Genomic DNA, 72089 nt, shown 5'->3' with positions numbered 1-72089 from the left:
CTTCTTTAGATCCTTGATTCTGGCATGATTTCAGGGTTAGCCTCACAGTTTTGCTCTAGGGGCTATTTAGAGGCCTCATACAGAATACTCATCGGCACTTCCAAAGGTTTATAAGCACTGAATCTCTTGTAATAAATCACTCCTTGCATAAAACTCCTACAGTAAATAGACATGTAAATCCAAATGTTCTTTTTCCCCTAAAACCCTAAAACCATTATTGAAGGCTTACTTGCAAGGTATTATTTGTTCTAAGTGTTCTACATATGCTAATATATGTAACCCTCCAAACAACAGTACTAATGAGGTCTTGTTTTAACTCAAATTTTAATGGTGAGAAAATTTAAATGCAGGTAAGTTAAGTAACTTGTCTAACCACACGCAGCAGAAAATGGTAGTCTGGAATTACACTCAGGCAGTTTGGCTCTTATCCACCATAGTATACTCCTTGGAGATATAATTTTTGATAAATATATTAAATGTATTTCAGAGGAATTCTTGAGTGGAAAATATTGATATTTGTGTCATCAGTGTACACAGGCTAATTCAAACCATATAAAAGGAATGAGGTAATTTAAGAGGGTCTCTTACTATAAGAGAAGGTAAAAAAGGCAGAAGAGGAGATCCTTGTAGAATACAGTGTTTAAGAGATGAGTAGAAGATAGGGAACTTGGAAAGAGGCTGGAGAAAGACTGGCCCAATAGAAGGTATCAAAGAAACCAAAAGAAGAGTAAATCAAGAAGTTAACTACACTAATGCTAGAACTGAGTAAGATAAAATAGTTTCCATTAATGGAAAGCCATTAATGACTTTTGCAGTAGTGGTTTTGACGAAGAGGGGAAGATACACAACAACAAAATGTAATGGCTTAAATTGAAAATAAAGAGGGAGAATTTGGAGAAAACTAAAGCAGAGACTCCTTTTTGGAATGCAATGGGATTGGAAACAAGCACAATAGAAAATTAGTTAAAAAAATATGTAAAATAAACATCTAGTATAGAACCTACTGCATGATAGGCAAGGTGAATGATTTTGCAAAATATTCTGAAAGAAAAGAAAGAGAAGTTGAAAATAAAGAAAGAGGAGAAAACAGAATAATGGATTGAAGTCTCAGAGGAGATGAGAGCAAATGCAACCAAAGTATGTGTTGAAGTACTTATCTTTAATGTGGTAGGGAGGAATCAAATCTCCCACTGAAATTGGTGAGAGTAGGGTAAGAAAAATCTGGTCATAGATTAGATTAATGAGGAAAATGGTAGATCAGGCAGCTAAAAAATGTCATTAAAGCTATGATGGAGCTGATTTAGGAATGAGAGAAGAAGGTGACCAGTGACACATACACATACCAAGATCTCCAATTAATAATAAAATCTTACTGAGCCCGGAGACCATATGTGTGAATGGAGCAAATTGCTAATTTGGATGATTTCTACCTAAACATTGGATGAATGACCCATGTGTAAGAACTGAACATGTAAATATATGGATTGATCACCCACACTGTATTTATTGAATTGATATAAGAAAAAAGCAAGGGAAAGCTTGGTGGTGGTATTAGGTGATGAATGGTGGAAAGGATGATAGATCACGAGGATTAAGCTGGTGAGGAATGTTACCGAATCCAACCAGCACCTAATACAGTTGATGAAAGAAGGGAGAGCAGTGTGCAAGAGACTGAAAATACTGATAAAGACAGGAGATGATAGTTCGGCTGGAAAAGAGAATAACTTTGAAAGAAAGACTATATGGTCACGGATAAGATGGTGATTTTAACCAGGGTATAGTGATAGAAATTAGTGGTACAAGAAGGTTAGAGATACAAAGCTACGATATGAAAACTGACAAATAATTTATGGTTTATACCTGGGCCATTCATTTATATGGAGAAGTACCTAAGAGGAGGCCAGAAGAGATTCTAATCATTAAAGTTTATAGGAGATACATTGGAAGATAGGTGGACGAAGAGGGCGAAGAGTGACACAGGCTACACTGGCTAGATACCAAGAGCTTTCAGAGATGGAAGGCATTTATATAGGATGAAAGCAAGAGTGGAAACTTATGGAAAACTCAACTCTGACTAATTATTCTTGAACTGAATAGAGAATAGTAGATTGAGCACTCAAGAAGAATGCAGGGATGGACTAATATTAGAGAACGTTTAGATTCCAGTTAAAGACAAAAGATTGTTGGAGAATGTTATTGAGGATGTATGGGAGGGGGGTGGAGGGTTGCCCATGGAATGGAGGTTCTATGGAGAATAGTGGGGAAAGGGATGGAAGGAGTTTGGCTGGACCTAGGAAGAGAAAGAAAACACCAAAACATATGGAATTTAGACTAAGTCAGAGATCGGTAACCCCAGACTGGATGTAACCCCATTTTACTTTTGGCTGTCACCAAGAAACTAGACACAAACATATAATACATGGTGGGATTTATTTGTCTAAATTTCTCAACAGATGATAATAAGTTTTTGTCAAGTACCGGTGAAAACGTCAACCCGGGTTTTTTAGATAACTGACACAGTATACACTTTGAAAACTTTACTGAGGACAGCAAAAGAAATGTTGTTAAGAAATTGTTATGATCTTCCAGAGATCCTGGCCCTCTTGGGCAAGGTTAGCTACTTGCTTGAAGTTCACCTGAATGAGAAATAACAGCTGCTCCAGGGCGCTGCAGTGGAATATCAGTCTCTCTGTGGGGAGTTGAGAGGGAGGTTTGATTCCACTGTTAATGAGGGCTAAGCATTCTACTGTAAGAACCAACAGCCTCAAAAAAAAAAAAAAAAAAAAATCCAGCCTGCAGCACTTTCTTACATTGTCTTCAATTCCTAGAGAAGCTATTGAGAATCAGACAAACTGCTTTTCAAACAAAAGCAATGAGATAGGAGTTGGTTAAGGGAAAATTTGTTGGAAAATCTGACTTAGAGTTTGATGTTCATTTTTTTTTCTAGAAATGGCTGAAAGTACCATATTTAGCCAACTGTAAACCACATAGCCATAAAGTATAAAACAGAAAAGAGTCTATGGTTTATTAGGCAAAAGATTCCCAACTTAATGATTCTTTGACTTAAGATTTTTTAACTTTATGATGGTTGAAAGCAGTATGCATTCAGTAGCAACTGTATCTGCAGCTTGAATTTGGATCATTTCCAGGCCAGGGATATTGGTATGATACTCTCTTATGATGCTGGACACCAGCAGCTGCAGCAGCTCCCAATTGGCCATATAATTAAGAGGGTAAACAACCATTACATGGTCAACAGTGTAAACACAACCATTCTGTACCATTCTGTACCCATACAACTATTGTTTCTCACTTTCAGTACGGCATTCAATAAATTACTTGAGATACTCATCACTGTAGTATAAACTAGGCTTTGTGTGACATGATTTTGACCAACTGTAGGCTAATGTAAGTGTTCTGAGCACGTTTAAGGTAGGCTAGGCTAAGCAATGATGTTTTGTAGGTTAGGTGTATTAAATGCATTTTTGACTTACAATATTCTCATCTTATGATGGGTTTATCTGGATATAACTGCATTGCAAATTAAGGACAATCTGTATTGGAAATAACATAGGCTTTGGAGTAAGACAAACCTAGACTGAACCTCATAAGCATGACATATCTGTTCACTGATAGAGGAATATTTATATGGTATCTTGGATTTTCCAGTTACATGCAAAATGAGGGTAAATTATTCAGATAAATGTACCTAGCAGTTTGCCTGAAATATTCTAGGACACAGTGCATCTTAAATATTTTCTAAAATTGGATTTCAAAATAACCAATAATATATAGAGTTTAACATGTTACAATGTCACAATGCACTATACAACATTCAAACCATTTGTTATAACTCCTAATTTTTTGTGTGCAATACAGTGAAAGTTGAAAAACCACTTTCAATATTATCTTCTTTCTTAGAAAGACTTCTTCAGGAAGATTTTGAGAAGTTTCTCTGATGACATTTTTAAGGAGTTGATTAATTAGAGATGCTTAAGTTTTTCACCCACTTAAAAAATAATTTTGAAATAATTATAGATTCACAGGAAGTTGCAAAGACAGCATAAAGAGGTTCTGTGTACTTTATTCTTCACTCAGGTCCCTCCAAATGGTTGCATCTGACATATTTACAGTACAATGTCAAAACCCAGGAGATTGACAATGGAACAATGGGCATATACAGTTCTGTGTCATTCCTATGTCAAGATTCACATAACCACCACTGCAATCAAGACACACAACCATTGCATCAGCACAAAGACCTCACTATGTTAACTCTTTATCAGTCACGTCCCTCTCCTCACTGTTCTTAACCCCTGGTAACCACTAATATGTTTTCCATCTCTATAATGTTGTCATTTTGAGAATGTCATATCAATGGAATCATACAGTTTGTAACTTTTTTGAGATCAGCTTTTTTTCTCTTAGCATAATAGCTTTGAGATCCAACCAACTTGTGTATACCAATAATTCATCCTTTTTATTGATGTGTAGTATTCCATGGTATAAATGTACCACCATTTGTTTAACCACTCACCCATGGAGGGACACTTCCGTTGTTTCTAGTTTCTAGCTATTACAAATAAAGTTGCTGTAAACAATTGTGTACAGGTTTTTGTGTGGACATAAGTTTTCAGTATTCTAGATAAATACCCAGGCGTACAATTCATGGATTGTCAGGCAAAGGTATGTTTCATTTTTTGTTGTTGTTGTTTTTTAAAAGAAATTGATGAACTATTTCTCAGAGCAGCCATATCATATTACATTCTTATAAGCAATGAATAAGAGATCTAGTTTTCATGAATCCTTGTCAGCATTTGATATTGTTGATATTTTATTTCTATTTGCAGCCATTCTGATGGGTATATAGTAATTATTTTCACTTACATTTCTCTAATGGCTAATGATGTTTAACATCTTTTAAATATCTACTTATGTCCCATCCATACCTCTTTGGTAAAATGCCTCCTCATGTCCTTTGAACATTTTCTAATTGGATTGTTTATTTTTTTTAGCTCTTGAGATTGGAATGTTCTTTATATATTCTAGATTTGAATCTTTTGTCATTTATAGGGTTGGAAAATACTTCTCTCAATCTCTGGTATATCTTTATCCTTTCAATAGGATTTTTCACAGAGGAAAAGTTTTTAATTTTGATGAGGTCCAATTTATTGATAATATTCACTTTATGCTTCTCATTATACATTCTTATTTAATGAATTAATCAATTCTTAAGGTTTTAATCATTTTATAAAGTTCCTTCTCCCTAAAGTTTGCTGAAAATGCATTTATTTTTTCATTATTTTTTAATTTGTAAAGGTTTTTTTAATGTTTATTTACTTATTATTTTTGAGAGACAGAGAACATGAGTGGGGGAGGGGCAGAGAAAGAGGGAGAGATCATCCCAAGCAGGTTCCACACTGTCAGTGCAGAGTCTGATGTGGGGCTCGATCCCACAAACTGCTAGATCATGACTTGAGTTGAAATCAAGAGCTGGACATTCAACCAACTGAGCCACCCAGGTGTCCCTGTTTTATCATTATTTGTAAAACCATATTTTTGCTTCAAGCTCAAGTTGTCATAATAATAATAATAACAATAATAATAATAACAATGATAAATATAATAGCTTACGTTTTTGACCATCAACCACATGACAGGTCAGTAATTTAGGATAACCCATATAGTATCACACTCGATATTCATAGCAATCCTATGGCTTATGTACTATTAGTTACTCCCGATTTCAATAACTAGAGCATAGAAGGCTTAAAAGATTTTTTTTTTTAATTTTATATATATAGAGAGAGTGCCAGTGGGGGAGAGGGGCAGAGGGAGAGAGAGAGAATCTTAAGCAGGCTCCATGCTCAGAGTGGAGCCCAATGTGGTACTCACTCAATCTGACCACCTCTGTGATCATGACCTGAGCCAAACTCAAGAGTTGGGTACTCAATTGACTGAGCCATGCAGGCACCCCAAGTATTTTAATCATACTACTGAATGTCAGAAAGAGTTTTTGACCTGGTTTGTGTGTACACAGTCTATGACAAGATAAACTCTTTCAACTTCTCCGTTGCTTTTTCATTTTTGTTTGCATCCTACATGCCCTGAAAAACTCTTCTGTTTTATAACAACTCAGAGTTTCAGAGACTTTTGTCCTACAAATTTATCTGATTTCACTGGTATAGTCATTTAAAACAAATGGGTTTCCGAAAGGAATAATTTGATTACAAAGTTATGACTGGGTTTGGATTAATTTCTCTTTGAAAAAAATAGATACAATGGTTTGAAATGCAGTTGAGTAGATGATTAAAAACAAGCATATGAAGTAAAAATGTTCAATTCTCTTCCTACCATATTGTTAAGGCTAGGTTATTGTTTTGATTTTTTAAGAAAAGTTTTCTAAATTAATTTTTCATGAGAGAAATAGTCAATAAGAATAATCATAATAATTAGTGGCATGATTAATTTATTTTTTCTCAACAAAGTTTCAATATACTTTATTCTATTTAATTTGCTATGAGTTTTTAAGCAAAAATGTTTTTTAATTCTAATTCTTTTCTGTTTATTTTTTTTAGTTGACTTATACAAGCAAAACCAAAACAAAACAAAAAAAAATCCTACTCACCAAGATATAAAAGAAAATACCTGAAATAAAACAAATTAACTTTCCCTCACATATTTTTCCCAAAACTGGATGCAATTTGTAAATGACTAAATATATTTTTAAACCTATGTAAGTCTACTTCAGATTCAATTGCACATTAACTAACCCGTTATATGTTAATCATACACTAGAAAATATTTACAGCTTTCTTTCTATGCCACTGGGTTTCCCACCACTGGAATCCAATTTCACCTAGAACCAATTTCACATTCCTAAAGTGAGATCTGCAGCACTGAGGAGCTGTGGCTGAATGCAAAATCTCATCTTTTGGTGGGAATCCATGTCTGATTTGTGACTATATTTGACAAGGAAAAGGAAACCTTTATATATTCTTTATGACTATCCCTTAAAGCCATGAAAGTAACTAAATCTCTAAGTAGCCATCAATACTTTCTTCGGTCTCCCCTGGGGAATGTTCAACTGATGAAGATATGCTTTTCACTTTTCCAAATCTTATCTTCTGCTGTGTCTTTCAGAGTGATTTTTCACTACCACCTCTTCCCAAACTGTCCTCTAAAAATCAGTCATTTCTCCTATAGTCTGTAATTGCCTATATGATTTTTATTCATTTAGAAAACTCTACATTTATCTTTTTGCCCTTTAGCATTTATTGAAAACTTACTACAGTAAGCAGTTTACTTCAAAAACAAACACACATTTATGGAGCTTCTAAGATATGTGGTTTCAACCATACAAGGACATTTAAGGTAGCTATAATTCTTGTTATTTTATAGATGAAAAAGCTATCTAAGAGATTAAGTGCCCCCATATAAGGAAACAAGGACAGCACAGAATTCCAACTTGGGTCTCTCTGAACCAAAGCCTATTGTTGTTTCACTACACCACATTGCCTGGGCTGTACTTTTTTTTTTTTTTTTTAATATTCTTATTTATTTTTTAAAAAGTTTTAATGCTTATTTATTTTTGAGAGAGAGAGAGAGAGAGAGAGCCCGCGTACAAGCCAGGGAGGGTCAGACAGAGAGGGAGACACAGAATCCAAAGCAGGTTCCAGGCTCTGAGCTAACAGCACAGAGCCCGCTGAGGGGCTTGAACCCATGAACCGTGAGAGCATGACCTAAGCCAAAGTCAGAAGCCTAATCCACTGAGCCACCCAGGCATCCCTTTATTTATGTTTTAGAGAGAGAGCATGAGTGGGGGAGGAGCAGAGAGAGGGGGAGGGAGGGAATCCCAAACAGACTCTGTGCTGATAGCACAGAGCCCCACACGGGGCTTGAACCCAAGAACCCTGAGACCATGCCCTGAGTTAATATCAAGAGAATGCTTAACCAGCTGAGACACCCAGGCACCCCACCTGTGTTGCACTCTTGATTAGATAAGCCACAGAACAATTCTTGTGGTTTTGTGGCCTCTTAATGATGTCTACCTTCTTGAGTGCAGCCTGGGCTTTATGGATACTTTTCTAAAAATAGAGCATGGAAGAAGTGATAGGCTGTCATTTCCAATATTAGGTTATAAAAAAAGACTGTGGCTTTTGTCTTAGATGTTTGTTCCCACTTTCTTTTGAATTGCATGCTTTTGGAAGAAAACAGCTACATGTCATAAGGCAGCCCAATGGAGATACCCTCATGAGTAAATTTAGAAGAAGGATATTTTGAGATCTGCTCAGGGAGGAGGGGGTGAGGCTGGAATCAGAACCTTTCCTACTTAAGCTTTGAAGTGACTACAGTACTAGCCAGTATCTTCTCTGAGCCCTCTTGAGAGATCCTGAGCCAGAACCCTCCAAAAAAAACTGCTCCCAGATTCCTGACCCACTGAAACTATGAGATAATAAAGGTGCTACTTTCAGCTTCTAAGTTGGAGATAATTTGTATATAGCAACAAATAATATAATACTTGACTCAAAAATACATACTGAACAGATGAATGGATGGATGAAGGGATGAATGAATGGTTATCAGGGCTTTATCTGAGTACTGTATCTAATCTAATTCTGATATCTATTACATGAGAAAAACCATAATTGGTTAGAGAATCATAAGTAGCTAGGAAATAGTATTATCTTATCTTTATGATTTGAATGTCTAAAAATATATAATAAAAGCAATTGCACAGAGAATGGGATTAGGTTTAAAACAAGAAAACGTTTCAAACAGCAATGATTATAAATAGGTTTCTTAAGGAAGCGTTTCAAATTTAGACAGCTTCTCATCTATCCAGGATGGCTTAAACCTGATGCCTGAGGGCTAGATTAGATGAGGTGCCTCTCGCCCTTTGATATTATGATAATTAGCATTTACTGAGCCCCCATGGGTATATGTCCCATCCTAGGTGCTACTTGAAAGCTAGTTTAGACGTGATCCTTTGATTTGATACAGAGAATCCTCCATGCATATTAATTTTAAAAAATCTTTCCAACTCATTTAATTTGTGACCTCTTGCTTTTCTCAACTTATAGCACAAATTGTCTGTACAACGCATGTGGCAATCACTCAAGAACTGGCTTTTGACATTTCTTGAACTGTTTTATTGATATTTATTCCTTCATGTAAGGAAATTTCCTGTCTCATTATTTCCTAATGTGTATCTCTGCATTTTGAACCACACCAAGCCATGCAATCAAAGCTACAGGCAGTGAATCCTAACTATCTTTGATATAATAACCACAGAAATGCCCATTTTGCTATCACACTTTAGCCCTAGCATAAGGAGGGCTTTGAAGATCAGGTCTCCCATTTGTACTTGCCCCTAGTCTTTCTGTTGCCCTCACCTACAGACTATTTTGTTACTCCTCATTCCTAGAAGATTTTGGATTATGGTTAACTGCCTTGACTCTCCAGGGCTTAATATTCATGCGGTTGGAAACATAAAATTAAAAACCGTATCTATCTTTTCCCAATCCAGGAAACTTCTTTACAAAGGTAATAGAATAAGAAAACAGTTTTATTACTGAATAAGTGTTAAACCAGAATGTGATGTGCATCGCAGGCAATCAGCTAAGAGATTCCAAGAACACAAATCTCTCCCTTTTCTATAACCCCATACAGATGTGTTCTCAAGATAAACAGTAACTAGTCCTCGGGTAACAAGACTTGACAGCACTATTTGTCACACATAGTTTACTCTAAATTCACCTGGTAACTGGGGTGACCATCTGTGTTAGCTAATTGACTTTATCCAGAGGAAAACCCAACCTCTCATATCTTTATGACAGGAGATCTTTTTACAACTTGGAGCAGGAAAGACATCCCTTGAAGTTAGGTTCCTAACCTCCCACAGATGTTCACATTTCAAAGAGATGGCTCCTCGGTCCTTGAGAAAGACAGTCTTGTGTCCTAAAACTGGCAAGAGCCTCTTGTGGTTTCCAAAAAGATTTATCTACGTGCGAAAGAGACTGAGAAATCATTTACATTTACAAGTTTTCTAAAGTAAATGCTCTAAGAAAAGGGAGAGGGAGTCTCTTCCCTTATTTTCAACAGGGAGAATTAAGCACCTTATTTTTAATTTTTATTAGTATTAACAGTACAGATATTCTTTCCAATACCTGTGATTTTTCTCAGTATCCCCAACTACTTCAGCTCTCCATTCCTGGACTGATAGCTTAATTTTCATACTTACCTAACTGTAAATCCCACATAATTTCAACATTGAGCATTCTTTGCCCAGCAATCACCTTTAATTTTCCAACTCCTTCCTTTGGAGTACTCCAAATGCAAGGCATCTTTATCTCCATCTGGACCTACCTCCTTCCCCCCTGTACTCTCACCATCCTGGTTATCAAGCTTTGATTCCATGGCTTTTCATTAAAACTATTCCAATGCATATATTCTTTCCTTTAAAAAAAATTTTTTTTTTTGAGAGAGAGAAAGAGCAAGCGAGCAGGGGAGGGTGAGAGAGAGGAGACACAGAATCTGAAGCAAGCTCCAGGCTCTGAGCGGTCAGCACAGTACCTGGGGCTCAAACTCACGAACCACGAGATCATAAACTGAGCTGAAGTCAGACGCTTAACCACCCAAGCGCCCCTCTGATGCACATATTCTGAACTCCTTAATCCTCCCTTTTCTCTAGAGACAGACATCAGCACCACAGTAGTCAGACCCTCTGTTCTCTCCTTCACCTACATCCCTGGCAGTTGAATGTGGCAGGAAGCAAACACACAACCATACTGACCGACCTCACTTTAAGTTGATGACCACCTCTAACAGAGACAGTATTGCCCAGCAATTCTACTAAATGTGTCTAAATCCATTCCTCTCCTTCAATCCAACGCAAGCATTTCACACTTGCTTTTCTCTCCTTCAACCACTTTTCCATCCTCAGTTTTTTCCTGCTTCATTTGAGAAATGGAAATGATCATCAGAAAACTGCCACATGTTCCCACATTTACTAACCAGTCCACATCAGTGAGAATATATTCTGAATATCCTCTGATCCCTATAAAAGAGACTTCAACGTTCCTTTCTAAAGCCATCATCACAATTTGTCCCATAAATCCCTCTGCTTGCCGACTCGACACCAACCTAGTTATCTCCCACTCTTTTCTATATTTATGTCAGCATTTAAACTTGCTCTAATAAATGCCTATCCTTTAAATTAGAGTAATATACAAAAAAAAAGCCTGTCTTGAAGACACATTCTCTTGAGCTATTCACCTGTTTTTTTGATCTTCAATAAGTTAAACTCTTTGAGTCAGCTATTCTTGTTGTTTCCTGTTCCTCTTGTCTTTCTCTTACCCAAATATATCCCAGTAAGGTGGAGTGTTTTTTCCCTCCCATTCTCAGTAGTACTTGTCAAGATTATTGATGACTTCACTTTGCAAAATCTCTCTGTTAGTAAGTATCCTGAATGATCTCCCTGGGGTCATGCTTTTGAGCAAAATCCAGCGATATCCTGCCATCTCATTCAGAATAAAAGCAAAAAACTTCACAATGACTTATAAGACTCTAGATAATAAATTTTGCCCCAGACTCTTCACACATACACAGCAGCCAGTGTCCCGCCACTTTTCTCTCTGCTTTCATTCTCTACTTCTCTCTCACTCGTTCTAATCCAGCCACAATGATTTTCATGATTTTTTTATTCTTCACACATATTGAGCAAGCTCCTGTATTAGGGCTTCTGCATTTGGTTTCCTTCTTTCCTTCCTTCTTTTCCTTTTTTTTTTTTTTTTTTTAGTCTGTTTACCTGTTTTGGTTTCAGGTGTAGAATTTAGTGATTCACCACTTACATATGACGCCCAGTGCTCATCATGACAAGTGCCCTCCTTAATACCCATCCCCTATTTAGCACATCCCCCACCTACCTCCCTCCATCAACCTTCTGTCTCTATAGTTAAGAGTCTCTTATGGTTTGTCTCTCTCTCCCTCCCTCCCTCTCTCTCTCTCTCTCTCTCTGTCTCTCTGTTTCCCCTTCTCCTATGTTCATCTGTTGGTATCCTTTCTATTTAGAATATAATTATTCTATATATCTATAGTATTCATTACCATACCTCCTTAAGGCCTCTGCTTAAATTTGATCTTAGCATCTTCCTGAGTATTCTAAATAAAAACAACAACAGCGACCTTCCCTTTCCCCTCTTTGGTATTCCTGCTCCTCTTTATCCTGATATCAAGTATATCATGATATACTCGTTGTGTGTCTTCTGTGCCAGCCACTCGCAATAGAACGTAGGCACTATTGGGTACAGAAGTTGCTTTTATTCCTGCCTCCCTTCCGTCTTCCTAGAACACTTCCTGGCATAATGTGGGTACACAACAATTGTGTGATAAATAAATTCATATTGAACTATTTATAAAAACACCTTGTACTCTGTATGATATTCAGTTATTTTTCTTCCCCTAACAATTAAACAGTACAAAAGTATTATTTCTAGGAATCTCTAGGTTTTTTCACATTAGCAGAGATATACTTATTTATCAACCATTCACTTAAATATATAAGCATACTGAAAGCACAGCCATTACCTTATATTTTTCATTATGTCTCACATTATCTGTCACTAGGTTTTTACTCATTGTGCTCAATAGGATGTGGTAATTTTGATTTTAATTGCTTAGTTTCTTTTACTAATTTAGCGAGAATATACCTAGAAATTAGCAGAGCATTCCTTCAACTATCATTTGCTATATTTCCCACAAGTAATATAATGGCTCTATTAAGATATTTTTGTGCTGATTAATATCTTTCCCAATATGTCTTACTCTTTTATCTTCAAAGCTATCTCCCACTGTTTCTCAACATTCTTCTTGAAATCTAGTCAAACTACTTTCCCCTGTGTCCTCCATATGCCATGCCTGCTGATTCCACCATCCATATATTGTTACAGCTCAAGAACGAACACTTCCCTTATACTGGCCCATGTCCTCTGCATCCTTCAAGGTATAGGCTAACTTCAATGTTTCTGTGATTTCACCAGTCTACACCTATCTCATCCTTCTTCAAACACTCATTAATGTTATACTTAGTATGTCTACAGTGGTAACACTTGTCTTTGTTTTTTCTGTAATTGTAATGTTATATGTGTAAATATTTACTCTCCCTCTGGAGAGTCACCACGTTATACTTTTGCACTGAACATACTATCACACTAAAACATTGTAAAAGCCTAATCATTTGAGTAAGTTATCATTAAGATGTTGGAGCTAAATTATAGTAATTACCTGAATGATAATTTAAAATGAATTTTATTCCATTGACATATAAAATAATTTTGGTTGAGATTCTTCATGTTGATTCTAATTTTTAGCTAGAGAAACAAATGGGAAACTTGGGAACTAAATATCTTCTCCGGGGGTACCTGGATGGCTCAATCAGTTGAGTGTCTGACTCTCAATTCTGGCTCAGGTAATGATCCCAGGGTCATAGGATGGAGCCCCACGTTGGGCTCTACGCGGAGTGTGGAGCCTGCTTAAGACTCTCTGTCTCCCCTCTATCCCTCCCCCTCCTTAAAATAAAAAAAAATTAAAAATGAATAAAAATCTTAAAAAAACATTTTTATTCTTCCAAATTAAGTCAGATATTCCTCCTAGAACTGGCAAACTTGTTGTCACGTGATATTTACTTGATAATCCAGTCCAGTTTATGTAAGCAAATGGTTATGTGAAAAAATGTTAAGGATTACTGAATTTTTGGTCTTATAAACAATGCTATAGAATTTCTGTACCTTTCCTCATGAAACAAGGAAGGAATGACCCTTTTGAAGCCCAGTTGTTGAGAGACTAAAGGAATACATAAAATGGGGAGATAAGTATTTCATCCAAAATGTCTGGTCTCTCTGGTGTCATCATAAGAGTAGGGCATTTATAAGAGTGTTTATAAAAGCTTAATATTTGGATTCTGGAACTTACAGATATATATAAACATAGCAACTGGTATGTTTTTCTTGCCTGGAGGATTCTGAAATTGGGATACAGTACAGAGCCGCTACTGATAGCAGCTTGGAGAAGAAGGTTAATGGAGAAAGCCTATACTTCTAGTTTTTAGCATTGCAAGGGCAGCTGAGGTCTCAATGGCCAGATGGACACAGCAGGCATTAGCTAGGGTTGGGCCCTATAGAGGTGATAGGAGTCAGGCTTAAGGAAAATTGTAGGAAGTCTCATAAAGAGCATAGAACTCATGTCAGGGACTTTTTCAGGGTGCAAGTCCTCATGAAGGCTTTTGAAGACTTACCTAACTCTCATGAGAAAAGGAAGAAAAAAAAATTAAATGAATATTACAAAAGAAAAGAGCATTGGAAGCCAGCCATTGATATCCAAGAGGTAGCTTCACAAGGGGAAGAACTAAGAAAACATTATTTGAGTAAGTAGTTTTCATTTACTGAAACTTTTAAAAATAATTGTAATATATATATCTGCAAGTCTGCTAGGTGCAAAGTAATTTTTAACATAGCATGAAAGCAGAGTCAACATTTTTTTCCACTTTAGAAAAGATTGATGCTGACTAATATGCTTAAGAGGCTAAGATAATATTCTGTAAGTATTTGAAAGTATCATAATGACTCTGCTGATTTCACTTTTATATATTTGTATTTTTATTTCTAAGGCACAAAGATATGTGCTAAATTCAAAAGGAACAACAATAACAAAAATGCAGAAGGCTGATTACCAATTTAGATTCTCTTAGTAATATTTATAACTTTATGGTAAATATAGAAATTATAAAATAATAATATACAGTGATTTTATAATAAAATATAAAATATGTGATGGTATCTAAACTGAATCATAAATGATCTTTAACCTAATAGTTGGCTTGCTATTCTCTCAAATATAAATTGTCTATGTGGGTTTGGTTAAAGTTTGGTTAATTTCAGAGAGATATCCTTGACATAAATCTAAATTGGATAGATTCTAGCCAAGATTTTACCAGGGATGGGGGAAAGTAAGTTCAAAGAAGAAAATGAAAAGAAGCAATCCATTTCCCTTCTCATCCTATGCTGACTCATAAGAAAACCAATACTCTAGAAGTGACTCCTTCGCCTTCACAATAACCAATGAAACCCAGTAGTTATATTATTACCTATTCTTAAACATTTTCACCTTGGTAATTCACTTTATGTGCTAAAACCAAACTTTGCAGAAAAGTATAACAGTTTCCGTGGCTGCCATTCTTTTAAGACCGATTAAATCTGTAGTTGACTACTGCAGGATGAGTTTCATTACTACTTTTAAGCAATTAATTGATTTCTCAATGCCTACTCTTCTTCCACAGTTCAAAGAAGATTTCACTTTTTGTCACATCCTCCCACTGAAGGGGTGATGCATGGCTCAGAGATGTTTTGTGTGCAGGAATATGCATCGTCTCCTGGCTATTTTCCCAGTCTTCTACCACGTATAAGGATGAAGATCACACTATTGCTTCCGAAATACTTAGATCTAAAATGGTCCTGGCTGTCTTTTATGCTACAAAGTCAGCCAAATGCTGCGCCGATACTCCTATCATGGTCTGTCATCACCTTGTTCAATATTAGATCAAAGGCTGCTGAAGGACCTAAATTAGATTAGCTATTTTGCCTTCCACCATCATGAAAACCATTTGGCTTCAAGCAGTTTTGCAGAGTGTAGTCACTTAAATTTCTTTCTCCTCTTCTCTCTCTGTCTCTTATCTTTCATTACAGGTTATAACTACAAAGATTCGAAATATATAGACCATCTGTGTTATCCTATGTGATCTCCATTGGGGCTCAAACATAGTTTTCTTCTTCTTTTTTTTAATGTTTATTTATTTTTGAGAGAGAAAGCACAAGCAGGGGAGGGGCAGAGAGAGAGGGAGACACAGAATCCGAAACAGGCTCCAGGCTCTGAGCTGTCAGCACAGAGCCCAATGCAGGACTCGAACTCACAAACTGTGAGATCATGACCTGAGCCAAAGTTGGACGCTTAACCAACTGAGCCACCAAGGCACCCTCAAACATAGTTTTCTGAAGAAAAAGCTTACTGTCTTATCCTACATTTTCATTAGGGATGTGAGCAGTTCTAGAGCCCTCTTTGCCAAGACCATGTTTTTTTGTTTCTTTGTTTGTTTTGTTTTTCACAAGAATGAAGCAATATGCATCAGTGCAAGATGAAAGGAAACTGTTGGCTGACTACTTGAAAGAATTTAAAATGTCCACATATTTTTGTTTTCTGCTGTTTTTACATACACACACACACACAGACAACATAGGAGGATGGTTGTACACATTGAACTGGAAAGTGATTCTGACAAGTTTCCATCAATACTGACTCAATCAGATGGTCTCTGGAGGTCTCTAGGCAAGCACAGCAATGTCTAAAGTGCTTAGCTGTTTCAGAAAGCATCGGAGGAACTTTCTCCCTATTTGTGCTTAGTGTTCCGTTCCTCTAGTGGAAACTGACTTGTATATCCACAGACTCAGATTCCTTTCTTTCAAATGCACCAGGAAGCAAATGTTTATGATTTGGGAGAAAAAAGATGAAGAAGTTAAAATCTGTGGTTTAATTTTGGATGCAGCTTCTGAGAGGGATTGGTGCGTGGGTGGGAAGACCTGCAACAGCCTGTGAGGAGAAGGACACTTTTAGAACCACTGTTCCCAAGTATACTAGTTCTATATGGGGATCTAGGGAGCTTGACAGAATTAGATATTATTAGAGAAGATGGACAGGAAAATGCTTGTACCCTTCCGTTATGACGTTTATAACAGGCTAGGGCCTCCAGGCCCCAGTAGTAAGCAAAGAGCAAAGAGCAGTAAGTTGAGTGCCCTTGCTTTTGACCTTTCTGAATTAGTGCATTAATGCTGCCCCACTTTATACTGTTCACCGTCACCTGTCTTGCTCTCCTAGATTCTAGAAAAGGTGCAATCTTTCAAGTACTTCAGAGTATGGTCTGAGGTACAAGATGACAGGAAACCACCACTTATTAACTTCTGCATCATAGTGCCCAGCACAAAGAAGGTACTCTGAAAATGGCTCATAGAATAAAAAGAACTATTTCCTATACAATTTTCAAGTCTATTAACAACTTCAGTAAGTCTCAGCTTTCCTATCATGCAAAATGAAAATGTTAATAGTCATATTTTGTGGAGTCATTTCAAGAGCTAAGTGGGATAATGCATATCAGCACATTTGAATTCTAAAGCTTGAAAGATATATAAAGGGCTATATATTTGAAAGATGTATTCAGGTGGTGAATATTTTGAAAATTAATATCGATTTTTCCTGAAGCGTCCTATCTGCCAAACGATTTTTTTTTAATTACTTGAAGTTTAATACATGCTTAGTTGTTTTCTTTTCAAAAAGTAACCACAAGGAAATATTGGCAAGAACTTCTAATTGAAAATCAAGGACTCTTGGGGCGCCTGGGTGGCGCAGTCAGTTGAGCGTCCGACTTCAGCCAGGTCACGATCTCGCGGTCCGTGAGTTCGAGCCCCGCGTCAGGCTCTGGGCTGATGGCTCGGAGCCTGGAGCCTGTTTCCGATTCTGTGTCTCCCTCTCTCTCTGCCCCTCCCCCGTTCATGCTCTGTCTCTCTCTGTCCCAAAAATAAATAAACGTTGAAAAAAAAAATTAAAAAAAAAAAAAAAAGAAAATCAAGGACTCTCATTTAGGTTAATGATCCTGTCCTATCTGGGTATTTATTAATTATTATATTCCGACATCTTCATCATCATGTCCATTTTCCCCCAAACAAACATGATCAAGTATTAGGATCACTGAATCCTGATTTATTAACATGAGATACTTCCCCATGGCGAGTCAGGGCTATCAATCATTTATCATGTACCACTGAAGAAAAACTTTGCAATATGAGAAAGTAGGATTAGATTTAAGAATTAAGTTAGGTCAATCAATCTTGGGGGAGATGGATTGTTTAGTGGAATAGCTCTTAATAGTAACAGATCTACAATTTGAATATAAAATCAACAACCACAGTTAATTCCTCAAACTCCATGTTAAATTCCTTACCCTTGGATTTGGTTGATGGTAAGGAACAAGAAGCAGGAACATTTTTCTTTAGTGGCATACCAGCATTTAAGCTTGCCCTGATAGTTCTTCAAAAGCACCTGTCTCCTGTCAAATATGGGAGAATTCTTTTCTTATCTAAATTTAGGTGGGGGGAAAGAGAGGAGGGTATGGTTTAAATGTGCTCATTATCCTTTCAAACACATTGTCTAAGTCAGGGTACCTTTTTTCTTATTCAAGAACCTAGTCTTCTGCAAGTCAAAGCTTAATGGAGGAAGAGGCTTCCCCACCTCCCGTTTTCTGCTAATAAATCCCCCTTTTAAGACAAGAGATGTTAAATAGCTTAGTTGCTTCACGAATAGGAAGAAGGCCAACTTAAATAAGAAACACTCAAAAAATTAATATTACTAACATATTATCTAGTTATACCTGAAATTGAAACTGGGGGAAAAATCTGGCCAAGTTTTATCCTCAAGAAATGCTTACTGAATTGAATTAAAATATGTGTGATATATATTTTAGAATAAAATCTATTTAAAAGATCCTTCCTGGTTGATATCACATTGCATTGATGTGCTCTCTCTTCTAAATGTATTAAATAAAGGGAATATAAAGGCTCCTATACTAAGTATGGATTTTGTTCACCGAATAATGAAGTCAGTAAGGAACTCATAAATTGCTGAGTATATATTACTACTGTCGAATGCTACCGTTGCCTAATATTTTTCCTTTAAGGAAGATTTAATTCTACTTACTGAACGCAAGTATTTCATGCACAAGAACTTGGAAAGTACTTTCCTCAACTTTTTGTATATTCTGAATGTCATTTGTTTACAATTATTCCCTTCTGTGGAAAATAAGAATCACAAATAAGCAGAGGTTAAGGCATAAGGATTTTTTTTTGCACCAACTGTATCACAAAACGTAAGCTAGAGCAGAGTAAATATATTTTTATTCTGAGACTTTCATTTGGATGTTAAAGTTATTTTCAAAATGACCAATGTATCCATATGGAAAATGCTGAATGTATAGATTTGTGCATTGAAGTAAATATATCATTTCACCTTGAAACTGTTGCCTCACTTAATGTGTTTCAGTTTCCTAGGGCTCCTGGAACAAACTGACTAGCGCAACAAATTTATTGTTACAGTTCCAGAGGCTAGAAATTCACAAGTGGGTTGTTGGCAGTACTGGCACTAGTTCAGTGCCTCTCTCCAGGGTTTGTAGGTAGCTCCTTCTCCCTGTGTCTCTCCACATTGTCTTCCCTCCTTGTGCATCTGTCTCTGTGTTCAAATTTCTCCTTTTACATGGACATCAGTCATATTGGATTGTAGCTCATTCTGATGACCTCATGTTAACTAATTACATCTACAGTGATTTCCAAATAAGATCACATTCTCAGGTACTGGGGGTTAAGATACCAACAATGAATTTTGGAAGAGGAAACAAAATTGAACCCAGAGCTCTCACACAGCTTTTGGAAGGAGGTTCCAGTTCCTCACCAGCTGCTGAAAGGAGGCCTTAATTCCTTCCCACAGGGGCCTCTCCATAGAGCTGGTTGACAACTCATTATAATTTACAACATTAAAACACACACACACACACACACACACACACACACACACAGCAAATTGCAAAATCTGTATTACAAACCATCATATTATTCTGAGCACATCACTAAAAATCCCATACAAGTTTGCTAGAATTATAAACTGTTTTCCTAAGACTGATTTAACTTCAGTGGTATCATTAGGCATTTTTCTCTTCATAAATAGCAGCAAAATTATAAAAAAAATAATTAAAATTATTTAAGCGTGATGATTAATATTATCCAGAATCAGTTAAGTGCCTAAAACAAGAAAGGTTTTGGAAATATTAAATGTTGAGAAAAAAAGAAAAAATATATTAAAGTAAAATTCAAGAATATCTGATAATAGAGCAATGTCTCACGATTTAAAAAATGTTTTTACTGATCCTAATTTGTCCCACATAAAAATAATCATTTTAGAAGAGCAAAAACCAGATTCTATAAGATTTTCTTGGATGGTAACTAATTATGTAGTTTCAGTATTTTGCTTGCAGTTAAAAATCCCTATCATTAGTTTTGAAGTTAAAAATCCCTATAATTAGTTTGGAGGTAGAACAGAATTCCATTTCAAGCAATTGCTGTAGGTATGATAAATTTAAGATTATTCTGTAACTTAATTGTCAAGTGGAAATGAATTATTTGTAAATCCTCTTATCAAGAAAATTCCAACTTCTAGTGTCTCTAAAGATAAGGAGGTTAAGTACAGATACCTCTTACAACTACACTTACAACAGACCAAATGTCTTCTTTACCTCTAAGGTTAAACCTAGGGACACAGGACAGTTTAAGGGCTCAACAGAAAAATCCCATGGAGTATATATTTATGCTTCTATTTCTTTTTTGCTGTGAGTTTTGAAATGATAATCTTTAACTTGATATCCTCCCCTAAGAAAGAGATATTTGCAAGCAGAAAGACACCATTACAAATAACCATAAAGCTCTGAAATTAAAACTTAAATTATAATTTAGAGCATATAAAAGCAATTTTAAAATGTAAAGTGTTAATATTTATCTATATATTCTAATTTGATATCAAAACAAATTAAACCAACAAATTACCTCAAAAATATGTGACAATAAAATATAACCATATATTTAAAAAGATTTTATAAACATATATATTTAAATTCTGCATTATAAAAAAGGAAAATGTCATTTAAAAATTTAATGTTAAACTGAAAGTCAATCAACATTTTTTAGTTTACAACAGTGTAAAATAGTGAAAAATGGCAAATATACAATATTAAACATGTATATAATATGATCTAATGTTACCTAATAATTTTCTTATATTAATATACAGTGATATTATCACCTTCTCCTCTCAAAAGAACTGCACTTTCTATGAAGATTAATGCAGCATGCGGAAGACCGTATTACTTTGAGCTCCAGGAATTCCCAGAGGCAAAGGGTATTAAATCATAATATCCACACGTTGCCTTTTAGTTCTCTTGACATGTTAGCCTTGCAGGTTCCCTAAATTCAGCAGTGACATTATGATGTGGCTGTGTCCAAAATTTCATTGGGATTGTAGCATATTTGTATTTGAGGAAAAATGTATCATAATCACTATGTGAAAATTACTGCAATTTTCTTATTATTAATATTTCATCACAAGATTTCCATGAGAACATCTAAACTTCCTTTTAAAAGTCGTGAAGGAAAATGCAGTCAGGAAGACATGCACTGAAGTTTACATTTGCTGTTTTTATGTACCCTTGATATTCAATCTCTCTTGTTTACATCTACCTGATAGTATTTGCTAACAGTTTATATACTTCTGTTCCTAACTAAAACAAAAATTAATATGTATCAGTTGATACTATTTAGACTTAAATCTTAATAGTACATCTGATTTAAGTATGAGTAAAAATTCATATAGGTTATACAGACTTTATATGGTCTAATCAAAGTAATTCTCCAAGCAATAGTTCATGATAACCTGTCGTTCTTCTTTAACTGACTACACTACTCAACAAGCCAAGTAAATGTCTTTTCTCCAAAGATCCCAGATGTTTACTATGTATGTGTTTGTGTTTTCTTTTTTCTCTTTTTCAGTTTCTCATAATATCTTCAGAGTGGGAAACAAAACGTTGGAGTGAAGAGCCAGAAAAGAATCTAAAATGTGTTAGGCGATGGGGAAAGAGCCATATGTTTAGAGGTTCCAGAGAACTTTCAAACAGGAAAATTTAGGATATGACTTCAAGTTTTATAATTATTTATCTCATTTATTCATTTTCTTTTTAGTTTATAATAGGAAACTTCAAAATGACTCAACTACTTAGAAGTAGATACTGTACTCTATGTTACCAGAGGTGTAGGAAAAAACAAAAAGTGGAAAAATTTAAATGAACCAAAAAGATCATGGATGTCCTATGTAGGTCACCCTAACAGGTTATCTCATTCTCTCACTGTTAATGAGACATTTTACAAACTCTGTAAGTGTAGACACTGATAGCAAGGCAAATGACTCTTCTCCGTAGAAATTAATTTTATCAGCAAAATTTAATTGCTTTTCTCCCTAGAGATAAACCTATTTTTCATTTATTTATAAATTTCAGTTTACCTTATTTGCCTATACATGTATTTCTTTTAATTTTCCTTTGAACCAGTTGTAATGTCTTACTAGTTCTCTTATTAATTCATAACTTAAGTTAAATATTTAACAGGCATTTGTTTAAAAAAATTATTGCATGTTGTTTTTGGAAATCATCCACCAAGATGCCTGATAAATTCACTTGACAGGAACAGGCAAATGTGTTGTCAGAGAAATGTTTCTTAGGAGAAGTTGAGACTAGGCATCTATTTTCTTGGTTCACAGGGGTGAAAACTAAGGGATAAAAGTACTTTAATATTTTTCTAGTTTTTATTTCTTTCCTTTCCTTTCCTTTCATTTTCTCCCCTCTCTGCTAATGCTGTGTTTCCTTTAGGATATGGCTTGCTCAGACATCTGATGTTATACCCAATTATGGCAACAATAACTCGGAGTTTGGTTTTATGTTCTATCTGATAATCAACCGATGTAATGGATTGACAGTTAATCTATTACCATTAATATTTATTAACTATTGGGAGAGAACCAAAAGAGAATAGTGTGTTAATCATTTTGTTTGTTTTTTATATATCCGATAAATCTGGGGTCAAACCAGTTAAGAATTTCAGGCCTATCGAAAAGGAAAACAGCACTTTGATAACTGGACTGATGATGTCTGTGTTCTTGTGTTCAGAATTGGACCTACGAGCTCTCTCTGCATCTATAGGACTATGTGTCTATAAATCACTAGGGTGTTAACTCTTGTATATGAGTATGAGATACTTTCCCATCTCTTAGACAGTATTAATAATTTTGGTTGATAAAGTGTCAAAATAAAGGACAGCTGTTTTGATTGGTTTATAGGAATAAGTCTTATATAAATTGAATATTGTTAAAATTCCCCCAAAATAAAGAATCTTAAATTTCTCATATTTTAAGTTTACTAGACTAAAACGAATTTTTTAAAATATATATTTATTTGAGACAGAGACAGAGAGAGGGAGACAGAGAATCCCAAGCAGGCTCCGCACTGTCATCACAGGGACAGATGTGGGGCGTGACCCCACAAACTGCGAGAGAATGACCTGAACCGAAATCAAGCTCTGGACACTTAATGGAGTCACCTAGGTGGCCGAGACTAAAATAAAATTCTTATAGAAGCTAACCAGGGCCATTTTAAGAATCCAGGTCCACATAATTAGTTGAATTATTGACAGATGAGAATATTAAATAATTTAGGTTTAAAAGAAAACAGCTCTGTTAGTTACCAGTTGTAAATATAAAAGTCATAGATTTTATACTTGACTGTTTTTCGTAAACTAAGTTTAATAATCAAAACAAGTTAATGCTACTCCATTATGTTTAATATTACAAAAATTATAAATTTCCTAATATATAAACTGTCATTATTCTTTAAAACAATTTTTTTTTAGTGTTTATTTATTTTTGAGAGAGAGCATGTGAGTGGGGGGAGGGGCAGAGAGAGGGGGAGACACAGAAGCAGAAGCAGGCTCCAGGCTCTGAGCTGTCAGCACAGAGCCCGATGCGGGGCTTTAACTCACAAACCCTGAGATCATGACCTGAGCCGAAGTCGGATGCTCAACTGACTGAGCTACCCAGGCACCCCTAAACCGTCATTACTCTTAAAACTTTTTATTTCAATAGTAATCGTTTTGGCTGAAGATCATTTTCTTATCTCTAAGTAACTTAAAGTCATATCCTGAAATGTAATCAAATAGGAATGATAAATTGAATTAATTAATTGATAATTACTGGATATGCAGATAATTTTTAAGTATGATAGGATACCAAAACATTGATTAGGACACATAAATTTAAGTTCATACAGTTTTGCTTCTTTTTTAATATGCTGTACAAAGGCTGTTGCTTTGGACTGTGATAATGAATGTGTCCAATTTGTCATTTGAGAGGCTGTATGAAGGATATGTGTGATTATGGGAAGTTGTATTTTATATATTAATAAGCTCCACTAGTGTGCTACAATTCTAATGTGTGATAGTTCTAGATTATCTACCTCCAGTTTTTTTCCTCTGTGAAATAGAAAATTTTGCTCTGATGAAGAGTGAACAGTCAAAATGGACAGGGCCAGATACTGGAAAAGCCCTTTCTGCAGTGTGCTAAAGATGGGACAGTAAATGGAGAGGTGGCTATTTCAGAATGGTTGAGAAGCTACAGCAAAAGGGGATTAAAGAGTCAACCAGAGTAGCTGAAAAAAGGGCAAATTCATAACTTCCAGGAGTGCAAGAATCCTAGAATCAGAGCCAACATTCCACTGGCATGGAGTAAAGACAACTAATAAATATCGGAATTGGGCAGCTCTCTGCAGTGGAAGCAGAACAGGAACAGGCACCAGAACTCTGTGTTTGGTGCAGCTTTGCCCCTCAGTAGATGTGCTCCAAGGCATAACTTTGAGCAGTATTTGTTATCTGATACTAGATTTCAAAGAAACGGTATTTCAGAAGGACAGCTGTAAATTAAAAAAAAAAAAAATGCTTTAAAAATGTAAATATTATGACTGTTGCTTTCCCAATATTTGCATTTTATAAGTGTAAAATATAGAGAATGGCTATGTTTTTCAGTGTTGGCCTATAAACTTTTTGTTTTCACTTTTAAATTTATATTAGGAATATAGGGCTAAGTTAACTTTATTTGTACTTAAGTGGCACTAAAATATGAATCACATTTTCCTGCTTATACAAAGATACAATGTATCTTTGCCTCCTCAGACTTTGCATTTTATTATTTTTCAAAAACAAAACTATTTTATACAACCAGTGCTGTAGTTGATCTAATTCATCACTTATAATTCTTCCCTTTCATTTTGAAAGATATGTGGCATAATATCTGCAATAAAGTCTGGAACAGAACAAATTATTTTTATGTGCCATTCACAACAGAGAAAGACACATGAAGTTTTATGGCATATGAGACCTCTGGAATTTCTTTAGTTTTATTAGAAGATGTATATGTTTTCTTCATCATATTGTATCATTTCCCAAATATGATTGTGCTGCTGAGGCAAAATATAGGCATAAATGCTCAGAATAATACATACTTAGTTTCTGCTAGAGTAAGTGAAATTACTCAGTGATAAAATACCACTATATGCAAAGATAAATTTCTTTTTTCTATGTGTCACACATAAATGTTAAAGCAGTTACTCTTCTGAATTTAGCTATAAATATAAAAAGCCTATGGGGATGTCCACTTAGAGTTTTTAAAACATTTACATACAACCCTGAAGGGTTTTTATTGATTTCAGCACTTTGGTCCGATTCAGGAATAACATGAATTTGGATTTTTCACAGGCCAATGAATACTAAAAATTCAACATTTCAGACAGTCAAAATGTAAAAGGCAATCTTCTTCCTTGACAAATCTAATTAATTCTATCCTTCTCCATGGTGATACCAGGAGAGCCAGAAGCCTGAAAGTCATCCTTCAAACCACTGTTTAAAAAACCATTTCCAACCGAACATTTCATGTGACCACATACATTTCACTACATTAATGTTTCCTAACTAGCCTATTGTTTTAAAATTCCCACTGCCATTGCTAAATATAGTTCCTCGTTATCTCTTTTCTGCACCATTGCTATAATCTCCTGAAACCTCTTCCTTCATCAAAGATTACCACCTCCAATGTTTTCTCTACATTGCTGCCAGGCAGGTTTTTTTTTTTTTTTCTCTCTCTTTTTTTCTCCTTCTTGTTCTTTTAATGGCCTTCAGATCCTTTTCCTTCCCTGAATAAAATCCTCCAATGACAGCTTCATAAAGAATAAAGCTCAATATAAATACACAAGGTCCTGCCTTGGCTGGACCCTGCTTCCCTCTTGCCTGTATACTTGAACAGAGCTGGCCAAACTGTCAAATGTCATGGTAACTTTATGGTGAGGATACAAGATCCTATAGCATTTATCAATTCCATACTTGTTCCTTCTCCTGGAATTTACACTTTTCCAAGATAGACACTACATAATTATTCAAAAAAAATTTTTTTTTAATTTTGAGAGAGAGCAAGTAGGGGAGGGGCAGAGAGAGAGGGAGACAGAAAATTCCAAGCAGGCTCCATACTGTCAGTGCTGAGTCTGATGTGGGGCTCAAACTCACAAACTGTATGTTCATAACCTAAGCCGAAACCAAGAGTTGGACACTTAACTGACTGAACCACCCAGGAGTCCCCATATTTACTCAATTTTGAGTCCCATGATAGTGGTATTGGATCTTCTAAAATATTGTCAATACATGAATGATTTATTATTCAAATAAATGAATAAAAAATTCTCTAGGACATTTTTCATTCAATCTGGGAGGCTCTTCCAATTTTGTAGTTATTAAGTGGGTGCAAAACACATGATCTAAACTGAGGTGGTAGACTGACCCAGGCCCATACCTGTGCTTTCAAGCTGTTTAACATTTTTCTCGAACCTCAGAGCACCAGGATGCTATGGGGACTATTTGATGGAAAAGGAATTAGCACAAAAGAGACCTGACTTTCAGAAAACTTTAGAGAATACTCCCAAGGATATACCATGTTTATATGTATATTAGTGCCCTTATCTGTAAAATAAGAGAAATCTATCTTAACCTATCTTGTAAAGAAGGAAACTTATGGCAGCAAGATGGGGTAAGCCATAAAAGTCATGAAAGTATTCTAACATTGTAACCTATGCATATTAAATATGTTGATAGACACTAGATTTGTGTGAATAATTTATAGTTAATTCTGGTGGTTTATCGATCTTCTTTTTCTCCTCCCACAAACTGAGTATCTTGTGGAAAATAAGAGGTTTTTAAAAAAAGTGTATATGAGGGTGTGCCTGGCTGACTCAGAAAAGCATGCGGCTCTTGGTCTCAGGGTTCTGAGTTTGAGCCCCACCATTGGGTGTAGAGATTACTTAAAAATAAAATCTTAAAGTGTATATTAATACCTAAAGTTATACATATATGCCTTCTCCCTAAGGCAGGATGGATGGAACAGATGGGTAGATTGGAGATAAAAATGGAGATAGAGATATACAGATATTGTCTTATAAGACAGGAATATTTAGGGAATGAGCACTTCCTTTATGATAAAAATAGAATATCCTCCCTCCACACATAGCTGCCTCACAGTGCTAGTTACAAATTAGTATTCTGAAAACCCATTTAAGGCCTCTAACAAATTTTAAAAAGTTAGACATAATATATCACCATCCCTTCATTTTCAACACAATTTTTATATAGGCTATCTGCTTAAAATAATTGATTTATATTTATGGGTTTCAAACTAAATATTAAGCTAAATACACTACCGAATTCATGGTTGTTTAAAATGTGCCTGATGTTAATAGTCTACATCCAGAATCAAGAATATTGTATTTTTTAAAAATCTGTTCATAATGCCAGTGAAAAAGATGGTTACATGATAAATTTTGGAAAAATTATGATTTAGAATCATATTAGAAGTGAAGTAGAACTTAGATATCAATTAGTCTTATTTTCTTTCTTTATGTACGGGAAAGTAAGACCCACGGAAATTAAATATACTGTCCACAAATCGTACTGTTGATCTAGAACTATGGCAGAGAGTGGACTCATAGTCCTCTAACTTTTGTTATCCAGAAGTGAAACATTTACCTCTGATCTCTCATGCAATCAATAGGTATTTTTACTGGGTAGTTATTTACTTCTGATAAGCCTGTTTAAGGTTATACAATTTAGCAAGTTTTAAATATAATGGGATTATATTAGTCAGGTTCAATCAGGGCATAGACATCACCTAACAATTTGAACAGGGGAAGTTTAATAAAAAGAATTAACAGAGGAGTGAAATGACAGGGAATTGGCTAATGGGATTTAATGAAAATTCTAAAGAATGCAGGCATAGCTGAAATAAAGGGCAACCACTTACTAGAAAGCGCATAGATGCCAAGATCCACACCTCATTGGAAATGGCACCATCTTGGCTCACTGGGTAGGGAACCTGCTAACTGCCTCCGTGGTGAGACTTGCTGGAAATCTGCCCTCTAGGAAGTCAAGGGAGACCACCCACTAAAAGGCCCAATGTCTTAAAACTTACTTGGTACTGGGAAGCTGGGAACTTGTTGGGCACTGGGTGGCACTAGCTGCTGGAGAGGCTGCTGTGTGCAAAAACACAATGTACTTATGTGCAGAACTCCAGCCAGTGTGGCCCAAGAGAAGGTCCGACTAGGACGTGTTACACCTCCAGCCTCATACGGCCTCCTGTGTGGGTGCATAGACATTGGACTAAGGAGAGGGGCTGGGGCTGAGCACATACCCAGACTGCCCTCAGCTCCCAGCTACACTGTGGACAATGCTGGAATAGAGAGCTAGAGAAAGCACTGGGATGGGTGGGGTGGAGGGTAGCAAATTCTGGAGAAAGCTGTGTTCTTCTGGAACATATTATTAGAGAAACTGTGAAATAGCAGCGAGGAAAAAGTACTGAGTAAGGGTCTGTGGTGGCAACCTCACCAAAACCCTGAGGAGAAAATCCCTCGCCCTTCAGTGTCCCTCTGATGACAAGGTTTAACACTGTTGGTTGGAGGCAAGAAAAGGAAGAATGCTTACCAGGTCCAGATCCATTATCAGGGTCAGGCATAAGGTGTGCATTTAGTGCTGATGTGTCTCTTTACTAATATTTATAATTGCTGTCTTTCATCTTTATTCTTTTGATTGTTTGATTATTTATCACAGTTTTGGTTTTATTGATTTTTCTCTATTTTTCTGTATTATATTTTACTGGTTCCTGCTCTTAATTTTATTATATCTTTATTTCTGCCTCCTTTGGCTTTAAGTTTCTTTACATTCTCTAATTTCTTAAGGTAAATCTTTAATATTGTAAGTTCTTTCTTCTTTCCTTATATGTGTTCAAAGCTATAGATTTTTTTTAAGGGATTGATTAGGCTTCTTTTTTTATGCTATTTTTGAGAGAGAGAGTGAGAGCGAGTGAGTGAGCAGGGGAGGGGCAGAAAGAGAAGGAGACAGACAAGCCCAAGAGGACTCTGCACTAACAACAGAGAGTCCAATGTGGGGCTTGAACTCATGAACAGTGAGATGACAACCTGAGCCAAAGCAAAAGGCCTAACAGACTGAGCCACCCAGGTGTTCCTAGATTATGTTTTAAATACCATGTTAGCTATTTTTGCACACATTTTGGTATCTTTAATATTCTATATTTTCATGTTCATGTTTTATGCTTTTATTTTCTAATTTCTCTTGTGGCTACTTCTTTGAAGCATGGGTTATTAGAAGTATGCTATTTAATTTCCAAATATTTAGGAATTTTCTAGATATTTTTCTGTAATTGATTTATAGTTTCATAGCATTATAATTATTTGTGCTATTATTGCCATACATTTGACTGGTGCATATGTTATAGGTAATAAATTATTATTTTTGTCTCAAAAATTCAATTATCTTTTAAAATGATTTCAAAATTGAGGAAAATGCCTGGGAGGGAGGGGAAAGTGGGTGATGGGCATTGAGGAGAGCACCTGTTGGGATGAGCACTGGCTGTTGTATGGAAACCAATTTGACAATAAATTTCATATTTAAAAAAAACTGAGGAAAATGCCTGTTACATTTATCCATATAATCACCATTTCCATTGTTCTTCTCTTTTATATAAATTCAAATTTCTATCTTCAAACATGTGTCTTATGACTTCTATCATATCCTGAAAAACTTATTTTTTGTTTCTTTGTTTGTGTCTGGGTCAGTTGGCAAAGAATCTTTTCAAATTCTGGGTTGCAGGAAGAGATGATCTTAAACCCCTTTATTTTTCTCTTGAAATGCATTATTTATGGGCATAGAATTCTAAGCTGTTGTTTTTGTTTGTTTCAGCACTTAGAGATGTCATTATCTCTGCCCTACAGAGCTTTTGACAAGAAGTCTGTTCTCTTTCTTATCTTTGTTCCTCTGGACAATGTATCCTTTTTCTCTGCTTACTTTTAGGATTTTCTTCTTCTTCAACAATTGGATTACAATGTGTCATGGTGGGTATCGATTTGTTTCTTTTGTTTGGCCTTCATTGAGACTTTTGGATTTGTGGGCTTACATATTTTATAACCATTTCAGCCATTATTTCTTTATATACTTTTCTTTTTTTCTCTTCATTCCTTCTTGCTTTCTGGAGCTTCAATTATACATACGATGAACATTTGTGATTTCTCACTACTCATGGAGGCTCTGTTCAGTTTCTTTCAGTCTTTTTTCTCTCTGCACTTAATCTTGGATAGTTTCCTTGCAATGGATTCAAGCTTGTTGATCTTTACATCTATTTCTAAATCTTATTTAACTCCATCCCATGTAATTTTTATTTTAAATTGTGTATTATTCATCAATGGAAGTTCAATTTGGGTCTTTTAGAAATCCTTTTTATATTTCTTAGTTTCCTTCACATGCTTGAACATAGGTATGTTTAATTGACACTTAAGGTCCTTGTCTGATAATTTTGGTATTTTTGTCATTTGTGTGTTAGTACCTGTTAACTGATTTTTTTCTCCCTCTTCATTATGGGTCCTATTTCCCTGCTTTTTCTTCTGATCAGTCTTTTTTTAGTAGATGAATGACTCTGAATTCTACATCTTTGAATGGTGCATATAATTGAATGACTTTTGGAAATACTGAGTTTTTGGTTTGTGAATAGTTGCTTGTGGATCATCTTTGTTTATTTATTTGCTTTTAAATTTTACAGTGATGACTCCAGAGCAACTTCTACTCTAGGAGTAAATGTGCCCATTACTAGGTATGGTCCTTATGAGGATTCTTCCCAAAATCCAATGTAACCTAACTAGATGTTTCCATTCTCACTGCTGGAAACATAGTATGAGGGAGTGCTCATTAGTATTGCAAGCAATTGTTATCAGTCGATCTTTCCTTAGCCCTGGGCAATTTCTTCTAATCTATGTGCATATCAATATTTAGCCAAAAGACTTAAAGGGTTCCTTTTGTAGATTTCTAAAATATTCTCTCTGGTATAGCTCTCTTCTCTCTGTTATTCTGCCACAAAATATAGCCATCTGTACCTTCTTTAAAATGATCTATTTTTTCTCCATCTGAGAGCATAGAGTTCTGTGTCTGATTCTGTTCTTTCTAGTGACACCTGGTAACTATCTTTAGGCCACAAGCTGGGGCAACTAGAAGAATGACCTCATTTGTTTCCCTTATTTTAGGGATCACTCCCCTATGCTGTTACCTGTGCCCTAAAAACAACTGTTCCTCATATTTTTTCCCTAGTTTTCTAATTATTTACAGATGAAAGGCAATTTCTACAAGATGGAAGCAGAAGTCTTCAGTTTTTCTGTTTTCTTTCTTCTTTTTTTAATGTTTCTTTTTGAGAGAGAGAGAGAGAGAGAGAGAGCGAGAGAGAGAGCATAAGCAGGGGAGGGGCAGAGAGAGAGAGAAAAAGAGAGAGAGAGACACAGCATCCAAAGTAGGCTCCAGGCTCTGAGCTGTCAGCACACAGCCCGACAACGGGGCTCAAACTCATGAACTGCAAGATCATGACCTAAGCTGAAGTCGGACACTTAACCGACTGAGCCACCCAGGGGGGCCTCTTTTTTCTTTTAAATATAATGAATCTATTCTTTTTCTTTTAATTTTGAAAACAATATGACAGTGGCTCTTTGAGGCATATACACATATAAATACACAAACATAGATATTTATTTTGTTTGGAAATTTTATTTTTTTCCTAAGTCCTTGAAATATTACAATTTTATTTTTGTCTCTTAAACTTAATTTAATCAATTACCCGATAAATTCATTTATTCAGTTCTCAACTTATACAACTCATTGTGCATATTGGTAATTTGTGCTTCAAAATTTGCATTGTGAGCCTAATTTCCATATGGCCTGAATATTCAATAAATAATTAGTAAATACATAAACACAGATTAAATTTCCAATTGATGTTTGGACACACATCAATTTGGACTGATTGGAAATGTGGCAGTGTAGTTGTAAGAACTTCTTAAAAGATATCAGAGAGGGAAATTTTCATAATGCTTAAGTCAAGGTGATGAACTAATTAGACTTATCAAACGTCACAAAAATCACCTCTAAATAATCTACATTTTGTTAAACTCTCCTAGATGTTGAAGGGGATAAAGGAACAAAAGATATAAGACATGTGAAAATACATAACCTCTCTCCTTAAACCTGACATACACCCATACATGTGGACAGTCGTTCAATTAAAGTAGGTTTTGGAGAATAATAACAACAAAAACAATATAAATTGAGAAAAAAGAGAGAGAGATTTCATTGGAAAACATGAATGAGAAAGAAAATTGCAGATTTAATAATACCATGAAAGGATAAATATAGACAGAAAAGTTTTGTGTGGGTGTATTAGAAAAAATAATTCAAAAAGTAATTTGGATTTATAAATATGTTTGAATGCAGCTTCAATGTTTGAAGCAGCATTATTTACAGTAGCCAAAAGGTGGAAATAATGCAAATGACTATCAATAGATGAATGAATAAAAAATGTGGTGTTTACACATAATGGAATATTATTCAGCTGTAAGAATGAAATTCTAATAAATGCTACAACATGGATAAACCTTGAAACCAGTATGTTAAGTGAAATAAATTAGACGAAAAAGAGCAAATGTTATATAATTCCACTTATAGGAGTTAGCTAGAATAGTCAAAGTCATAAAGACAGAAGTAGTATCGTGGTTAGCAGTGGGTCGGGGGAGGAAGTAACTATGAGTACTGTTTAATCAGTACAGTCTCGGTTTTGGATGATGAAAAAGTACTGAAGATAAACAGTGGGATGCTGGCACAACCATGTGAATGGATTTAATGTCAGTGACCTGCATACTTAAAAATGCTTAAAATAGTACATTTTATGCTATGTATATTTGATAATAAGAAGAAACATTTATTTTTTTTCAACGTTTATTTATTTTTGGGACAGAGAGAGACAGAGCATGAACGGGGGAGGGGCAGAGAGAGAGGGAGACACAGAATCGGAAACAGGCTCCAGGCTCTGAGCCATCAGCCCAGAGCCCGACGCGGGGCTCTAACTCACGGACGACGAGATCGTGACTTGGCTGAAGTCGGACGCTTAACCGACTGCGCCACCCAGGCGCCCCTATAATAAGAAGAAACATTTAAAGAATAATTTGGGACTGGGTTATGGAAGTTATTGAATAAATTTGTAAAGCACTTAAGTTTTTCTTATATATCAGTGATATGCAAATTGAGATACAGTATCACTGGAGTACACGAAAACTCTCTTAGAGGTGTGCAGGGAACTAATTGTCATGTCCTTAGCTTCCCAGAGGATCTCCACTTTCACCTAGCTTCACAATGGCTTTTCTCCCACTTTACAAAAGAAAGGCATACACTCTCAGCCCTTCAGAATCTTACTTTGATGTCTTGCTCTTGAGTATAAAAATCTTCTGGGTACCAAGCAAACAGATAATTCTGGAAAATTTCTGCCTCCACCACAAAGAATATATCACTTGAAGGGAGAGCACCAGGAAAGCAAAGCAAAAGGATTCATAAGAAGAAATAGTGAGTCTATTCAGCCTTATTGTGTCCAGACAACAAACCGGCAGCAAGGTTACAGATCTTTTTGATTCTTTCTTAGAATTAAATTTCAAATATGTTATGCTTCCTACAGGGTATGTATTATTGTGTATTCTTGAGCTGAAAAACTATGTTAGTTATCAACTTAGTGCTTTTTTGACTAATTGGCATGACACTACAGACTCTCTTAACCAAATAGGGTTTTGTTTTTTTTTTTTTTAATATTTATTGATTTTTGAGAGACAAAGAGAAACAGCATGAGCAGGGAAGGGGCAGAGAGACAGGGAGACACAGAGTCTGAAGCAGGCTCCAGGCTCCGAGCTGTCAGCACAGGGCCAGATGAGGTGCTCGAACTCATGAACCGCGAGATCACAACCTGAGCCAGTCAGACATTTAACCAACTGAGCCACCCAGGTGCCCCTTAACCAAATAGTTTATGTGAACATTTTTCTTTTTTTTTTAAAGTTATTTATTTATTTTGAGAAAGAGAGAGAGAGAGAGAGAAAGCACAATCAGGGGAGGCACAGAGAGAGAGGGAGAGAAAGAATTCCAAGCAGGCTCTGTGCTGTCAGCACAGAGGTGGGGCTCAATCCCATGAACCATGAGATCATGACCTGAGCAAAAATCAAAAGTTGGATGCTTAACCAACTAAACTGCCCAGGCACCCCTGAAGTTTTTTCATTAAACTGAAGAGATATATACGTAGTTCCATATTTTTGGCAAAAATAAATCAAATGTTAATTAAAAGTACTATGTAAAAAAATGCTATGTAGACAAAGGCATAATAAAATGCATATTATTCCCATTTTTGTAAATCTTTTAAAATCAAGTTTAAAAGGTGTCTCTAAATAAGAAAAGAATTAAGTATAATTACTAATCATTCACACTGGTAAACTTTTGGAATATTTTTCCCAGGGTCACTTACTCTTCTAAAGCAGAAAACTTCTGCCTTACAATATCTTACAATAATAATTGTAGTAGCATCTGTATCCAGAAGAGAAATATCAGCACTAAGTCTTTTAGTTACAGAAAATATATTTAAAATTCACTTTATTTTCTTGTTTTTGTCATAGAGAAGCATGATTAAAATGATCAGTAATACATTTCTAGAACTAAAATACAGTATAGTAAAATTTGTGGGGTGAACAGAAAGTGAATATGAGCTCAAAGTATAAAAGGAACAATATAAAATTTCTTTTAATTAGTTCATGTGCTTTTTAAATGAGGGATGGTGGGAATCAATTTATTATGATATTTATATTCCATTACATATGGTATGACCAACAGTTTTATTTTAATCTCTTACAACACACAAAACGTATATTACTTTGTATTATTTTTTAAGTATAATGAAAACAACTGACAACTTAAAATATGTGAGATGATATATAGATTTAAACTTTATTTTAAAGGGCACAAGCAAAGATATTTGACCAGATGCTCATGTAAAGGATTAAGCTGAATTGATAATATATGGTAATTTATAAAGGACTAAATCGAATTGATGATCTAATTAGCTTATCTATCTGCTCAAATTGCTGAAAATAATATTTCAAATGTAAGTAATGTTAAAAATATAAAATTAATATTTAACACTTGAAAATGTATTGAGTTATTAATTATAAGCAAGAATCTATGTTAGTGAAACATTAGTTTGCATTTATCATCCTGATACAAAGGAAAGGATTTCGATATTTTGTGTACATTCCTCTATTGTATCTCTACCATTTGCATACACTTGAGCATAAATGTATCTTTTTATTAGTATTAAATTGTTAAGATAGTTAGGGAAAATATATGTGAAGCATCTTATGGTCTATTTGATTGATGGTATATATATTTTTTTATCTCTTTAGTATTATTCAAAATAATGCTCCATGACAATTATGATTGTATTAGGTAAGTTCAGCTAGAAAATATTTCTCTTCTCAATATAATTTTAAAATAATACATATAATAATTTATCTTTTTTAACAAAGTTTGATAATTACTTTAAATAACTGTATTCATGGTATGCTTGGGTTTGCCTTATTACTTTCATAGAATGCCAAGATGCTATGAGGCATATTAAACTGTGTCTAGTTTTGTAACTAACTCCTGAGAATGAGGAAACCTCTCAAATTTTTACCTGGAGTTTCACTGATTAAATTCACATTAAAGGGAGAAAGAGAGAGACAGGCTTATTCCACATTTACCTAATGCATAGGTAAATTAAAAAAGAAAAAAAACTTTGTACTTCATGAATTTTACTATTATAATTGGTAGAAAACCTGCAATACAAATTATACTTCAATTCCAGGGGCAATTTTCTCACCATTGGGAAATTACTGGGCAGAAAAATCACATGAAATATTATGCCAGGTAAAAATTCCTTCAGGGTAACTGAATGAAGTATAAATGTCCTCTTCACTCAATGCTTCCTGTTTCTAAACTATCCCCTGGTTATAAATTAGGCCCCTCTGAAAAACCTAAGAACTAATTTAGTATCTCACTAAAACTAAGTCTCCCCTCGAGTCCCCCCTAAACTAAGTTTACTACTAGAGATGGTCCATTTTCATAAAATTAGAAACCCTAGATGCTCCTTTTTCATCTACATGTTGCCTAACTTAGAGTCATTCTAGTTTAATCCCCAAATAAGTCATGTTGACCAATATAAAGCAAATCAAAATGAAGAAGAAAGTCAAAGAACAAAATGTCAAAATTAAACCAAACAAAACATGCAGAAGGGGAGAAACTCTGAAATTAATTCTGCTTCATAGGTCACAGGTGTACATTGTCAATTATAGTGGCTGCCTGACAGAAAGTATTTTGTATGAGTAAACAGTCCTGGGTAAGAAAATAAACCACACTGGAGCACCTGGGTGGCTCAGTCATAAGCATCAACCTCTCGATTTCAGCTCAAGTCATGATCTCATAGTTTCATGAGTTCAAGCCAAAGACCCATATCTGCTTTAGATTCTCCCTCTCTGTCTGCCCCTATCCCATGCTCACTTGTTCTCCAAATAAATAAATAAACTTTAAAAAAGAAAGAAAGAAAGAAAATGAAGTGTATTTTCACAATGCAAACATGTTAAGTGACTGAAAAAATAAACTTGGGTGGATGGTATTAAAAAAATAGCTGATGGGAAGACTTTTCACTCATTTTCTAAACATTTTTTGCCATCCTATGCAAAAGAAAAGTCATTGGAAAGAAAAGAAACACCTAAAAGTATGGTTAAAATAAAATACCCACTTCAAGAACAAAGTAATTTTACTTTGTTCATCAGCCATGAAGTAAATTTAACACTCAGATTATTATTTTAAAAATCTATAATGTTACACAGGTAGTTTTTATCTAGATTGAAAATAATGTATCTTATATAATAGTCACCCAGATTAACAGCCCCCAAATATTACAAATTAAGAAAAATGTATATTATTTTTGTAAAACATAATTAGAATCCAATAAGAGATGAATTTTATTCTCACGAAGCTAAAGATTTTTCAGGACATTAAAAAACACACAAAAATTGTTCTGAACTCTTTAAAACAATAATATTTAAAATCTTATTTCTGGTTCACAAATAAGTTTTATAAACCACCATATGTTTTGAACATATTTAAATAAAACCTTGGAAAATTTAGTATTCTTTACTGCTTAACTATTTGGATTTCTAAGCTTTGACCCCAAGTAATAAAACTCTCTACAGACTACCTTTATTATTTTTTTAATGTTTATTTATTTTTGAGAGAGAGAGAGCATGATCAAGGGAGGGGCAGAGAGAGAGGAAGACACAGAATCCGAAGCAGTCTCCAAAGTCGAGGCTTAACCAACTGAGCCACCCAGGCACCCCTCCACAAACTGCCTTTAAAACAAACACTGAGGTTTTTGAAATGTCCTGGAGCTATCATTTTTCATTTCACAGAGTGATACATATTGTTTGTTTTATTTTGTTTTTCTGGAGGAAAGAGAAAAAAATTTTCAAATATCAGATTTCTAAATTCTCTATACAGTTATAAAATGTCAAACGATGTAAAAAAAATCCAGGATGGGTGTTTCAAACTATTTTTTCAACTAGCAAGATCTATTTTTAAACTTGGAGCTCTTTGCACCCTTCACTGCAGACCTGTCTGTGACTAACAGAGTTGCCTGGCTTATTATCTTCAGACACAGACACTCAGAATGAAACACAGGGCTCATTAGAACACACAAAGCAGGGAATATCTTCCAACAATTTATACCAACAAATTACTGAGACTCCAGAAAACTTGCTGTCTACAAATTTAGGTGGAATAAAGCATGATCACAAGGCATGAAATAATCAGAGCAAAACCAGGGTTTAACAGATGTTGGACTTCTAGAAGTCAGGTAACTGTCAAGAGGAAAGATAGTAAGCTACTAATTTTTCTCCCTGTCAAAGTGAAAATGAAAAGAATTGTTAGGGTGACATAAGAAAAATGTGGGACACAGGAAAATTAGAAGATATCTTCAACGATGTGTGTGTGTGTGTGTGTGTGTGCATGCGCGCATGCATGTGATGAAGACAGACACAGAGGAAAAAAAGATGAAAACAGTGAGACTCTTGATCACTTTGAAGTAAACATGGACTGAAGTGGCATTAATCATCATTTCCTTTGTTTTATTTTTCTTTTGAAAATGGAAGACTCAATGTCAGAATGAGATCATGTGAAGAGATAACCACATTTTTATCCTATACTCCATTCAGTAGACATTATTTAATTATTCTATTCTTAATATTTTAAATTATTTTTCCTCTGTGTGTGAGTGTGTGTGTTGTGTATGTGTTTCTCTGAAGGAGAAAAATAGGGATTTTTTTCAAGAGTCACCATTTCTTTAAGTACATTATCTTACACATCACTCAAAAGAACAGAATACTTTGTCTATCACCAAACGCTTTACAGGTTAACCTGTGTACCATCTATAAGAGTTCTCAGAGGTCACTCAAAAAAAAAAAAAAAATGACGTAACCATACTCATGATCAAGATTCAGACCTGTTAGGCAAAAATGTGGAAAACATGCCACCAAATAGTTTTTAAAAGTATTTTAAACTAATACACAGTTTAATGATTTCTTTGATTAAATTTGACCTAAGCCCATATGAAATCATTTTCAACAAAAAATTACATCTTAAGTATATTTTGATGTCTTTTATCAATGTTTCTGAAAGGTAATATCATTTAAAGTAAAGAATAATGGGCTTATTAGTAGGTGAGGGTTCCAGTCATAATTCTGCCACTTACTATTCCCATACATTTTTAGAATAATCTTTACTCCAGGGTATAAGCCATCTTCTCTTAAGATAAAATAATTGCAATGACTTTAAAATAATGTAATACTATAAAAAATAATCACTGTCTAAGATATTAGTAAAACAGGCTAAAATAACCAGCCATACAGCAGTATAGCTGAATGACTTTTGGCATGTTACTGAACTTCCTAGATCCTAAATTTCTTCTTCCAAAATATAATGCTGGGACAATGATCACTAATTTCATCCCACTCAAGCACACTTGAAACATCGGGGAAAATTGTGCCATTAACACCATTGACTGAGGCTGGACTTTTCGAGCAGTCTTTGAAGGAGAGATAGGGCAATCAGAATGGGGAGATATAGGATGGCCATTTATTATCTATGTATTTATTCATATTCACTAATTCATTTGCTAATATATAATTTACAGGAAATAGAATGTGCCAACCCTAGTTGCTCAGTTATGTGACTTTTGACAACGGTAGACACCTATGAAACAAACACACAATTTAAGAGAGAAAATCTCAATCATTTCAGAAAGTTAATTTATGCCCCCTTTCTAGTCACTTCTCTACCAGATAGGCAACCATTTTCTGGCTTCTATGACCATGGATTATTTTTTCCTATTCAGGAGCTTAACGTTAATGGAATCATGACTTATATTCTACTTTACATGCAGCTTCTTTCTCTCAGAATAGTATATGCCTGAATCATCCATGCTATTCATATTAGTAGTTTGATTGATTTTATTGCCTCATAGTATTCCATTATATCCATATGCCATGATTTTAGTAATAATTTCCTGTTGATGGACATTTAAATGATTCACAGATTGGGAATATTATGAACAAAGTTGATTTAAACTGCATCATATATCTTTATGTAGATGTAAGCTTTGCTTCATTTCAAATCATTATGCATTTTATTTATTTTTCTTGCTGTATTGCATTGACCTAGACCTCCAGTGCACAGATGAATAGAAATGCAAGAGTGCATCCTAACCTTATTTCTGATCTTGTTAGTGGCACTACCTCACTATTTAGTATGTTTCAACTTATCACTATTAAGTATCTTCAGGTTTTCAGAAGTGCCTTACATTAGAATGAAGAAATTCTAGTCAATCTTTAATGAAAGCAAGGATTTTTATGAATGCTTGCTGAATTTTATCAGTTTTACCTGATTTATTAAAATGTTCCTGGTTTTTGCCTTTTCTTTATTACTTTGATCAATTACCATGATTTATTTGTTAATGTCAAATCACACTTGCATCCCTGGAACAAACTAGTTTATGAACAGCTGACCCTTGAAAATGTGAGAATTGGGGCACCAACCCCCTGTATGGTCAAAAATCCATGTATACCTTGTAAATCCTTATTAGCTTAATTACTAATAGCCTACTGTTGACCAAAAGCCTTACCAATGACATAAACAGTCTAATAACATATATTTTGTATGTCATATGTATTATATATTGTATTCTTTTTTTTTTTTTTTTTTTTTTTTTTTTTTTTTTTTTAAATTTTTTTTTTCAACGTTTATTTATTTTGGGGACAGAGAGAGACAGAGCATGAACGGGGGAGGGGCAGAGAGAGAGGGAGACACAGAATCGGAAACAGGCTCCAGGCTCCGAGCCATCAGCCCAGAGCCTGACGCGGGGCTCGAACTCACGGACCGCGAGATCGTGACCTGGCTGAAGTCGGACGCTCAACCGACTGCACCACCCAGGCGCCCCTATATATTGTATTCTTAAAGTAAGCAAAGAGAAAATGCTAATAAAATCATAAGGAAAATACATTTACAGTATTGTACTGTAAAAAATATTTGTGTAAGTGGATCCATACAGTTTAGACCCACATTACTCAGCAGTCCACTGTATTACTCTTTTTAGATTTTGCTGGATTTTATTTGGTAAGACTATTTAAGGATTTGTTTTTGTCTGTGTTCATGGGAAGTTATGACCCATAATTTTCCTTCTTAGTAACGTTTTCATCTGATTTTGTTATTAGGCTTACAATTCCTTATAAGATGAATAGAGAACGGTTGCCTCCTCTCTTCTGAAATAATCTATTTTTAGCGTTATTTCTTCTCTAAACATACTATTTTACATATAAACATAGTATAAACATACTATTTTACAGTTGCATTATTACTTGGGTTGAAATGTGTCCCCATAAAACTCATATCTTTAGTCAACCCACGGTACCTCAGAATGTTACCTTATGAGAAATAGGGACACTGCAGATGCAATCCATTAACTGGAGTAGGGTGGGCCCTTAGTTCAGTATGACTGGCACTCATATAAAAAGGAGACCTTTAGGGGCACCCATGTGGCTCAGCTGGTTAAGTGGCTGACTGGCTCAGGTCATGATCTCGTGGTTCTTGAGTTTGAGCCCCGTGTCAGGCTCTTGTGCTGAAAGCTCAGAGCCTGGCGCCTGCTTCAGATTCGGTGTCTGCCTCTCTCCCACTGTGCTCTCTCTCAAAAATAAATAAATGTTAAAAAAAAAAAAAAAAAAAGAAAACATTTTCATTTTAGGTTTATCTTCTATACAAAATACATTTTTCAAAACTAAAGAAAAAAAGGAACTGGATAAATTTCGAAGTTGTTTTTTTTTTTTTTTTATTTTTTAAGAGGCAATTCATAATAATTTACAATAGGTTAGAATGTGCTGTGGTACAAAGAGGTTTCTGTGCAAGCATCAAGGATTTAAATATAACTACACTCTTTATCATCTCTCCTCAAAACTGAATTGAGGGTGACTCAGTCTGTCGTGTCCAACTCTTGATTTCAGCTCAGGTCATGATCACAGGACCGAGCCCCACATTGGGCTCCGCACTGGGCATGGAGCCTGTTGAAGATTCTCTTTGCCCCCCGTGCCCCCGCCCCTCTCCCCTGCTTGCACTCTCTCTCTAAAAATCAAAATCAAAATCAAATAAAATAAGTTACTTATAGAAAATGAACTGAAAAAGACTAGGCTAAACATTTCTTGCTGAAAGAAACATTAAACAAAAGGACAAAGATACTATACTGGAGAGTAGTATGCGTAACCTCAGAAAACTTCTATTTCTAACTTTGCTTATATACTCCGAGTTATACATTTATTAAAAAGTTAGGACAAGTAAATTGTCAAAATATACTAAGCAGTATGATCTTGTTGATTATGTTTCATTTTAAGCTCAATTTTCATTTTCAAGGAGAATTGAAAGTTAAAAAATAGGTATATGCCCACTTTTAATCATCTGCCTTTCAAGAGTTTATATTACATTTCAAGCTACCAAGAGGACCTTCCCTGTGCATTTTTACCAAAGAACAATTGTATCCCTTTGGAATTATTAGGCCCTGACAGCTATATATAAAATTGAAATAATGGGATTTGGCATCTGAGAGCTTCTTAATCTTCTTTCATCAATATTGCTATAATAATTGAAAATGTCAAGTTAAAATGATTGCAAGCTGCAGACATCTGTCACTTATAATCATAAAAATTTAGCTATGATTACTAAATGTATGCATCATTTCCAAGCCTGTTATAGAAAGCATATTTGCAAAGCTTAGAGAAGTGTGTATCATTTTGTAGTGATTATATATAAAGAAGAAATATGACACTAACTTACAAAGAGAATTTAAAGTGTTCCTCAAATAGTTGAAGAAGTGTGGTACTCATGTATTGATGGTCAAAAATACGTTATGGTACTTGAATAATTTGGGGAACTGGATAATAAAATGAATCACAACAGTATGAGCCTTGGGAGTGAGAATCTTGCTTTTGTTTCTGATCTCCAGTCACACAAATAAGAAAACAAAAGAAAATTTCTACTTATAGAAATTCACGGATCCCAGTGAGGTCTTTTGAGAATGTGTTAACATAATTTTTAATTTTTTCCACTTACTTTGTTTTTCTGGTACATGATACCTTTTTGAAATTTTATATTCTAATTGTCTATTGTTAGTGTTAAGATGTGATTTATTGTTATATACTAAAGTTTTCATAGCCAGCAGATTTTTAAAATTTTTAAATAATGCTAATAGCTTGTTCTTAGTTTTTGGTTTCTCTGTATGTCATCATATTGTCTGAGAATAATAGCAGTTTTATTTCTGCATCTCCAATTTTAAATCTCATACTACTGTCTACTATTTTTATCTTGCTGATTTAGACATTCCGTACTAGTTTAATCAGAAAAAAAGTGTTCATGGTCATCCCTGTTTTTATTTATTTCTAATATAAAGAGAATGCTTCTAACAATTCTCAATCAAATGGCAGATGTTTAATAAATTTTTGGAGCCTCATTTTTAGGTTAAGTATGTAGCTCTCTACTCTTAGTTTAAGAAATTTATTATTACTATTCTTAAAATGATTTCTGCCAAGAACCTGAACTTGAAAGCAGATGTGTCCCCAGGAAAGGCACAGATCAAAGCACAGCCCTGACTGACATCTTGATTGTTCCATTTTGAGAACACAATGAAATTGGTGCTTGGACGACTTCTGACCCACAAAAACTATGAGATCATAAATTCTTGTTGTTTATGTTCCTTTCCTTGCTAATTCCTAATATTGGTAAGCAGCAAAGATAACTAATCTTGAGTAAACTCTGGCACTTGTGACTTTGAAGCAATTTTTCTGTTTTATCTAAGTTGTCAGATATAAGTGCTTAGAAATGTGCATTCTCTGTATTGCCTTACTGTATGTATGGTCAGTGTCCAAAGCACCTTTCATGAGATTCCCACTTCTATCTATATTTTTAGTTTGCTTATTTTCTTTTGATTTTTGGTTACTCTGAAGAATGTTTTATCATTTTGTCAATTTCAAAGAAACAGCTTTAGTTTATATTGATTTTATCTATTATTTTTATTTTTTCAATTTTATTGACATTTCTGAGATACAAAAATTGTACATTTAAGGTGTACAACTTAATGTGATGTATGTATATATTGTGAAATAAAGACCAGAATTCATCAAAGTATGAATTGACTCAATACTTAACCATTTGTGTGTGTGTCTGTGCATGTTGAGAAGATTTAATTTACCATTATCCTCTTAGCAGGTTTTAAGAATAGTACAGTGTTATTAACTATAGCCACCACATTGTACGTTAGATCTCCAAAACTTATTCATCCTGCATAACTGAAAACTTTTCCCTTTGACCAACATTACTCCCTTTCTCCCTTCCCTCATTCCCTGGTAATGACCATCCTTCCAAGTCTATGGGTTTGACTATTTTAGATCCCACATATAAATGAGATCATTCAGTATTTCCCTTCCTGTGTCTTATTTTCCTTATCATAGTGTCCTTTAGCTCCATCAATATCACAAATAATAGAATTTTCTTTCTTTTTTCAGGGCTAAGAAATATCCCAATGTATGTGTATATGTTTTTTTTTTTCCTTTATTCAACTGTCATAGGACATTTAGATTGCTACTATGAATGTGGGAATCTGCATTTATATCTGTTATACACTTACTTCTGTAAAATTTTGATTCAATTTGCTACTTCTTTCTAATTTCTTAAGGTGGAAGCTTACACCGATGAATTGAGACCTCTCTCCTCTAACGTAGGCATTTAATGAAGTAAATATCATTATACACACTGCTTTAGGTGCATCCTACACAACTGGATATGTTACATTTTCATTTTAGGTTTCCTTTGTGACCAATGTGCTATGTTTCATGCTGAAATATTTGAGGGGTTTACAGACATCTTTCTGTTATTGATTTCAGGTTCAATTTGTAATGTTCCCTAAATATGCATGATGTAATTTCAATTCTTTAACATTTGTTAAAGTTCATTTTATTGCATAGAATACTTTTTAACTTTTAAATTTTCTTAATGTTGAGAGAGAGGGAGAGAGAGAGAGAGAGAGAGAGAGAGAAAATATGAGTGGGGGAGGGACAGAGAGAGAGGGAGACACAGAATCCGAAGCAGGCTCCAGGCTCTAAGCTGTCAGCACAGAGCCTGACGCAGGGCTTGAACACATGAACCATAAGATCATGACCTGAGCCGAAATTGGATGCTTAACTGACTGAGCCACCCAGGCGCCCCACTTTTCAACTTTTATTTTCAGTCCTATGAGTTTTTTTGTTCCTTCGTGTGTTTTTAAAATGTTATGTCCAGGTGGATAAACACTTAATAATTCTTAGGTTTTCTTGCAGAACGAATCACTTTATCATTATGGAATGACCCTCTTTATCACTGATAAGAATTCCTTTTTCTGAAGCCTACTTTGACTTTCTATAGCTACTTTAGCTTTGTTTTGACTAGTGTTGGCCTTATACATATATTTATATCATCTTTTTACTTGTAAATTTACTTTGTCTTTATACTTACAATTGGTTTCTTGAATACAGCATAGTTTTGGCTCTTAATTTACTTATCCAATCTGATAGCCTCTGTCTTTTATTGCGTATTTAGACAATTTATATTTAAGGTAAATTTTATAGGTGAGATTAAAATCTGCTACCTTCATGGTTATATTCTATTTAATCCATATGTTCTATGCTTTTTCTTTTTTTTCTGCCATCTTTTGGGTTGAGAATTTTTATTAATCCACTTTATTTTCCCTATTTATTATTTTATTGATATATAATTCACCTAACATAAACTGTGTTTGTAAAATGTACAAATTGATGGTTTCTACTTTACCAAAAAGTAGCGAAACCAGCCCTGCTATTGAATCCCAGAAGAATATCCCCCACCTAAAAAGAACCCCATATCCATCAGCAATCACTTCCCATTTGGTCATGCATAGTAACTGTGCACTTTCAGGAGACCTAGATTCCCAGGAATATATTGAAGCTTTTAAAATCCCCTTATGGAAGGCTCATTCCTCACTTATTTATTTATCTGTTATTTTTTTTTTAAGTTTATTTATTTAGAGAGAGTACGCAGGAGAGGCAGAAAGAGAGAATCCCAAGTAGGCTCTGCACTGTCAGTGCGGAGCTCTATGCAGGGCTCAAACTCAACACACTGTGAAGTCACGGTCTGAGCCAAAATCAAGAGTCAGATGCTTAATGGTCAGAGCCACCCAGGTGCCCCCTCAGCTTTTTAGTTTAAGTGTTTTATCAACTTCTTGTTTGCCTCAACTGTTTTCACCACACCAGTCAGTTGCAAAAGTGAACAATCACCACTGATAATTTTTAGTGACCATCTCAGAGTAAAGCTTTTTGTAGTAAGTACACTCTGCATTAGGTCAAATAAAAACAACCTCTGAGAATGGGAGTTTCTGGTGAACTGCCAAACAGATCAGATCATAATCATTCTTGCGGATGTGGTTTGCAGGAGCTCCACACCCTTTTTGCCCCATCCAGTGGCTGCTAAAATGCTGTTTTTCATGGCTAATGTGATTGTGAGATTATTGTTTTCAAGGCTGCTGTAGATCTGGTCAGAGAGGGACTGAACTTAGGCAAGTTAAAATACTTTTATGGTATTTTCTACTCTTACCAAGTGATTTTTACAACTTTTTTTTGCAGGGTTCTTACGTCTTTTATGAAGGATCAGATTTTCAGAGGCCATTATCTCATCATTCCTTCTGATATTATCAGATCAATATTATTTTCATCTGTCTTTTAAAAAAAATTGACTGTTTGGCTATGGTTTACATCTATAATTAATGAGAGCCTGTAATAAAATGAAATTATATCTCTCTACAGATAACACAAAGCCTTATGACAATATATTCACATTTCCTCCCTCCCATTTTTATGCTACTGTTGTCATATTTTACATTTCCATATGCAATTTTTAAATTTGCATACATTTTGCATTTCATTTCCATATGTAAAGTAGACCTATAGCTCTTTGGCACTTAGTGTTTATAAGCCTTTTAAAGGGAGGGGGCAAGGGGTGCAGTGCAAAGTAAGTACAAACTTCTGTTGTACTTACTAAGCTTCAGTCCATCTCGGGGTAGGATCCCCATGATCTCCCACAACCCTCTCTAAGTCTGCATCCAGGATGTATTCCTGTCCCTCCCTCAGGAATAGAAAGTTTTCTGTTTCCTTCCACCAGCTGCAATAGGATTTCGCCTGTGTCCAAGGGCTGGCAGTGTTTGTTGTCCTTCACTTAGCAATGTATGGCTTTTGATCCCTGAGAAAGGTAGGGGAGAAGGATGGGGAAAGCCTTCAAGTCTTTCCCACAGTGGCCGGAGTTCCCCTCCCTGAGGCCTGCACTATGAATTGTGCTTTCTCAGGACTCTCGCTTTCCCTGAACTTTTTGTGATCACTTGGAAATGTCTGTGAGGAGGTTTTGTCTGTCACTCCAGGTGCTTGTCTATGTTCTCTCAATAGCCTGTATTCAACCTTTAGAAATTTGTTAAATTTAGAAATTAGCTGGATTTTTTGATCTGCCCAACGGTATCTGCTGTAGGAAAGAAAGTACTAGCATCTTGTCTCTTTCGGAAGCATCTATCTTTCCTCAGATCTCAGGAGGGTTAGTTACCCTGTGACCCCACTTTTCTGATAGAGTCAAGAAAAGTTATGCTTTTGCAGAAGTGGGGACAAGGTAGAATGATGAATTCATCCTACTTCCCACACTTGACATCCTAAACAGAAAATGAAAGTGGGGATTAAGTTATTTTCAACATCTGGTCTTTTTCACAGTATCCTGCTCCCTGCTCATGTTTTCAAAGACCTCTTTTATAATCTTTACAAATATCACATATAAATATTTGTAATCTCAGATCATTTTAATATTTTCTGTTTATTATTTATAGTCTAATACTGTTCTTTATTAGTCTATTACTTCAGTCTTGATCATTTTGTTCATATGGAGGAGATGACTCTTTCAGATCATCAGCATTGCCTTTGAGAACTAGGGTAGAGCTGAATCAGAAAGGGGTGTATGGGTAGAAAATAATCATGTGAGAAAAGAGACCTGGGTTTCCTGTGTGTGAACACCCCATGTGCATATGCACTGAGGTATACCCAGATGTTCAAGGAATAAATGGATAAATTATTCAGCTAATCCAGTAAAGACTAGAAAGATAGAGCACAAAACCAAATGCCTCTCAGTTAAGGCCATGAGGTTTATATAACATTTATACGAACTCAGAAATAAAGAATGAAAGAGTAGTAATAAACCATGAAAGACCATTTACCCAAAGGAATTGAATAAACTGGAAAAGTTATGATGCCTTTTGGGGTACAAAGTTACATGTCTCCCACCCACCATAATTATATATTATGCACATATAATTTGTAATTCCAATTCAAATGGGGTATTCTAAAACTTGATTAATCACTGACAGCATAAACTTTGGTGATATTAGTTTTTCTTTTTAATTTAATTTATTATATATGAATTATATATTTAATTCAATTTCAAGAACACTTGTGAAATTATTCTCATGAAATCACCTTTCTATTACAGTTTCTTTTTATTAATAATGTGATAGCATCCACATCAATAATATTAATATTATTCATTTTAAGTTTTTAATCCTCATTCCTGTTCTCTTTTCTTTATAATATTCCCTGGAAACAATTCAGTTTGGCAATATCTCATTTTTTCTTCTGGTTCAGAAAATTAAATTCTGGCATTAATTGCAACTTTTTCACTTTTTAATAGTGATTATGCCTTTCATAAGACCCTCAGTTTATACATGAGTAGTATTCTAGCTGCAACCTGATGTTTCTTCCTGCCCTTTGCAATTTGTTATTTTCTAAAAACAACATTGAGGCAATAAAGCATATGCTTTCTTCATTAGAGATACATAATGTGTTTTTTTATTTCAAATTCTAACTCCATTTGTCTATCAAGAATCCCTAAGCAACTTTATATTAAAGATTTACTGCTTTATTTTCATCATGTTGTCAGAATATAATTTTATATAACACTGCTTTCTCAGATTTCGTGTACTCAAATTTTTATCTGCACTTTCATCTTTAATAGAGGTGCAGGAAAGTTTCTCTTTTTGTGAACAATTCAGAGTTTGCTGCTTTTATGTCTTTGAATATTATCTTTAGTTGAAGGAATATGTTTTTGTAAGCAGAAAAATACTGTTATTTTCTGTATCAATTTATATTGCAGATAGTTGTTTAAAGATTGTTTCCCATATTAAGAATTAAAGGAAACAAGTTGACCTGAAAGGATAGTAACCCTCAGTGAGAATTTTTATCTAAACATGATTAACAAAATTTAAGCAGGCTCCCTGTGTCTTTGCCTGCACCTGTTTTATGCACCCTTTACCAAAGTTTCCTTTCTAGACTCAAGCACTATAATTTGAAGAATTCCTTTTCATCACATTTTTTGAGTAGTTTTACTTTTGCTTTATATTTATTGTGATTTAAAATATAGCATTGCCTAAATATAAGACTTGTTGGAAGCATTTTAAGTCTCTTTGTTACCTCATTTTTAGCTATGGTTTTACTTGACCAAAATATTATAGGAGGAGCAAAGAGATCATCGTCTACTTAGAGACCTATTTCCTAACATTGGCTACACAATGAAATCATCCAGGAAGCATTAAAAATAATACTGATTATGGTGTCTCCATGATGTCTCCTCCTCTTCACTCATTCTCTTTTAATTAGTTTGAGGCATAACTAGAAAATGGGAACTTGTTAAAGTTCTCCAGGAATTCTAATGCACAGCTGAGGTTGAGACCCACTGGTTTGGAGTAACACAATTTTCCTATGCAGAGCTCTGAATAATAGCCAGGGTATCCAAATAACTTCAAGAGTAAGGTATTTTCTCTAACTTATATTTTCTGTAATTCTTGTCATTTTACAATGAGCTTGTGTTATTTTTTGAAAGAAAGGGAAATAATAAAAATAGTTTAAAGGTTCTAAGCTAGGAGTCAGTAAACTCTTCATATAAAAGTTACATAGTAAATATTTTAGGCTTTCAAAGCCACTTCGTCTCTGTGTTCATTGTTAAACTCTGCCACTGTGGCATGACAGGAGCCATAGACCATACATGAACAATCGTGTCCCATAAAGTTTTATTCACAAAAATATGCAGCTGGCCAGGTTTGTTCTATACACTGCAGTTTGCAAACCCTGTTATAAATTGTTATTGATCTTTGGGAAAAAAATATGAACTCAACAGATAAATTCAGGATTGCTTAAAGGTCTTCCTCTTAGTCTCTTTTGCAGTTCATTAAGTTTTTGTTTCTGAAAACCAACTATGATAACATATACCTGATTTCTTCATATTCCTATGATTTTGGGTTTTCCTCCATATTCCTATGAGTTTGGGTTTTCCTTTGCTTCCACTGGCTTTTAAGACAATATCAAAAATGCGATTTTTCAACTGAGGGAAATAAAATTATCTTTCTTTTTTATGTTTATTTATTTATTTTGAGAGACAGAGAGAGAAAGGGGTGGGGGGAGAAAACACAAATGGGGGAATGGCAGAGAGACAGGGAGAGAGAATCCTAGGCAGGCCCACGCTGTCAGCACAGGGCTAGATGTGGGACTTAATCCCACAAACTGAGATCATGACCTGAGCTGAAATCAAGAGTCAGATGCTTAACCGACTGAGCCACCCAGGCACCCCAACAAAATTATCTTTATATAATCTGTATCCACTCTACATACCATAACTCAATTAGGTATGATAAAACTGAGATCATTTAAATTCCCAAATGTAGCAAACAAAAGGCCCTATAATGACATATTATACTCAGTAAACAAAAATAGAAGATAGCATTCTAACCATTAATGCTATATTAATTAGCATTTCCTTACTATCCCAAATAATTCTACCACATTGTACTTTTTCTTTTTTTAATTTAACATAAACTTTTATTTGAATTAAACTGTTATTTCATTATTAAACTGCTTTTAAAATAGTTAAATTCCTATAGAATCTTTCATTCTTTATCAACACCTATGTTTATCAGAATTCTTTTTTTTTTTTTTTTTTTTTTTAAGTGGGCTCCACAACGCAGGGCCTGAACTCAGGACCCTGAGATCAAGAGCTGAGCTGAGATCAAGAGTCAGACACTTAACTGCCTGAGCCACCCAGGCGTCCCAGTGCCTTTTTTTTTTTTTTTTAAACAATGTGTCTTTTTTTTTTTTTTTTTTTTTAGTTTATTTATTTATTTTGAGAGAGGCAGAGACAGCACAAGCGGGGGAGGGGCAGAGAAAAGGGAGAAAGAATCTCAAGCAGGATTCCTGCTGTCAGTACAGAGCTCCACATGGGGGAATTGAAGTTACGAAATTGTGAGATAAGCACTTGAGCCAAAATCACGAGTCAGACGCTAAAAACACTGAGCCGCCACGTGCCACTAGCTTAATTCGTAATACAGATTTCTGCCAATTCCCTGCAAGTATTAAAAAGGAAAAAGAGTAAAATTAGTGTATATTTTCATGTCTAAAGATAACTAATACCTACTCAGGAGCCCACCTTATGGAATGACTTTTTAAATTTTGCTGCTTTACTCTATCTCAAAGGTGTTACTGTCTGGACAAATTCCTAATACGCAAGATAGCATACTGTGTTATTTCACGTAGTGCTTACACTTTTGAGTTCTGTTTAGTTGATATGTGATCCCTGCTTTTTTACATATGAGGGCTCCCTTAACTATTTGATTCTTTTTAAAAAGTTTAAATTAATGCAAAATGGTATGTTCAAATTGTTTCTTCATTTAACATGTTAACACATTAATAGTAGCATATTTATGTATTACTGAATTTTTCAACTTTTTCCTTGGAATTTTTTTCTTCCTGAATAATTGAAAGTAAGCCTAATAAGGTGTGCACTGCTTTAAGAAGCCCTTATATCTGAAAAACAATATAATCATTAATTGCTTTTCTCCTTCCTTTTTTGGTCTAGTTGGTTATGAATGCAAAATTTCTAATACTTCTCAAGAATGCTCTATGAGTAATTTGTTCTAAGTGATTAATTGCTGTTATTTTTAATTGCCTTTCTTTATTTGCCTCCCTAATTTCTATCCCTGCTGTAAAATCTTGGGTGACGTCCATTTTATTTTTCAATGAGTAAGCATATGCTCCAGGTATATACTGCCGTTGGAATAGCTTAATCGTTATTATATTGAATGCTGATTTTGACTATCGAACATTAAGAGATTCCCAAGAATTTTTTCTACTAAACAGCTTTTGAAAAGTATCATTATTAGGTTCTTTGGATTCTAATTATTGCAGGTCTGAATAAATAGCCTGTGATGCAAGTTAAAGCCTATGGAACATTGAGATGAATATGTATGGTCATAAACATTTCCTTAAACCAGGAAATGTTAGGGTGATGATTCAGATCAACCTCAAAACAGTAAAATAATAGATTATTTTCTGGTAATATCTGCTAAGGAAGCATACTGGCATCTTTGATTTATTTAAATAGACATGTTATTCTGAGGTATATTCCTAAAAGATTTATTTAGAAAATGAGTATTCGACTGCCCACTTAGGAGGCTTTTGAAAATGTGTGAAAACATTTGTGACTAACAGTACTGAGGAATAGAAGAGGTTTCTAGAAGATGGTGGCTAGGGCCAGAGGTAGAAAACACCTTGCAACAAGTATTTGCTGCACAAAGAATTGTCCCTCTAAGAAACCAACAATTCCCCATGTGGGAATCACTGATACAAGTATTGAGTAGTTAATATACTAGGGTGTCACCAGGTTTCCATGACTACATGGAACACAAAGTACTGTTGTATTTTCATGTATGAAATAATTGGAAATTGGTAAATTGCCTTTATGCTCCCCCAACTCCAGGTTTTTTATGATAATGTCCATTAGTGAGGAACACTGATTTGTCACTTCTTGAATTTCTATACAGAGATATATTTAAAAAAATATGGCAGAAGTGCTACTAGGTTCTCCATTGGGGAGGAGAAGTGATATGTTTGACATGTTTAGAAAAAGGAACTGAGAATGTGCCTTCATTTCTCATAGATCTGTAAATCTAACTTTTAAAGGGGTGAGTTTTGGTGTACTTCACATGTGGTAAATTTAAATATTATTACCCCTCAGGGAAGGCTTGCAGTTTTAAGTTCAAACATGGGAGTTTGAAGTTGAAGTGTCATTAGTCAGAGTTACTAGCCACATTTTCTAGTTCAACTTTTGCAGGAAAAACACTGATATTAATTCCACAAATATGACTGAATTTCTAGTAAAGCAAAAAATTACTTCATTTGTGAAACTTATTTTCCCCTGGAGGGTGATAGATAATAAACTGAATACATTATTTACATGGAATATTAGGAGGTGATGAGAGCTGGCAAGCAAAATAAGACATGGAAAGAAAAATACATAGATCAGGCTAAAGTGGGTGTATCTGTAAACCGCATGACCAGGGAAGATCTTATGAAAAATGGGACATTTGAGCAAAAACTGTGAAAATAATTTTTAACTGAAGTGACAGCCTCTTATACGAGGTCAGCAGTGTTATAATAAGTAATCTAGGAAAATCTAGGAAATATATTGATATACTTATTATTTTGTTAACGGGCATTTTTCTTAAATCTTCATAAGCTTTGAAACATCTTCGATAGTTTTCTTCTTGATTCTTGTTTCATCATCCTAAACTTTCTTTCACAGTGATTCTGGTACATAGGTGGCATACAGAATCCCAGATATAGTTTAATGTTCAATGCTGCTGATGTAGAAGGTACATATATTTCCAAGTGAATTGAAATGGAAGGGGCCCAATGGGCACATAATTAACTTTAGGAATGTTGATTCAGATACCAAAAAGCAAGTTATTAATTTATTCATTCACGTATCCATCCAACTAACATTAGTCATTTATTCACTATTCCCCAAATAAAAATGTTATGGGAACAAATGGGACTGAGCAGAAAGGCAGAGGTGGAAGGTATGGCATAACCAACAATGTGACCTAAAGAATCATAAAGAAACTGCCAGATGAACAGTCAAGCCAGTGGGGACAGCAGGTAATGGAGGGAACATGCTGGCATAAGAAAAGCCCACAGAAAAGAATCATGAACATGTCTGGAGAGTCAGAGGGAGAGTATAATCACCAATAGCACAATAGTTGGACAATGGGGAAAGGATAGAAGATGAGTCAGAAAAGCAAATTTGTGGACAGGTCTTGAAAGGCCTTTTTGGTCAAGCTAAAGATTTTGGATTTTGTCCTTTAAGTTATGGACAGGTTTTTAAGCAGAGATATGGCATGATCAACTTTGTTCTTTATAAAGATAATGTCAATGGCTCCATAGAGTCAATTCATTTGGTTAAGAACAAATATCAATCAAACTGGCTGCTTGGCATCATAGACAACATAACTGGTTGATTGACTGAGTACTTCACATTTTCAGCCAGTTGTTTTGACATGTGTATATAACACTTCAAAATAAAAATATATTCTTAGCATGCCTGATTTAGTCCACAATTTTTTATGACAGCTATCTTTAAGAGTTAATTCTATCATAAAATTATAAGTACAGATTTTAACACACACATATATATAATGAAATTTCACAGTAAATTCATACAAATATGAAATTTCATATGTATATAAAATCCACATATATATCAAATATACATAATTTTGATATAGATAAGCATTGTGAAGGACATAAGCTGAAAAAATATTAAAAAATAAACAAAAAAGGACACAGTCAAAACTTCTGTAAGGTATAATCACATGCTGTGTTAAGTAGTGGAAGTGAAATGATAAAACAATTTTAGGCTGTATTTTATGTCATCATTTGACTGATAGGATCTTGAAGTTCCTCCCTAGTAGTAAATTGGTAATCAATTTATTTTTATCCATAAAAGGTTATGCATTTTAAACTGATCTATGATTTCTGGCATTATTTGTAATAAGTCAATTTGAGCAGGATATTTTATTGAACAATATTATAAAAGAAGTAAACCAAACTAAACCTAGATGTGAGCTTGATGCTAATTTCTGTGTCTACTCCAAGTGGGAGTTATAAGAATAAATAACAGAAATAGTTTTATAGTTTTACTAACAGAAAAAGTTTTCAACACTTCATTTGAAGAAAACAAAAAAAAATTGGGGGTTATTGTCCTCGTAATGTCCCATATCATCAGAATAGTGAACTGCAAATGATTAGATGGCCAGTTGGCAGAAATGAAAGAGGCTTTGTAGAAAAAGTAAAAGATTGGCCTTGATGTCTGCACAGCTCCCTTCTGACACTTTCTTTTTCTTATTTGCTCCCATATTAACAAAATGTTTTGCTTGCCATTTCTTCAGTAAGATATCAACAAGAAACAATAAACGAAACATTGATAAATAAATTATTTTAGTGCATAATTTTTCTGTTATTTCAAATGACTTTGGCTTATAAAAATTTGGAGTGAGGCTCTACCAGATCATGTGTACAAAGCCACTAAACAAATGAAACATTGGGCTGTAATGGAAGTAAGCCATATGGATACCAAAGAAGCAAACAATAAATGACCACTACAAATATGAGTTTTAAGGGGCGCCTGGGTGGCGCAGTCGGTTAAGCGTCTGACTTCAGCCAGGTCACGATCTCGCGGTCCGTGAGTTCGAGCCCCGCGTCAGACTCTGGGCTGATGGCTCAGAGCCTGGAGCCTGTTTCTGATTCTGTGTCTCCCTCTCTCTCTGCCCCTCCCCCGTTCATGCTCTGTCTCTCTCTGTCACAAAAATAAAAAATAAACGTTGAAAAAAAATTAAAAAAAAAATGTGAGTTTTAATAGTCCCAAATGCCTTTGAGACGTGGTTAACTACAGAGACCTCAAGTATTTGAGATGTACTCAACTTGTCTCATTAGTCTCCTAATACTGTATAATGGATCCTCCAACAGATTTTAAAACTGAGGTGTCAGGATAGTTCCAATTATTCTTGTTATCTTGGCATAATAATGAATGGCATCCTCAAAAATACTCAATTTGGATGACAAGTTATATGATCATTTATCTATAACGTGTGATACCTTCTCTAACATTTTTTTTTGGCCATCCACAGGCCTTCACCTTTTCCCTAGGGCACTATACATCCCCTTGTTTTGGAAAGTTAGCATTGAGAGCTTTGACTTTCAGATTCAGTTGTATCTATGATTCAAGCATAGTTCTCTTCTTATTTTGATGGGAGTATGTTGGCTGGTAAAGAGGGCATATATAAATTTAAAGCATATCCTTGGCACCAACATGCATGAAATACCAGAATCCATCTGTGGATTTTACAGTGCTAATCGACAGGTGCTATAACTCATAAAATGTTCAGAGTCTACAACAGATAATAAGAGCACCAGATGGGACTTGCCCGACAAGAAACTTCAAAAAGCTTTTCCTTTCTCTCTACAAAATTACCAAAAATATTTACCATAAAATATTATTTGTTATGAGGATAGAAAGCACATGAATTGGAAAGGAATTAAAAAAAAACACAAAAACAAAAACAGCTCATTTAAACTCAGACTTTATAATCTGTGAAGTTGGCCTTATAATGTCATATCTAAACTCATGATATTGGGGCACCTGGGTAGCTCAGGCAGTTAAGTGTCTGACTTCGGCTCAGGTCATGATCTCATGGTTCATGAGTTTGAGCCCACATCAGGCTCTGTGCTGACGGCTCAGAGCCTGAAGCCTGCTTTGGATTCTGTGTCTCCCTCTCTCTATCCCTCCCTGACTAGTGCTCTGTCTCTGTCTTTCAAAAATAATAAATGTAAAAAAAAAATTAATTTAAAAAATAAATAAATAAACTCATGATATTGCCAAACATGCTTTAAATAGTTATCATGTATATACGCATATGACATATAAATTAATTATACAAACATGCTATATGTACCTATAAATATAAATGCTTACAACAAAAATATCTTTTAGCATAGCACTTTTCATTCATCAACCCACAACCCAGAAGTAAATATTTTTAACATTTTATATGTCTCTGTATCATATACTTATACTTCAGGGTCAAATGGTAAACATTTTTTATGGACTGTCTTATCAGTACAGGAGGATACAGCTCTCTTACACTGTATCTGCTTCTGTTCTCCAATCTGCTCAAAACAGTCATATCACTAGTTAAAGAAATACACATTTTTTTCATTGCTCTGATTATTTTCATTATAGTTTCAAACTGTAGGCTGCAATTTTCATAACTCCACGTAGCATCTAAAATTTATATTTTTAATATCTGTTTACAATGTGTTTGTTCTTTAGTAAAAAATCCTCGCTTAACTTTTATATCAGTTGTAACTGGGACTCTCTGGGACCCTCATTTTTTTAAATGTTATCAAATCGACTTTATTTTTAGAGGAGTATTAGGTTCACAGCAAAATTGAGTGGGAAATACAGAAAGTTACCATATACACTCTCCCCTACATATGCACAGCCCCTCCAAATGGTAACATCCCTCACCTGAGTGACACATTTATTACAATCCATGAACATACCACAATGACACAACTTTATCACACAAAGTGCATTGGTTATATTATGGTGCACTCTTGGTGGTGCACATTTTATGGGTTTTGACAAATGTATAATGACATGGGATCACCATTACAGTAGCACACAGAATAGTTTAACTGCCCTAAAAATCTGTGCTCTGCCTATTCATCCCATCTTCTCCGTTAGCCACTGGAAACCACTGAGCTTTTCACTATCTCCATAGTTTTGCCTTTTTCAGAACATCGTATAGTCAGAATGGTACAGTATTTAGTCTTTTGCGATTGGCTACTTTCACTTAGTAATATGCATTTAAGGTTCCTTTATGCCTTTTCATGGCTTGACAGCTCATTTTCTTGTAGCACTAAATAACATTCCATTGTGTGGACATCCTACAGTTTGTTCACTTCTCACTATTGAAGGACTTGGCTGCTTCCAAGTTTTGGTTTGTAATGAATAGGCTGCTATAAATATTCAGGTGTCTGAAATTACTGTAGCAACTCCATCTTTCTTTAAATTAGTGTTAGCATGGTATATTTTTCTCTACTCATTTACTTTTAACCTATCTTTGGCTTATATTAAAGTAGGTTTCTTGTATACAACATATACTGTGTCTTGTGTGTTTGTGTTTAGTTTTCTCTGACAGTCTTTTAATTGTTGAATTTAGACCATTAACATTTGAAGTGATTATTATTATTATTGTTATTTCAGAAACATCATTTTTATTAACAAGTGAGGGCCACAATTGATAGCTTCTAAAACAGAAAAAAGACAGTCCCAAGACAACGGAGTGTAAAATTATAGCAGACAGGTTAATTAATACTCTTTGCCCTATTCCTCTTCCTCAGCACTATCCGTTCTGACCTCCTCATAATCCTTATCAAGGGCAGTCATGTCGTCACAGGCTTCAGAAAATTCTCCTTCCCTCATGCCATCACCCACATACCAATGAACAAAGGCATGCTTGGCACACATCAGGTCAAACCTGTGGTCCAGGTGAGCCCAGGCCTCAGCAATGGTTGTGGTGTTGCTCAGCATACACACATCTCGCTGTACTTTGGCCAGGTCTCCACCAGGTACCCTAGTGGGAGACCGGCAGTTAATGCCAACTTTGAAGCCAGTGAGGCACCAGTCCACCAACTGGATGGTATGCTTGGTCTTGATGGTGACAATGGCAGCACTGACATCTTTGAGAACCACACCACCATGGTACAACAGGCAATAAGCCATGTATTTATCATGTTGAGGGTCACATTTCACCACCTGGACAGCTGGCTCAAAGAATCCATTGGTGATCTCTGCTACAGTAAACTGTTTATAGTAGGTTTTCTCAGCAGAGATAACAGGAGCATATGTGGCAAGAGGGCACCAGATTGGTCTGGAATTCTGTCAGATCAGCATTTAGGGCTCTATCAAATCTGAGAGAAGCAATGATGGAGGACACACTCTGGCTAATATGGCAGTTAAGTTTAGTGTAGGTTGGTGTTCTATATAGAGGTTTCTACCACAAATTTCATAGATGGCCTCCTGGTCTACCACAATCAGAGTGCTCCAGCTGGTATGGGTAGTGAGGATAGAGTGATAGGGCTCAATTACAGCTATGGAAACCTGGGGGCTCAGTAAATGGAGAACTCCAGCTTGGACTTCTTGCCAGAATTGACAAGAGAGATGTTCTATCAGTAGGGAGGTGACCACAGAACCAGTTACCCTCCAAAGCTGTGTCTTGTGGAAAACCAAGAAGCCCTGAAAACTGGGCTTCTGGTCAGCCGGCTTACAAAGTCAGTCCGAGACAGGGTCAGTGATCTCCTTGCCAATGGTATAGTATCTTCGGGCATAGTTACTGGCAGCATCTTCCTATCTTTGATGAGCTTCTCAGGGTGGAAGAGCTGGTGGTGGGAGCCAGTGCGAACTTCATCAATGACTGTGGGTTACGTGTTTACAAACACTGCCCTGGGAATATGCTTGCCAACACTCATCTCACTGAAGGTGTTTAAAGACTCATCCCCTCCCCCAATGGTCTTGTCACTTGGCATCTGGCCATCAGGCTGGATGTCATGTTCCAGGCAACAGAGCTCTCAGCAGGCATTGCTGATCTGGACAGCCTGGCCAACGTGGATAGAGATACACTCATGCATGACTGAGACTTGTAGGACTCCTCGGGACTGGAGGAGGTGAGGGGATGGCAACAAGGATCTCCCACTGAGTCTGGAGGAAAAGTAGTAGAAGTAATTATTGATATAGTTGGATAGCATCTTCCATGTTTATAATTTTCTTTTCTTTGTCCTATTCTTCTTTTCTTTTGTCCCTTCTCCACCTCTTTTTCTGTCTTCTCTGGTTTTAGTTCAATATTTTATATAATTCTACTTTCTTTCCTGAATTTGCATATTAACATGCTTGTTTCATGAAATATTTTTGGTTTCCTTAGAGTTTGAAATGCACATTTACAATGAGGCTGGGTCAAATTCAAATACATTATATAATCTCATCAATACTGCAGGAGCCTTATAACAAAATATTCCCAATTCCTCCTTTCTGTCCCTTATAGAATTGCTGTCATTCCATATTCCAGCATTTATCCATATGCTATAATTTCGGTAGAGTTTGTTAGATTACTTGAACAAACAAACAAGTCAAGTAAGAGTAAGAAAACTAAAAGATTTTATTTCACATTCATTTAATTTTTTCCCCCAGGCTTTCCTTTTTTAATGAAAGATAAAGTTTCATACCTTTGGAGTTTTCTCCATGAAGAAATTATTTTGCCAATTCTTTCAGTAAAGGTCTGCATTATTTTCTTTCTCTTTGAAGAGCTTCTTTTACCATTTCTTGTTGATTAGATAAGTTGTCCAAGAATTTTCTCTATTTTTTTTTCTTTTGCCTTCAGAATGCATTTCTCTTTATTTGGATTTGAATTCATTTCAATCATGTGGAATTGAATGTTTGTTTTCTTTCAACACATTAAAATTGCATTTCACTGTCTTCTGGCTTGTATGATTTCTGACAAGTCTGCTTTAATTCTTATGCTTTTTCCTTTCTAGGTAGGGTGTTTTTACTCCTATTCTGGGTTCTTTCAACATTTTTTTCTGTCTTTGGTTTTTGTACCTTAACTGTGATACACCTGATTGTAGACATTTTACTATTTATCCTGGTTGGTTCTCTGAGCTTTGTGGATTGCTAGTTTGGTGTCTGTCATTAATTTTGTCAGTTTTCAAAATTTTTAGACATTTTCAGTCATTATCACTCCAGTTTTTTCTTCTGCTTTGTTATCTTTCTTCTCATTTTGGTATTCCCAATTATATATAAATTACTCTTTTGAATGTCCCACTATTTTTAGATATTCTGCTCTGCTTTTTTTACTGTTATTATTCATCCTTCTTTCCTTTGCATTTTTTTGGGGGAGTTATTATTGACATATCTTCAAGCTCACTTACTCTTTCCTTAACCTTATCCAGTCTACTGATGAATCCATCAAAGGTATTTACCATTTCTGTTACAGTGTTTGATTCCTAGTATTTTCTTTTTTTAAAAAATATTTTTAATGTTTATTCATTTTTTTTGAGAGACAGAGAGACAGCCTGAGTTGGGAAGGGACATAGAGAGAGGGAAGGAGACATAGAATCCAAAGCAGGCTGCAGGCTCTCAGCTGTCAGCAGAGAGCCCAACACGGGGCTCGAATTCACAAACTGTGAGATCATGACCTAAGCTGAAGTCAGATGCTCAACTGACTGAGCCACTCAGGTGCCCCAAATTCCTAGTATTTTCTTTTTATTTTTCTTAGAGTGTCCATCCTTCTGCTTACATTACTCATATTTTCTTGTATGTTGCCTACTTTTTTCCATTGGAGACCTTAATATATTAATCATAGTTATTTTTTTTTCAAAAATTTTTAAATGTCCATTTATTTATTTTTGAGAGTGAGAGAGAGAGTGGGATCAGGGGAGGGGCAGAGAGAGAGGGACACAGAGAATCCAAAGCAGGCTCTGTGCCATCAGTGCAGAGCCCAACAAGGGGCTCAAACTCATGGACCACGAGATTATGACCAGAGCTAATGTCGGAGGATTAATTGATTCTGCCACCCAGGTGCTCTTTTCAAATTTTTATTTAAATTCTAGTTAGTTAACATACTGTGCAATATTGGTTTCAGGAGAATTCAGTGATTCATCATTTACATATAACACCCAGTGCTCATTACAAGTGCCCTACTAATACCCATCACCCATCTAGCCTATCCCTCACCCATCTCCCCTCCATCAAGTCTCAGTTTGTTTTCTATCTTTAAGAGTCTCTTATGGTTTCTCTCCATCTTCACCCCCCATATGTTAATCTGTTTTATTTCTTCAATTGCACACATAATCATAGTTATTTTAATGTCCTCTGTAATAATTCCAAAATCTGCACTGCATGTAAGTTTTGATGCTCACTTTGGATCATCATCTTCATTTTCTTCTTGCTTTCTAGCATGACCCTTGTTTTATTGAAAGGTGAATCTAAAATATTAGGTAATTCAGTTGGCAGTTGGGCTCTACTTAAAATTTACTGCAGCTGTATGTGCCAGGGGCTTTAGTTTCTTCTTGTGTCCTTGTTTTTGTCTCTCCTGTTGTCTTCTGGCTCTCCTAAAAACTCCTTCTTAAATAGAGGCTGAGCCCTGCAGCAATTTTAGTTATCATCCACTGTTATTATACCATGCTGTTGTTAATGTCATAGTAAAACGTGGAATAGAGAAGCATTCTATTATGTTATGATTACATTTTAGTCATAAAATGCAGATGGTCTGTGTCCCTGGGTTATTACCTTCAAAAGAGTTTTGTTGATTTTATTTCCTACCTCAGGAGAGACAGGAAGGTTAGAGAGGGCTGGAGTCAAAGAAATGCCCTTTCCCACAGATGAGATAAGTCTCTAGAAAAAAATCTTTTTTCTTGGAAAGCTGGCCTTTATTATGAAGAATGCTCTGGACATATTGCAAAATGTTTCATTTTCCCCTCCCTTCCCAGAGACATGAGGTGATTTTTGTTTTGGCTCTTTACATTAAGTTCCTTGTGAGGGTCTCTTGGAGATAAAACCCACAGAAGGAGACCCTCCATAGAAGTATGACCTCAAGGAGATTCTCATTTCACTGTAGTCTGCACACAGTCTCTATCAATGTGCCAATATTACCAGTAAGTATTCTTACCAGTTTATGGCTCCAGCAGCTTCTTTCCAGGGAAAGGGATCTCAATTCTGGTTCTGTGTATTTGCTTATTTCTCTAGATTTCAAGGTGGATGGTTGTTTTTTTACCTCTATTCTCTCATGGGCTCAAGAAAAGTCATTGATTTTCAGTTTGTATAACTTTTTTTCCTACTCTAAGTATGGTAATGATGACTTCTAGCATTTTACATGTCGGAGCTGATGTTCATTTCCTCTGGATTTTTTTTATAAAGCAATTGAACTCATTTTCCTTGAATGCCCTTGTGCTTGTTCTAGGAAGGCACCCACACAAGTTGTACTACAGGCCTCAGTGTTGGTTGTGTTTCCAAGTAAGTTCCACTCTGAGTACAATCACCTCTTTATAAAATGACAGACCCTGTCCTGGGACCACTAGGCTGCTAGAGCCTTCTCCCTCTTGTTTTCTCTAACCATTATTGGTGGTGGATTGTATCCACTGGGGAATCATGATTTCATAGGAAGCAAATAGAATCATGTGCTTGCCTACATTTTTCATTTTTAAAGATTTTTTAAATGTTTATCCATTTTTGATAGAGACAGACTGTGTGCATGGGAGGGGCAGTGAGAGGGAGACACAGAATCAGATACAGGCTCCAGGCTCTGAGCTGTTAGCACAGAGCCTGATGCAGGGCTTAAACTTGGGAACCATGAGGTCATGACCTGAGCCAAAGTCGGATGCTTAACTGACTGAGCCACCCAGGCACCCAATCTACTTTTTCATTTTAAAGTATTTTGTTGGCAAATACATGTTTCTTTCATAAAGTAAACAAACTTTGACTACTGTGATTCACAAATTACACATTTACTGATTATTTTAATATATAATGTTGTCACTGAAGAGCATGTTTTTAGGTATATAATAAATATTTTATAATTATCTATTTACATTATACATATATGCACATATAGTGTATATATTCATACTTTATATTCAAAGAAATACTTGATATTAACTTAGTGATATAAAAAATGAAATTATGAAAAGAATCTTTAACTTAGCAATGTGTTTCTCATTTTGTTTTCCTTTGGTTTTGTGTTACTGAACCTTAATTGAAGTCATTTTCCTATGTTTTATGACAACACAGACAGTTGCTATGGCAAATAATTTAATGTCACAAATCTCAGCACAAAATTAGAAAATCATATTACCACTAGTAAAACCTTTTGTCTATACACAAAGACCTCAGTTATTAATTCTGTCACCACTGATATTTTCTGTCATCTCAAAAAAGTTATTAAAGTTGAATTGGCCTCATAAACAATCAAAGAGATGAAGAGTACTTATAGAAGGGAAGTTGTATTTAAATACAAATAGTTTTGAAAATTGGTAATCATAGTGAGCAATGCTGTCAACAAAACCGGTAAAGAGATTTCTGTTACTATTTTGGATTTACTAATAGATAACTCTCAAGTACTTGAAAACAAGTGAGATGTCATGGAAATGCATTAACCACATTGCATTGACTCCATATAAGCCTTCTAAGTGAAAAAACTCCCTCAAATAGACAATCAAGGTGTCAATTTACATTTGAGTCTACCACAGTTTTAATATTCCCTGTAAGTGAACTTCATATCAACAGAGAGAGTAGAGAAAATAAAAGCATTATTCATTATTTGTGTTTGTTCTTATTAAAAAGAGTAAACCTTTCGTTTTCATATACTGCCTGCAGGATTCCATTTTCCCTTTTTATTTTTATCCGTTATTCCAGGTTACACATTTTTGAAATTCAGTCATGTATATATATTTTTAAAATATAGACAAATTGCTGTGTTTTTCAATGTTTATTTATTTATTTTGAGAGATAGGGAGTGAGAGAGAATGAGAATGAGCAGGTAAGGGGCAGAAAGAGAGGGAGAGAAAGAGAATCCCAAGTAAGCTCCACACTGTCAGCACAGAGTCCAACAAGGGCTAGAAATCACAAACTGTGAGATCATGACCTGAGCTGAAATCAAGCATCAGATGCTTAACTGACTGAACCACTCATGTCTCCCATGAAATACAGTCATGTATGTTCTCAATTTCAATAACAGTATTATTGGGGCCCCTGGGTGACTCAGTTGGTTAAGTGTCTAATGATCATGGATCAAGTCCTGTGTTGGGTTCCACGCTGAGCATGGAAACTGCTTAAGATTCTCTCCTTCTCCCTCTACCACTAGTGCTCTCTCAATCTCAAAAAAACAAAACAAAAGACAAAAAACAAAAAACAAACCCCCCCCCCCAAAAAACCCAGCATTATTCAATACACTCGTCATTCAAGCAACAATTATTTATCAGTTGCCTCCTATGTCCCAGGCAGTCCTTTAAGCAATGAAGCATTAAAAATGAATAAGACAAACTCATTGAGCTTTATTAAATACAGAGAAAATTTAAAATGTGTTCAATGAGTGCTTGAGAAAAATATTTTATAACTAGTCCAAAAAGCTTAGCATATTTCAGAAATCAGAAATTCTCACATCACAATGCAATAGTACTAGATTTTAATGAAAACAATTGAACAAACCCTACCACTCTTTCACTAATAACATTAAAGTCACTTGGAAGTTAAAAAAAATATCAGAAGGTCTATTTAACCAATGAAAAAATAAAAACTGTAACAAAAAATAACTTACTAAATAATGGAATGGAGAAAGCCGTGTATAACAACTTGTACGCTGTTATTCTGTACTATATGGTGATCCATAAACATAAATGCTATATCCAAAAAAAGGGAGAGAGAAGAAAAAAAAGACGCAATATCTCAAGAATAAAGTCAATTTAACTATTTAGAAGAAGTATAGACAAAAAGCAGTGAGCAGTAAGGGGAGAATAAGAACGCCAAAAGCATTATTAAATTAGAAATTGCAAAAACAGTAGGAATGCTATGACAATGTCACCTGACCAAAAAAACAAACAAAACAAAATGTTACAAATTCCTTCAGTTTTTAATAAAAATCTGAATGAAGAAGGAAATAAATTTTAAAAATAACAGTAATAATGTATTTAAATACATGTGTATCCTTTATGTGGTATGTCTTTGAAGAAGTATTCCCTAATTTTTTGTGGCATTATGTTTGTTTTATTTTTCTGAAAAAAGGAGCTTAATATCTGTCAGTAATAGACTTAGAAATATTGTTGTCTTTAAAAATATAATTTATAGAAATATCAAAGAGGGCACAAATGTAGTCACTAGTTTTTAAGCGTAAGTGTTTATGGCATCATTTTGTAGCAAATATACCATAGTTACTATAGCATAATTATAATAGGTACATATTTATAAATAGCAAACTCTATGCTAAAAATAATGTTCAATAGCTAAAATTTTACTGTAAATTTTACTTAAAAGAATTTATCACCATAAATTCCAATTTCATACAGTGAAAGTGGAAATATATTAAAACAGTTCATTAGTAATGTTTGAGAGAATATTTTTTTAATGAAAATCTGTCACTGTTATTCTTCTGCTTATGTCCAAAAACATGGAATTAAGGGGTGCCTGGGTGTCTAAGTCAGTTAAGCATCTGACTCTTGATTTCAGCTCAGGTCATGATCTCATGGTCATGGGATTGAGCCCCACATCAGTCTCTCCACTGGGTATGAAGCTACTTAAGATTTTCTCTCTCTCTCTCCCTCTGTAAGTTCCCACTTGCAAGTGCACTCTCACTCTCAAACACAAAACACAACAAAACCCCCAAAAGGCATGGAATTAAAATATCTGCCATATTTTAAATGGTGAAGTCAATATATCATTTAGTGGAATCTGACACATAGAAGTTACTGTTCTCTCCAACCAACCCTGGGTATTCGACTAATGTATTTACTTAGATATCAAACTCACAACTCAAATTGAACAAGTCAATAACAGAAATATTCTAACCACAATATAAAAGTGGATGCAGGAAGTTATATAGAAATTGGTAGATGCTTGGGGCGCCTGGGTGGCTCAATTGGTTAAGTGTCCGACTTCAGCTCAGGTCATTATCTGATGGCTCGTGAGTTTGAGTCCCGCATCAGGCTCTGGGCTGACATCTCAGACCCTGGAGTCTGCTTTGGATTCTGTGTCTCCCTCTCTCTCTCTCTGTCCATCCCCCGTTCACACTGTCTCTCTCAAAAATAAACAAACATTAAAAAAAAAATTAAGTTGGTAGATGCTCAATATTTTATGTCTATTAATTGAATAAAGGCTTGATATCTTACTACCAAATATTTATTTAAATGTTAAAAACTATGAAACTGATATTACACTATATATTAACTAACTAGATTTTAAATTAAAAGATGAAGCAAAAAATGCTTGAACCGACATTGTTATACAAAGAAATAGACTAGATAATAGCCCTTGCCTACAATTTTAAGATAAAAAAAATAGTTTCCTTCAACATGGTCTTATTAATTAATGTATCTGCATCAGTGTATCTGAAGACAATTATTTGCCAAAGCTATGTTATTCTGGGGTGTTTAATCTCTTAGTGCATTACATTTTTTTAAATTAGTATTATTAATCTAAGTGTACACTTCAACCCTAGTAGGGTATTTACACACCCCAAACATACAGTGATCATCCAAGTATCACCTAATTATAGTTACCTCATGAGATTTAAATTTTATAGTGTGAAGAGTATTTCAGCAAACACTAGTTACTAATATGCACTGTTAAACATATGCGTGCACAGAGAGGCACGTATGTGTGCACACAATTCTGTTTACCTCTTTCAAGAATTTTTTAACCTGATACGAGGGAAACACTGGAACTAAAGGCATTGAATTTAGACTATAAATAAACATTCTAGGTGGAAATACTTGGGGGAACTCTGAAAACAGGTTGGAAGACTGGTGTGTGAAGCCAAATTTAGATCTCAACTTACTTTAAATTATTGTAATGCAGAGTCATGGAACTTATCCTGTTACAATGTTCACATATAACCCTAACATTATATATTTTTAACGTGATGGAATTATCCAAAACACTTTAATGGCCCTATTTCATCATATGACAACAATAACTACCCATATTTTAAGTTTTATATTAATGTAAAATAAATATTGTAAAATATCTGCCTTGCTTAAAAGCAGATAAAAATGCTATTTATATGCTTTTTAAAATAATAGGATTATTAAAATAAGAGATAATGGCATAGCTAATCAATTTATAACTTAGAAATAGGTAAATAGAAGTAGCCCAGGTCATTTTATTTATCACTCAGAAAAATAAACCATATTAAATGAGCAGTGCTCTAGAACTATAAAATATTTACACAGAAAATTCCTTCCATCTTTCATTGTTATTCTTTAGGCAATTTAAATATGCTTTTCACTCCATTACACCAACATTTATATTGTGTGGATCATAAAAATACCTTGCTGTCAAGTAAGTTTTATGGAGTTTACTGTGCCATTGTTGTCCAGCATCTTAACTCTACTTTACTTCAGTATCTTAAGTAACTGCTTTCCTCTTACATAATCCCTAGTAATATAAATCTTTTCTGCTTAAGAAATAATGAAACAAGCTAAATAAGTTGTGAAATATATACCATGTTATCTACAAGAAAAGCAATTCATAAAAATGCTGAAGTACATAAAAATGACAAGGAAATTACTTGTGTGATTCTTCCAACCTCAAATTTAACATTAAAAAAGAGCATTTTTACTGAACTTGAACATGGCATTGAAATATGAGAAACTATCATTGCTCCATTTGTCTCTGTGAGTATAAAACAATCTCAGTATCATAACAAAACACCTTACCAGATACGTAAAGTAGTTCCTCAAATCCTAAATATCTCTAAACTCTATTTTTCTATTTGATATTCAATGCTACTTCATCCTAAAATATTATAATTACTTGAATAGGTTTATGAATTGTGTATACATTGCTATATTTTGACAGCTACAGTTTCTGTTTCAGTGGTAGAATATAACCTTGTTTCGATGTGATTATAGATTATATGTGGATCACTCTCAATACCAAGTATGTTTCTGCTCTATTGGTTTCATAATTTAGTAAGAAAGAATATTGCTTTTAGTCACAATGTTTCATTACACAAAAATTTTGCATTTCAGGATCACAGCAAAAAAAAAAAAATATATATATATATATATATATATACACATACATACATATATATGTGTGTATATATATATCTTCATGTATGTATGTGTGTATGTGTGTGTGTATATATATATACATATATATGTATACATATCTACATATATATGTGTGTGTGTGTGTGTGTGTGTGTGTGTGTATATATATATATATATATATATATATATATCTCCACATCTTCAAGTTAGCCACAACCAGTCCCTGTCCTCTGCTGTCATACACAACATTTTCCTACAGATTCTGGCACATTTTTTCCTACCTTGATAGATGGTCTCATGGAGCATGATGGCAAACATCCATTTACCAGATCACCATTTGGCATCAACAAATCTCAGCCTCTTGGCCCTCACATCATGATTGTTTTCATTTTGTTTACAGTATTGTGGGCCAAGTCTTGTTCATTTATGATCAAATTCTTATGAACATCTCTATGAATTTCTCCTTCTGCTCTGTAATAGGCCTTTGTACAAGATTCAATCAAAAAAGCCTGTTTAGCACAATAGTGTATTAAATCATTACACTAACTTCTGTACAATCATCTCTACTATGATCTTGTAGCTTTAAACAGCACTATCTCTAGGTAGCCACTTGAGTTGACTTAGATTCTGGTAAATACTTTCAGTTTACAGAATATGGAATAGTTTAATGGCATTACCATTTTCACTGTTAATATAAATCCACCAATAAACACTTGTGAAACAGGATTTGGTACTGCAGTATCTAAAAATTTGTTCAAGTCATGAACCCTTCTTAAAACTGCAGAGCCATAATTAAGGGGTTATCCTTGATGGTTAAGGGTAGTAAAGTTGCTGGATGGAAGGGGTTACATCAGTAGATGCCAATATGAAAAGGAGCAAGTAACACATTTTATAATTATATAATTATTTACTTGAAAAATGCTGTTTTATTTAGTAATAGAAATTGGACTGCATGTGTTAACTTCAGAGTTCAAGGAAATCACAGTATGAGTTCTAAAGATAGTTTGACTATTATTAGGGGAATTTTATGCAATGCCATTTTTAATTTCCTGAGAAAAGCCCTGAAATAAGGGGCCATTAATTCAAGAGGCCAGAGAAGAGCATAGAGGGAATAGGATGAATATAATTGGCTGATGAAGGTGAGTCATGAGTAGAGAAATGTATTTATAAAAAATAGCATGCTTAAGATAATTTCAGAGACTCTGTGAAACACTACTGTGGAGTAAGCATTTTGTTTTGAGGTTTCACCATTCCAATTTTAAAAGCTAATTCGTTTTTGAGTATCATTTTATTGAATTTCTAGGTTTCCTCTAAGTGTATGGATTTATTAACTTTAACATAGCCAATGGACTAAATGATCTAATCAAAAGACACAGAGTACCAGAATGGATAAAAAAACACAAAAACAACAACAACAAAAAAACCCCACAAGACTAACCTATATACTGCCAGCAAAAGACTCATTTTACACCTAAAGACACTTGCAGATTGAAAGTAAGGGGCTGGAGAATCATTTATCATGCTAATGGACATCAATAGAAAGACAGAGTAGCCTACTTACATAAGAGAAACCAGATTTTAAACCAAACACTGTAACAAGAGATGAAGAAGGACATTATATCACAATAAAGGGTCTATCCAACATGAAGATCTAACAATTGCAAAGATTTATGCCCCCATATTGAATTTTTTTTTTTTCAACGTTTTATTTATTTTTGGGACAGAGAGAGACAGAGCATGAACGGGGGAGGGGCAGAGAGAGAGGGAGACACAGAATCGGAAACAGGCTCCAGGCTCTGAGCCATCAGCCCAGAGCCTGACGCGGGGCTCGAACTCACGGACCGCGAGATCGTGACCTGGCTGAAGTCGGACGCTTAACCGACTGCGCCACCCAGGCGCCCCTATGCCCCCATATTGAAAGCAGCCAAATATATAAATCAATTAATAATGAACTAAAAAAAACCTCACTGATAATAATACAGTAATAGTAGGGGAGTTTAACACCCCACTTACAGCAAAGGACAGATCATCTAAGCTGAAGATCAACAAAGAAATCATTACTTTGAATGATACACTGGACCAGATGGACTTAAAGATATATTCAGAGCATCTCATCCTAAAGCAGCAAAGTATACATTCTTTTTTGAGTGCACATGGAACATTCTCCAGAACAGATCACATACTGGGTCACAAATCAGGCCTCAACCAGCACAAAAAGTTTGAGATCATACCATGCACATTTTAAGACCATAATGTTATGAACCTTGAAGTCAACCACAAGAAAAAATTTGGAAAGACCACAAATACATGGAGATTAAAAAACATCCTATAAGGAATGAATGGGTGAACCAGGAAATTAAAAAAGAAAGGAAACAAAAAACATGGAAGCAACTGAAAAGCAAACAAAGAAACATAACAGTCCAAAACCTTTGGGATACAGCAAAAGCTGACCAAAGATGGAAGCTTATAGCAATACTACATCAAGAAGCAAGATATGTCTCAAGTATACAAGTCTCAAATACTAACACCTAAAGGAGTTAGAAAAGGAACAGCAAATAAAGCAGTAATAAGAGAAATAATAAAAATTAGAACAGAAATAAATGATATAGAAACAAACGAAAAGCAGGACATATCAATGAAAGTAGGAGTTGGTTCTTTGAAAGAATAAAATTGAGGGGCAAATGGGTGTCTCAGTTAGGTGTGCCAACTCTTGGTTTTGGTTCAGGCCATGATCTCATGGCTTTGTGGGTTTGAGCCCCACATTGGGCTCTGTGCTGGCAGTGCAGAGCCTACTTGGGATTCTTTTTCTCCCTCTCTCTCTGCCCCTGCTCCACTAGTGTTACCCGTCTCTCTCAAAATAAATAAACTTAAAAGAAAAAATTAACAAAATTGATAAATCTCTAGCCAGACTTATGAAAGAGAAAAGAGAAAAGACCCAAATGAATAAAAACATGAATGAAAGAGGAAAGATCACAACACCACAAAAATACAATTATAAGAAATAATAGGAAAAGCTATATGCCAACAAATTGGGCAATGTAGAAGAAATGGATAAATAAGCTATCAAAACTAAAGCAGGAAGAAAGAAAAAAATTGAACAGTCCCATAAACAGCAAAGATACTGAATCAGTAATCAAAAATCTCCCAAGAAACAAAAGTCAGGGCCCGGTGGCTTCCCAGGGGAATTCTACCAGACATTTCAAGAAGAGTTAATGCCTATTCTTCTCAAACTGTTCCAAAAAAATAGAAATGGAAGGAAAACTTCCAAACTCATTCTACAAGGCCAGAATTACCTCAATTCCAAAACCAGATAAAGACCCCATTAAAAAGGAGAATAATAGACCAAATGATAGTCCCTGATGAACATGGATGCAACAATTCTCAACAAGATACCAGCAAATTGAATCCAACAGTACATTAAAAAAAAAATTATTTACCGTGATCAAGTGGGATTTATTCCTGGGCTGTAGGGCTGGTTTAAATGCCACAAGTCAATCAACACGATACATATATCAATTTAATAAAAGAAAGGATAAGAATA

At 34.9% G+C, this 72089-nt stretch overlaps 1 pseudogene; it reads right to left on the bottom strand.

Annotated features, from left to right (window-relative positions):
• Nucleotides 1-58103: 58103 nt before the first annotated feature.
• LOC112872205 (tubulin alpha-1C chain pseudogene) lies at nucleotides 58104-59422 on the bottom strand (annotated as a pseudogene).
• Between the last annotated feature and the right edge of the window lie 12667 nt (nucleotides 59423-72089).

The sequence above is a fragment of the Puma concolor genome, chromosome C1 (genome assembly GCF_028749965.1).
Source record: "Puma concolor isolate L17-30 chromosome C1, mPumCon1.1.hap2, whole genome shotgun sequence".
NCBI classification, from domain to species: Eukaryota; Metazoa; Chordata; class Mammalia; order Carnivora; family Felidae; genus Puma; species Puma concolor.
The sequence above is the reverse complement of the archived record's forward strand: the minus strand, read 5'-3'. Positions and strand labels throughout refer to the sequence as shown.